This window comes from Sinohyriopsis cumingii, chromosome 7, assembly GCF_028554795.1.
Source record: "Sinohyriopsis cumingii isolate HCF-2022 chromosome 7, ASM2855479v2, whole genome shotgun sequence".
NCBI classification, from domain to species: domain Eukaryota; kingdom Metazoa; phylum Mollusca; class Bivalvia; order Unionida; family Unionidae; genus Sinohyriopsis; species Sinohyriopsis cumingii.
The window spans coordinates 51,887,260-51,959,348 of record NC_142967.1 but is presented as its reverse complement, the minus strand read 5'-3'; the positions used below and the strand labels follow the sequence as shown (position 1 = coordinate 51,959,348).

Below are 72,089 nucleotides of genomic sequence, written 5' to 3'. Positions count from 1 at the left end.
GATCAAATTCTGAGCTTGCCAGTTCCATTGACAAATACGCTGGTTGAATTTCCAGTTTGTGAAATTGTTTGCATTAACTGCGAACAGGGCCAGTCCTAAGGTTTCTGGCGCCCTAGGCAAATTATGACTTTGGTCCCCCTCTCCTCTCCCCGTAGAGAAATCAGATCTTTTTCGTCTAATTTGGCTCCCCTTAATGCCTGGCGTCCTAGGCGACCGCTTAGTTCGCTATGTGGTGGAGCCGGTGTAGTGTTAAATTTTGACCCTCGTTGAATTCTGACCCTCCGGACTGCTTTTAATGTTGAAAGTTGACCCACGGTCAGTTCTTAACGTTGAATTTTGATTTTCACAGTCGTTGAAAGCTGATCGCAGCGTTGAATTTTGATCAGATTTCCGGGTCATTTTTTAACGGATATTGTTTTAAGTTATGCATACATGGGTTTATGAATCGTTGGGTTTATGAATCGTCAATAAGGAAATGCTTAGTACGTATAAAATCAACAAAAGCAATGTAATGCAGTACATGTAGTAATGAAATTATGAATATAGTTATCTTCCATATTTGAAATGGATATAATGTAATTTTGTTCGTACTTCGCCTGCTGCGTTCCATCAAACAATCAATGACCCTCTTCGAGCCTTAACCAAACAAAATCAACCATGGGAATGGAGAGAAAAACGATAAAGCGTTTGAAAAACTCAAACAGAATTTAAAAAAATAACGCAATAATAGCGTAATTCGATCCTAATAAAGAAACGCAATTACTTGTACATGCAATTCCTGTCGGTCTAGGCACATTATTAACTAATAATGGAAAGATTATTGCCAACGCCTGTAGAGCACTTTCAGATGTAGACCAACATTTAAAGAAAGACATCAGTGTAGTATAGTGGGACGATAGGGCGATAATGGGAATTAGCATTACAAACCACCCTGGGACGATATGGCGACAAGATTTATAGCGACAATGGGTATTAGCATTACAAACCACCCTAGGACGATATGGCGACAAGAGTTATAGCGACAATGGGAATTACCATTACAAGGTCCCGTGGGACGATATAGCGACAAGTACTTTGAAGTACAACCTGGGCCTGTACAGCGTCAAGGGAAAATTAACACAGGAATATATCATGGGCCTGCCTAGCATCAAGGGGAAATAAACATGGGAATATATCGTGGATTATAAACACTGATACCACATTTAAAAAATAATTTTTTTTTTGGAGGGTTAGGCATGAAAGTCATTTGGTTCTTCTGCTTTTTCTTCTTCTACTTTCTCCATTTCTTTATCCATCTCCTAAATTTTCCCAATATTCTTTTCTTTTTGTGTTCCGACTCAGGAATCCAGTCTGGATGATCTATCGCTCTACATTTCTCTTGGACATTCATCCAGTTTTTGTTCATTCTCTCAAATGCTTCTTTTTTCTTTCTGTTCTCTTGTTCTTTCCTATCTTTTGCCCATGTGTCTTTAACGTTCTTGACTTCTTCTTCCAAGACCCTTTTCATAATTTCTTCTGCTTTGTGGACTTGGTCCCGTCCCCTTTTGACAAAAGCCCACTCTGTCAAATTGAAGATATCATCCAAAAAACACCTGACTTTGATAACAATTTCAAGAGACTGCTTCAGTGTTCCGACTCTTACATATTCAGGCGAGATGAAACCTCTCAACTTCTTTACCTCTTCTTCTATCATCCATTCAATGTTCTCCCTAGCTATTTTCAGATTGTTTACAAAGTCCAAGCTGCCTGGGAACTTCCATTCTCTTTCAAGTCTTTCCACTACATAGTCCGGATCTATCATCCAATACCAACTCTCCTTCAACTGGTTAAACAAGTCAGATACTGCTACCATCTTCTTTTCGCTTATTCCGTAGAATGGCGCGAATGACGGGCTCTTTTCACATTTATATCTAAAGCACGGACGTGAAGGAAAAGATCCCCTATTTTGTCTTCTCATATTATCTACTATTCACACAAAGGTAATGAGACAAAAAACTAAACACATTATATGCTATCCACACACGCAGAGATGCCAAATCAAACCCCAAAATCTACCATCAACACACGACAAGAAGCAGAAACAAATCCACCATTTACTGTCCACACACGCAGAAATGCCAAATCAAACCCCAAAATTTACCATCCACACACGGGAGAAGCTAACAACATAACCACAATCTACTATCCACACACGCTGAGAAGCAGAAACATAACCATAATATACTGTCCACACACGCTGAGAAGCCAAATCAAACCCCAAATTTACCATTCACACACCTCAAGAAGCAGAAACAAACACACCATTTACTATCCACACACACAGAGATGCCAAATTAAACACAAAATCTTCTATCCACACACGCTGAGAAGTCAAATCAAACCCAGACTATACTATCCACACACGGGGAGAAGCCAAATTAAACCCTAACTATACTATTCACACACACCGGGAAGCATAAACAAAACCCAATTATACTATTAACACAAAAGGAAAGTTAAACAACCACACACTCTACTATCCACACAAACCTACGTGAGCGCTTACAAACCCAAATAATCTACTATCCACACACGGAGAAGCAGAAACATAACCATAATATACTATCCACACACGCTGAGAAGCCAAAACATAACCACAATCTACTATCCACACACGCCGAAAAGCCAAAACATAACCACAATCTACTATCCACACACGAGAAGAAGGCAAATCAAACCCAAAATTTACTATTCACACACGTCAAGAAGCAGAAACAAACCCACCATTTACTACCCACACACGCAGAGATTCCAAATCAAACCCCAAAATCTACCATCCACACACGGGAGAAGCTAGAAACATAACCACAGTCTACTATCCACACACGGAGAAGTTGAAACATAACCATAATATACCATCCACACACGCTGAGAAGCCAAAACATAACCACAATCTACTATCCACACACGAGAAGAAGCCAAATCAAACCCAAAATTTACCATTCACACACGTCAAGAAGCAGAAACAAACCCACCATTTACTACCCACACACGCAGAGATGCCAAATCAAACCCCAAAATCTACCATCCACACACGGGAGAAGCTAAACACATAACCACAATCTACTATCCACACACGGAAAAGCAGAAACATAACCATAATATACTATCCATACACGTGAAGGTTTAAAAAACCATACTCTCTGCTATCTACACAAACGTACTTCAGCTCTTACAAAACCCAATAATCTATCATCCACACAAACGTACGTGAGCGCTTACAAACACACACACACACACACACACACACACACACAGACACACAATTACACCAGGAAAGGAGGGAGTGTTTATATAAACACTACTCTACATTCTCACATTGGCAAATTGAATAGTGTTTCTTTTCTAGAGTTTTTGGTTAGCCCTGAAAAGGGCTCTTTTTTGGAACTCCACATACACCTGTTAGTGATGGCACCTTCCAGGTCTTGCTCCACAAACACATCTTCTGCTTCAGTAATTATCCTAGTTGACTGTAGTAGATGGGACAAATTTGCACAATATTGAGATTATGCTCAGAGAGCCGATTCCAGTCTTGTCCGTTCACACTAAATGTGATATTTTGTAATCAAAGGTCCAATAGACTATATATTTGGTTTCCGCTCCATATCACCCTTACATTGTGAGGGATTTTGAACAAGTAACACATAATACTAGTTTAAATGTATCAAAAACTTAAGTGATTTTGCTTGCTTTTTGGAAACTTGATTGCTCCCAACTATTCAATTGTATTCGTCAGAATTTAAAAGATTAATGGAATGTTCGCTACCCAAGCACAATATAATTTAATTCCAAGTGAAGGAAGCCATTTTTGGAAATCTTTTAATACAGGTAAATCGTGCTAAGTTAGCGATATTTTACGGCCGCGGGTTTTACGTTTTTCTTGTAATAAAATTAAGAAATGTATTTTTAAAATTTAAATATATATATATTGTTTACATTTGGTCTAAATGTAAACATTGTCAATTGATCTCTGCTTCTCTGCATTGTCGGCCGATAGTTACATGATAACCGTTATAAACATTGGTGTATTTATAGGGAGATAAGTTATACCCATGTATATTGATAACAGTTGAAATGATTCGCATTAAAATGCATGCCATTGTAAGCTTTTTAAAATCTTGTCTATCAAGAAAGGGTCAATGGTTCTATTCCTAATCGATATGATTTTTAAAAAAGAATATATAATGCATAATACATGCCGATGCATATCTGAGATTTTTATTTGATGTAATATCATGACAAAACAGTTAGCATTATCGATTTTAAGAGTACCGGTGTGCAATTTTAAGATCGTTTCAAAATGTCTTAAATGCACGTATATATAAACCGCAAGCGAAGGCGCGGTCACTTCAGAAACATACACGGCATATTAGGTCTAGCAAGAGTTACATCGCCACGCCTTTTTTGTCGTATCGCTTGAATATTATTTTGTAATTTAAAATGCAGAATATTTATCAAAAATAAAATAATATGCATTTCCCAAAAATAATTTCAAAAATGCATTATAAACTAGAAAACGTTAGAACAAATTGCATATCAATGCTTCAAAATTCGATTTGAAATAAATTAATAAAAGAGTGCCCTCACTGGGATTCGAACGCTTATACACATACTAAACATATATATATATATATATATATATATATATATATATATATATATATATATATATATATATATATATATATATATATGTATATATATATATATATGGTTTTCTTAAATAATACGCTGAAACGCCTAGGCAATTGATCCATCACAAACTTTAAACTGAACGTTAATTCTTATATATATATATATATATATATATATATATATATATATATATATATATATAAAACCTGCATTTTCATTTAAAAAATCCTAATTTTACTGTAGATGGTTTATTCATTATTCACGGGTTCTTATTTACTGTTATAATTATCTTCAGGGACGTAGCTTGTATATGATTGATGATTATGCATGTTGAACATCGAACTGCTAGAGGAGTGGGGGGAGGGTGTGGGTACGGGGCAACATTGTTACAATCTAAAGGCTCTGAGATAGCATTTCATGCATCTTGTTGAGACTTTCTGAACCTTGGTTCTGTTTTAATATTGTAAAAATGAAAAGAAAACATCAAATTCTTATGAACAGACTCAATAAAATCGAGTTTGCTACTATCTTGTTCGTGTTTTTGCTTCTAATGAATCCTCTTTTCCGTATGTATTGTATTATATAAATATAGATTTCATATCGGTTTCGTGAGTGAAACTTAAACCATTGAAAAAAATCGTCAAAATTCTGTGTAGGCAGCTGCCTTGTAGGCAGCTACGCTCCTGATCATCGCTAACATACTGTTTAGTTGTTTACCTGCCCTGTTGAACCTTGCGACTTTACCGAAGTGAAACATAGTCATTCATTTATCAGTTTGTCCAGTTTGTCCAAAGCAAAGTTCAGCTATTTTGAAAATGTTCCGCATTTTGGGACATTTAAAAAAAAAGTATAACGGAGAGAATTCCGATAGTGACAGATTAACAACATTCTATTGCACACAATTGTTTCCTTAAAAGAAAAAAAAATTAAGAAAGACACGGCTCAATGAGTAAAAGTTGATTTCATTTTAGAAGTGGTTAAAAAATCAACGTTGAGTTTTGATAACAGAACATTTTACCCTAAGGTTATAATTTCACCTGAACGGGTCGTTATTTAACAGGACATTAAAAAAGGGTCAGTTTTTAGCGTGAAATTTTGATCACGTTGAAAAATTACCGACCGGGTCAGAATTCAACGAGGGTCAAAATGTGATACTACATCTGGGTCGTTATTTAACAGGACATTTAAAAAAGGGTCAGATTTTAACGTGAAATTTTGATCACGGTCGTTGAAAAATGACCCGGCGGGTCAGACGAATTCAAACCATGCATAATTATCAACTCAATGTGCCTGAAAATTTCTTTGTCTCTTATTTGTATTATAATTAACATTTTTCGCAGCCATATCTTTATGGAGAAACATTTACCTCGGATTCAATGGCAGCATTTCCGTTTTATCTCTCCACTTTCCTGTGATTTTTTCCTTCTTTGAACTGAATCGCCCTTATGTCGTTCCTTGCAAAACTAAATTTCTAAACTCGTTGTCTTATCGTAATAGAAATGATAATTTCATTTGACAACTATATCTACTAAATTTATCATAGCATATATTTTGCTATTTTAAATACAAACACATGCAAGTCTTTTCGCGTGAAGCGGTAATTGTCTTTCTTCAAACACAATTTTGAACCTCTGTATATTCAATATAAAAAATAAAGACTCGTTACTTTTATTGAATTGGTTAATAAAGAACTGAGACAATTGTGTATGTAAAGTGCCTATTGATAATTGGTATGGCTTGACTATGTGTATTTAAATCAAATGGGCGATCCGCTAGTGAATATAATGGGTTTAGTACCGGTAAACAATGAAGCAAGTTAGTTTAAAACACAGCTAATTAATCGTACCATGTTCTTTTTTTTGCATGAAGTATTTTCATTAATTGACAATTTGGTCGCATAGCCCAATATGCAGTCAAACAGTAATAGAAATCGCGTCCCATGCAACTATTATGAATGATCAGTTACTATCAGGGGCGCCGCAGATTTATTTTCAGGAAAATGGGGGGGGGGGGGTAAACATGTAGTGGTCAGCTATTTAGTTGTATGGATGTAGGCCAAAACATGTTTAGAGGTGAATTCCAGGGGGAAGGGGCAAGTGCCTTCCCCCTATGTTTGGGCGCACATTGTTATTGTAGTATCACATGAATAAATGGAAGTGAATTTCAAGCATTCAGTACGCCGGAAGGGAATGAATGGCCAGATAAAGTGAGTAGCGTATGAAAATTAACGCATGTCCGACTTGATTTAAAACGTGAAAAAGGTTCTAGTCCCAGACTAGCGACTTGGAAAATTTTGCTTGTTCGACTTTGAAAATGAATTGTCTGAAAGGTCGAGATAAGAGATTTGGTCAAACTTGATAGTGTAAAAAATGAGTCACAAAGATCAAATGAACAAACACTGAAAATCTTGTCTTTCAAATTTACAATTAATAAGGCTTTGCTGCAAATCTGTTAGAAAATATTTCACAAAGTTTAAAAATAATGAAAGACGAATTTCTGTTAAAGAGAGTTTTCATTCAGCTTTAGAAAGCAGTTTGGCTGAAACAAAGAATAGGCTCTTGAATTGTACTTAAATATTAGACATAGGGGCCATATATTGTATGTGTATATAAACAAAATGGTCAAGATCTATACACAAATTAATGCGAATTAAGAAATAAGTTACCAAAGGATTTTAACAGAGCTCAGTCTCAATAATTATCAAACGAACTGGGGAAAAAATCCAACAAATTGTTACAATCGAGATATCCCTGGAAATCATTCAATAAATTTAGTTATTCCTGTCCCGCACACTGGCGATTTAAATGATGACGTACAACCGGATTGTAGTGATTTTGGTTCAACCAGTCATCAGAATTCGGCAATATTAAAGAATATGCATGCGAAAGTTTCACATCTACAGCCAGGTAAATAATTAAAACAGTTAATATGTGAATATGAGTATTTGCTCTCAGATGTCCCAATTCCAACAAACTAGCATGATGCTGAAATTGTAGATTCTAAACCTATAAAACAGCACCCTTACATGATGGATCCTCTCAAGCAGGAATCTTTGAAAAATATTTGTTGGAGAATGACTGTACTGAACCATTTTCCATCAAACAACTTTCTTTATTGGGAGCGACCCCGAATTAAGAGGATGGGTGGGATTTCTTGTTAAACAATTGAGTTCAATATTTTAACCGGCAGTATTAAAAAGGAAATAATTATATATATATATATATATATATATATATATATATATATATATATATATATATATATAAATGTCTTATTTCCTCGATTTAATTGTTACAGATTTGCCTGTCATGTGAGTCCAGTGCTTCCGTAGTCAATGGGCAAGCTGTTGATTTTCATATTTTCAATGCCATGCGCATGACTCGGTTTTCGTTGTACCTGTCTTTACACTTCAGAAGAGGCGTAGCTGGGGGGGGGGGGGGGGCAGGGGGGTACATATGTCCCCGGGCGCCAAGGTACAGGGGCGCCAAAATGAGGCTTACAACGTTACATTATAATAAGTAAACAAGGGTAATATTCAAAAATGTGATTAAACGGGGAGGGGCTGGGGCGCCAATTTTATTGTTCGTCCCCGGGCGCAAAATATCATAGCTACGCCTCTGCACTTCAGTAATTGTCAATTAAACAAAACAGCAAATCCCCAATAGCCCCGCTACCATCAACTGCTATGAATAGATTTTGATACAGAGCAGAAAAGAATCGCATTTCTTCCTTCACTAGAACAGCTTTTACACGCATGTATTTCGAGACTTGCTGAGTCGAAAACTCGGTTTTTAACTTTCTGGATATTAACATAGTTTTTGACTGTTTCGATATCCTGACCTTAATAAGTCCTAATCAATGCTCTTAAAGATATTAATTAAGTGTTCTTCTTACCAATGAAATAATACTGGGGGGGGGGGGGGGGCTAAAATTCAAGCTCTGAATCGAATTTTAGTGGCGATTTGTGGAGTATTTATTAATTCATGGAACACAAAAATTGCTTCCATCTATCTGAAACCTAGTCTTATAAGAAACAGAACGATAAAGCATTTTTGACCACTGTCATCTAAGCCCGATTTGAAAGTCCACACGAGCGACACATATTGCACCTATAAGCGACACAATTTAAATCGTCGGCCTGATTTTTGTTACGCTTTAGCGTTATGATAACCTGTGCCGTCGGCCTGATTATTGTTACGCTTTAGCGTTATGATAACCTGTGCCGTCGGCCTGACTTTTGCTGCATTTGAGCGTCATAAACAGTGGCGGCGCAAGTGTTCGAGGCACCCTGGGACAATGTTCTTTAGTGTCAGTAACATTACTTGGCTGGCTGATTTTGTACATGTTCCATTCGTCTTGTCAAAAATAGAAATGGTTGACGCGCATATTATGAAACACATTCTTTTTCTTCTGGGAAAGATCTACACGCAGAAAATCGAAAAGTTTTATATCATTTGACCTAGATCTACTGCAAGTGTTGCTGGCATTTGTTACTAAACTCAGTCGTCGTGATTGTATTTAAAAGTATGAAAATCTTAGTTACAAGATATATATCTGAAATTTACATTTTGGGATATTTCAATATACATTTTCTTCAACGAAAGTCAACTTTGCTAACTAACTGATCAAATATTTGGGGTCTTTTAATATTGAATATTTGATTGTTGAGCACACCAGTGTTACCAGTTGATCATCTAAATTCCAAGATCATATTTTGTGTAACAATCATGAAATATTGGTCAGTTAGGAAGTATTGCCGTAAAAGTAAGAGACGGTTTGCTTATTATATTCAGGGCTAGTCAAAATGTGCGTTTCTAACTACATGCCCAGGACAAGTGGTTTCTGAAAATGTACGTGTTCGATCTACATTTTCACTTGTCCCAAAAATTTTAATTTCTTCACTAGAGTTAATGAGGTGCATGCATTTTAATCTACATTTAAAGCAAAAGAAATAATGTACAACATATTTCTTCAAAGGGTTTATTTTGTTTAGTTCTTTTACTGACGAGGTATCTTATATACAGTATTTCTTGCTCCGATCGGTAGTATCAGTAATTCCATCAGCAATAACGGAAAGGAATTTATTGGATGTTAGACCTGCTTTAATTTCTCTCTCAAGCTTTGATCAAATGACAGATGAATTTCTCCTGTTGAGTCTGTTCTTATAATTAGCATCATTATTAGTGTGGTTATTCTTCTACAGTTCCAATATTATTTGTTTAGTTGTTTTTCATTTCATTCCTATTTAATTTTAAAATAGCATTTTGTTGTATAGTAGTAGCAACTGTGATATCCGGGATTCTCTGTGCATGCTGACTAGTGCCTTGCATATAGGGTGTTGAAAATGCTTTAGGACTAAAACGATCATGAAACTTGCTTGATTAAATCTTGAATTTGCCAGTTCCATTGAAAAATACACCAGATTTTTTCCAACCTGTGCTAGTTTTTTAAATTGTTTCCTCTGAATGAAAACTGGGCTGGTCCAAGGGCTTTGGCATCATAGGCAAAGTATGGCTTTGGCGCCCCACGCAATGAAAAAGAAATTCACTTCCTTCTGATTTGGCATCCCTTAAAGCCTGGCGCCCTAGGATAATACCTAGTTCGCCTTTATGGTAGGGCCGGCACTGACAGGAACATATCTTGAAGTCAGGGGCAAGAAAATCAAGCCATGCATAATTATAAAACAAATGTGGTTGAAAATTTATTTGTCTCTTAGCTGTGTCATATTTGATAATTTTAGTTGTCATAAAGTCTGGCTTCTGTCTCTTTGGAGAAATAATTACCTCAAACTCAGCCTTACGTCTTATCTCTCCATTTTCATGTGAACTTTCTGAATCATTTTTATGATGTTCCTTGTAAAAATAATAATTTAGTAAACTCGATTTATCCAGATAGAAATAATCACCTCATTTGACAACTATATGTACTAAAGGGATCGTAAGGTTGTAAAATATATAACAGAAAGAAATTGAAACCAACAGTTTAAGTTAAAACAACAAATAATTTATTTCCCAACAATACAAAACGACAATCCAAATGACACGTACAATATTTTGAATCAAATTTCAAATAATCCTAATTGTCATATCAAAAGTCCCAAAATACAGAATGTACCGAATGAATTCCAGGTCGTGAATGTCGTGATATAACACAATGATGCAATCCAGAATGTCTCTGTTGTAGTTATGGGTTTAACGTCATTTATCAGCATATGATGGGCTGCTATACTCGACGGCCAGTATATTTGGTGGAGGAAGAACCTGTGAAAACACCGAGGAGAATCAGCGACCAATGGAAAAGCTACTTGCAAGCTATCTCACCCGCATTGGCCGAGGCGGAGACTCTATCCCACCCGAAGAGAGGTGAGATGTCAGTGAATAAGAATTTACGAGCTGTTGAATAACCTGGTATAACTCCCGATTCCAGCTTGAAGGGAACAATATCTGTGTTGGGGTCTTACCTATTTGTTTAGGGTCGGGAAGATGATTCTGCTTATTTAGCAGAGCCTGGTGTTAGATTAAAACTCACCGTTTTAGGTGGAAAAAAGTATCTACACTTTATAACCGTCAGATTGGGAATTATTCTCTAGATTATGAAGTGTTTTCTTCTATTCACTTTACTATCTTTAGTGATATACCAAGGCAGGAAATAAAAAAAAAAAAACATCAAAAGAAGCTGAAAACTCAATCAGAGTCTACACTTTTAGCATATATGCAGGCGCCATTTCTTGAAGTAGTCCATCATTTCCTCCAGATTCTTGTTCGGTACCTCCTCAAGTTCATTAAACGAGCGACTGTGTGTGCCAATAGCAATGTCATCTGCCTACACGAATTTGTGCGACTGTTGTTTCAGGCAAGTCATTGAAATAAACATTGAACAGACTTGGCGAAAGAATAGACCCCTGTCTGACGTCTCCAATACCGGGAGCTCTCTCAGATGTGAACTCTGCCTATCGCGAAGGAACAGTTCGATAGTCTCAATTATATAGCGCGGCAGTACTCTGGGAATTTTCAAAAACAGCCCTGCGTGCCAGACCGTGTCATATGCCATTGTTATATCAAAGAAAACAAGAGGTATGTGAAAAGCTAGCACATTTGAGTTATTGGAACCCGTATATGAATCACAGCCAGCTGAGACAGCCAGTTTTAATGGCAACAATCAAAATACAACAACTGAAACAATCCACGCAGGGTTCAAATGTGTCTCAAGATGTTAATGAACCGGTGGATCGGTTGGAAACATTTGTTTGGTCAGTCGCATGGGCAACGACGTACCAGAAGTCATTAAAGAGGTCGCATCCATGTGGGAGCGATCGCTCACCAACGACATGATGGACCCGGGTACGTTTCACTTAATAATGCACCAATTTGAAGACATCATTAAGACCGATGAGGAATTCTCATGTACTTTCTTTTTACGCGAAATGGATGCTGCACTGCAAGGTTTTGTTGTTTCTCATAATATCTCATCAATGAAACCGGAACTTAACGTGACTTTTAAGCACCGCCAGGAAATTTCGCGCACTAGAGATTGCACTAGCGTTGTTGCGCTTGCATTATCCTCGGCCTCATATCCGATCACACATGTTCGGTGGTCTTCCTGCGAATAACTCGTTTCAATCATTGATGGCGCAACCTGAAAAGTGGTTGAATTTCCTCGGGAGCGTACGACACGGAATCAACGAAGAGATTGGACGGAGGATATATTTTTTTACTGACTGGCAACTCTACAATTTTATACGCGAGCACACTCTGCTCTCATCTCAAATGAATATGCACCATACGAGACTGATATTTCACGGTCGCCAAATGAACAATTCTCGGTTAGCCTTGAGACATTAATAAAATTCCGAAAGACAAACTAATCTTATGTGCAGGAAGTGGCGGGTTTGGATACCATATCGCGCCAGACTGACAGGATTACCTCAATGATTCTGATCAATTTAACCACCAACACCATCAGTGGTATTTATGAAAGAGGAGATTTCGCAAGCGCAGCTGCTCAATGTTATATATCTCGCAGCTTTGTCTTTGCACGATACACCAATAATTTAACAAATTGCAATCTGAGCTGATGATAGCATCGAAAGCTATGTTTGCGGATCAGTTGAATAATCATGGATTGCCAAGAGTACAATCAATTCAAGATCGACTATGACAAATATTGACTTAAGCTCCACTTTCAACAAGAACAATGCCTAAGCCGGCCAGTAAATCATTAGTGAAACCGCTCAACAACGTCTAGCTGATTCGATGTTGCTAATGCATTAATGAGAAGCGGATTACGGCTGTGGACTAAGCTTGGATGCAAGTCGTGATACTAGCAAAAAGGTATCGGACAAAACCGGAAATGTATAAATAATGACAACATTTGAATAAGTATCCAACCACACGATTGGCATGAAGTGCCTTTGAAGATAGATTGAAGCAGAACCGATTTTCAGTATTATTCATAACTTATTAAAGAAACATTCATGCTAATCCCAATTTCGATCCCTATTCCAAGAATGGATTTGCTAACAACAGCATCATGGTGTTTTCAGCGGCATATGTTATTTCATTGAAGTAATGAAAACTGAAGAATGTTTGAGCAACGTTGACATTGCCACAGCATTTCTGGGACTCATCAGATACAGCGATGATTGCATGAGATCGGCTGGCCTGTCTATGATGACAAACAAAACTGCAAACCATGATACATCTGCATCAACTTGACCAGGACGTTGAACCTGCAACCCGCTGGTTTACCTTCTGTATCTGGCACTGCTGGCACATAAAAACAAAGTATATAAACCTGACTTGCAACCTTGGATTTGTGGTGTTCCAAGGACAGCTTAAAGGACATTAATTATCATTGATATGACCTTAGACAATTGACATGGTTCTTCATTAGCCAAGTCTGAGGCACCACAAAGTTTGGTGACTGTAGATGGTGGACAACTTGTATAGTGCACAAACAAAATTGGTGATATACCAAAGAATGAACAGATGACAACACAGCAAATGTGCTGTCTTATGGCAGGCAAATAATAAGGGCAATAACTGTAACAAAAACTATAGGAGCAAAGTGATTGTTAATATGTTCATTATGATGGTCATAACATTTTCCACGCTTAATGCCAATCTAGTGAAGTTTGAGACTAGATGCATTCACAGGATTCTGTCATACCCTAAATCCAGCAAGAAGTGTAGCAGCTCAGACAAAAATCACACGAGTACAGTGATTTGTCTACATGCATGAAATCTCATAGTGACCAATCAAAAAACTTTGAGAATAGTTGTGTTCACAAGATTCCATCACATACTACACGAAGCCTGAAGAAAAAAGCTGCATCCACATGACTTTACCATACACTGCATTCAGCTGCAACTCAAGAAGGGCAATAACTCTTAAAACAAGAACCCCAAGAGAATCTGATATCACTCACCCAAGTAGTTGACATGTTAGTTCATGAAAGCAAATGTACATGCATATTAAAATAGTAGAGGGAAAAGAAAAACATGGAGCACATTGATGCTACCTTACTAATGTTATGATTTATCTTCTGTCCTAATCCATATATATCATTTTATCAGCATAAAATTTACAAGCATTTATACAACCAGCACTATCCCTGATGTACAAATGCTTTTCGTATGATTTGGTCAATTTCTGTTGATAACTGTTTGAAAAAAGTTATTTAAAAGATAATAATTGGTAGCCATATTTAATGGTAAATTGGCATTGTATAGGTCCTAAAGTCCTTATCAACAAAATGATTTCTGTCAAAATTGCTCAATTTCAGGTGAGCATTTTCTAAAAAGTTCATCAAAGTTTTGTCAATGTTTTGAAAAATAAGCCATATTTGATTTACAGTGTGGCATCATTTGTATAGATCTGAAAGACGCCTTTGCCACAATGCTTTCCACTTTGGTCAATTTCTATCAATCACTGTTTTCTATTTTTGCACCAAAGCTATATTTTATAATGGCATCAAATGAATAAAATTTAAAGTCATCTATTCTACATCGTTGTAAATTCAGTCAAATCCTACTGAACAGTTTTTGTGGAGGCAGCCTACATGTTTCTCTATTATAACAACATCAGCTTTATTCAGTGGTAGATTGGTAACATTTATACAAATCAGAATGATCTTCATACCAGTGTGCTCACATTCTGTTGTGTTGTTTTAAAGAAATCATTTAAGGTTTTCTATATTTAGTGATGGTAGTCTTATTATATAGTGGATTGGCAATATGACAAACTTACTAGACCATCCCACCAGGATGGGTCCCATCAAGTCTGGTCAATATATATTGAGTGGATTTTTAGAACTTGTTTGATCATTGGTCTGTATTCAGCATTAACTGCCATATATCATGGCAGATTACCATCATTTACACAAATATGAAATAGCTGCGTACCATGATGCAATCTTTCAAATTTGGTAAAATACTGTTGAATGGTTTTTGAGACAATGTAAATATCAGCTGTGAACTGATGATGTATGATGGATGAGAGTGCACTTCACACAACACATGACAGATGAAAGACTGTGCTATAAATTCACATGGCCTTATGGCCAGTTAACATAAATATTGCATGCATGAAGTGACTTGCTGATATGAACCTCATCAGATGAGGACCAAAATGTTTACCAAATTTTAAGGCATCTAATCAACAAGAAGCCCAAGTGGGCCAGACTCTGCTTACCTAACTGGCATCTGCCTTAGTGATGGTAGTCAACTGCAAGTGTGGCCGGACCAAAAATCTGTGCCAACTTTTGTGTAAATTTTTCTAATGGTGTTGATTCCTTATCTTACAAAAATAAATGCTTCAAAGTTTTGTGTTTTTTTTTTCATCTTCATCCAAATGCCATGATACTTTATTTCAAAGTTAGTTTTAAAAAGATCCAATTTTTTTTTTGGGACATAACTTTGTGTAAATTTTGTTTGTTTTTACTTTTAGTAATAGTAGACACATTTGATGACAGAACAGCATTTTCTGTACATATCTGGAAAAGGCATTCCAGCTATGGTATATTTTGTCAAATCTACCTAAATTATGTTAATTGCTATTTTAAAATGTTATTCAAAGTTATTTTTGCTTTGAGTAACAGCAGTCATACCTGATGGCAGACTGGAATAATTTATATAAACATGAAAAGTCTTCATGCCAAGATACTTTCATTCACATTTAAGCAAACTCTACTAAGTAGTTTGATTCTGGAGACATTTCATAATTTTTCTATTTTTAGGAACAGTTTAGTCATTATTGATGTAGATAAGAATCATTGTTAAAAACACAAAAAATGCAATGATGCTTTCTCTTAAGTTTGGTAAAATTATGTTCAGCAACTTTGGAGTTATTATCTAGTTATTTATAAAACAAATTTATTCATGTCCTGGTGCTTTCCACCAAATCTGGTCATGTTCAAAGGTTTTGATAAGAAGTGGTTTCACTGATTCTTTATGTTTGTATATGGTGGCCATAGCTGATCACAAATTGGCATTGTTGGAGAATGGGAATGGGGAGACAAAGATGAAATCTTCATTTTAATAAGCTGTCAAGTTTAGTGTAAATTTATTTTGATTTCTTTTGGTTTGGGTTTTGTTTTGTTTGATACTTTATGCCACAGCAACAAAAGTAGGTCATTTAGTGCCAAAGCAATCAGAGTAAAGTGCCTTGCCCAAGGACACACCACAATCGCTGACCAAGGCTGGTCCAATGGTAGAATTCAAACCTGCACCATTTCTGCTTTGAGTCAGGCTTGTTAACCACTAAGCTCTCATGGCTCCCCATTATTTCTGACAGCCATATTTTATGATTTTATGGCACATCATTCTTTCATATCAATCTGATTAGTCTTCATGCCAAGATGCTGTCAGATTGGATAAAATCCTGGTTTTCAAAAAGTCATTTAAAAACTGTTCTAGTTTTACTATTGGTAACCATATTGGATGGCAGATCTTCATCAAGTGTACAAACCTAAGAGATTTTGTGCCAAATTTAGTTGAAACTGGTCAGGAAAGTTTGAAAAGGTGAAAAAAGCAATTATTAATGGATTACAGAAGGTCTATTTTTGATAATGGCGGTTGGCATTAACTGTACAAACCTCAAAGTTCTTCGTGTTAGAACGCATTCGGTCAAACTTGATCAAAACATGTTCAGCATCTGTTTTTGCTATGGAGATCATTAAAGGTTATTTTTTTACAATTTTTCAGAAATGGTGGTAATATTCAGTGGCAGATTGGTATAATGTGACAAAATGTGAAAGGCATTAAAGCCAAGATGTTTTATGCAAAGATTTGTTAGTTCCGATAAGTTCAAAATAGCAAATATTTTCATACCCTGGACAGATACTCTATGACATGACATCCATCCATCCAGTTAAGTTCTGCATTTAAATTCACTATGGAGAACATCTGTATTCCAAGAACACTTTTCAAACTAGAATAAAGTTACACTCAATGAAATTTAAGCAACTTCTTTGGTTCTGCTCATAAAATTACAAAAGTATAATAATGATATATTCAGAGCATAATATCTGATTATGCCGGTTGATCTTGAGCTAATGTTTCTGTCTTAAAAAGTTGGAAGAAGTCATGTTCATGTTTTGTTCAGTGGTTCTCTAAGAATTTGCTTTCAGCAGGCATGCTAAAATTTTGTAGAATACTTTCTCAGTGAAAAAAAAAAATCAATAAAATTCTGCATGCAAAAATTTAATTCCTCTGGACAAAAGCAATAGGAATAATTTCAACATTGGCATCAAAATTAAAAGACTTCAGTCTAGTTTAATCATTTGACTGAATATCCAAAATACAAGCTGTGTGAACTTTAATACTAAAACAGTCACTGAAAATAGACTGTGTTGTCCCAAACTTAGGATTACATGATTGTCACATAAACAAAACATCGTTATGTTCATACTGATAATTCAAGCTGATAAAACCAACATAAAATATTGTTTAATCAGGAAAAAAAACTTCTTTTCAAAGTATCCAATTACAAATTAAACAATAAAGGTGACAATTATTATTTGTAATTTAAAGTAAAAAAAAATGTACTGAAATTAATCTGGCAGCTTATCATAGCTACCAGATTCTGTATGTTTTTTTTTTTTCTTTCCGGGCTACTCTTTCAGCCAAAGACAATTGACACAGTATTTGAATCACAAGTAATATTACACTTTTGTTTGACAAAAAATACCCTGTTGTCCACTAATCCTTCAATGAAAACAATCTTTACAAAATATAAACACAATTGATAGTATTTCCAGAAGAACAGACAACTATATTTGCACACTCTTAAAAATCTGCAAAATATGCATTGACTAATTTTTTCCCTGTGGGCTTGTTTATTACACACAATTAAAAGATATAGAATAATCACCAATCATTATATCGTGGTTTCATTAAACATGGTAATTTATGGTGTAGCCCCAATAAGGCATGGAAAACCCATCAGTTATGGTGGTATTTCACCTTAAGTTTACTCACTATACTGCCACCCCTCCTGTGATATATACCTGATCACATTAAATTTGCTAAACTTGGTTCTATCATTCCTATTTCAATTTATATCTCTTGACCTTATTTCTTGGGTGATAGCAGATTTAAAAACCGTTTTTATTTTGTTGTTGTTGTTGTAGTGGGGGTTTAACGCCATTTTTCAGCACATAATAGGCTATACATGGCAGCCAGTATAATTGGTGGCGGAAGAACTCAGGAAAACCTTGGGAAGAACCACCAACCCATGAGAAGCTACTGGCAAGCTTTCTCACATGCTCATGTTAGCCGAATCTGAGACGCAAACGCAAACTGAGATGGCACTGATCCGGAATGTTTGGTTGCAAAATACCTCCATATTACTGTTTGATTGTAATTTATCTCAATATAATTATTTGGTTGTAACCAACCTCAATATAACTTGTTATAACATACCACAATATAGAAGTGTTTGGTTTAATCATATCTCTATATAACAGTATTTGGTCATAACATACCTAAAAAAAAAAAAAAAACAGTATTTGATTGTAACACACCTCAATATAAGGTTTTATCACTAATAACACTGTGTACGTTTATGGCTCCATTCAAGCGCATAAGTGAGACATCACTGCATTTCACACATGACAAATAAATAAACTGTCTAAATTCATAAGGAAACACTGAGGGATGTTCCAGTAAAACAAACCTGGAACCCAGGGAAGGCACTTTTAATGTTGGATACTCACCTGTAAATGCAGTTTAGAATTTCCTTAAAATTTTAATATGAAATCTATACAATAAAAGTACCCTGACATATATTTTTTTAAATTGTCTTTCCTGGGTACCATGCATTTTTAAATGGAACAGCCCTGAATGCTTTTTGATAAATAAAAGATTGGAAAGAAAAAAAAACAATCTGCCTGTCTGCGGACATTAAGCTGTTCAAGAAAGTAAAAGATCTTCCATAAATGTGACCCATCTGATTCTTATTTTCCTGTATTTTGGACATAATGTTAGAAACAAGATTATGTTAGAAAAATGTTTATAACATTATCATTTCTTACTTTAAGAAAATCTAAAAATGTGGAAATGATTAAACCAGTTGGTAAATGAAGACAAAAATAAATGGGTATAACATTCCTGTGGCTGCTCTGAATATTATAGTAGTCATTTATAACAAACCACCATGAACTCACAAAACCTCCTATTACAACAACTTGTTTCTTACAAATGGGAATGATTGCATAGATTACACGAATATAAAGTCTGAAAATTAAGCAAATCAAAGTCTTGTTATAAATGTGTTGCATCCTGTTTTTTTTAAATTATAAATATTTGAATTAATGCTGCCTTTTCTTGTGAGAAGTTTTGAAATTAAACACTGTGGCTAACATTCAGACATGATTTTGGTCTTCCATAAAAAAAGCTGAAAATCTGAAAGGGGGGTTTGGAGGTCCTCCCTTAACAGGGTTTCGAGGGGCAGTGCCCCTGATCAGGGGGGTCGGCCAAAAATGCATATTACACTCATGAAAAGCTGCTCCTGGTGCAACTTATGATCATAATATATAACAAAAAAATCATTTGAAAAACTAACAAACTTACCAAAAATTTTCAACTTGAATAATTCCACAATATTTATTGTCACAAGAATTTGTTCTCTGATACTATTGGTGCTTAAGTTATTTCATGTGCATGTCAGTGTTCACATCATATAAAAAGGTCAATAAGTAGGCATTTATTGCTGCCAACATATTACACTTCTCTCTTTTCAAAAGAAATCTGTAAAATAAACACCAAAGTACATCAACTATATACAAATAATTTCATATATTCACTTGTCTTTTTATCCATTGGACAAAACCTGTTGATATGCCAGTCGAGCTCTTTTTGCAGCTTTATCAAAGATTTCTTTAGCCTTCCTTTTTTGTCAACAATGATTTTGTTGGCTCAATGTGCAATCGTTTCTTTTCCTTCTCAATGAAAGCCTTTTTCCTTTCAAGTTCCAGCTTGTGGTGGCGACATGCAGTGCACATATTCTGACAGAGGGCAACATCTGTTCCAGACTCTTCCAACCACGACTTCCGTAATTTATATCTTTATTGCAAATATCACAAATAGCCCATATTCTAACACAGGGCTACATCTATTCCAGACTCTTCCAACCATGACTTCCGTAATTTATATCTTTATTGCAGAGGTCATAAAATGCCAGTCCTCTAGTGTTCAGTTTTCTTATAAACTGACCAACTAATTTTCTGTCGACTTTTGGCTCGAGCCATTCCCATTTCCATACATTTTTTAAACCTTTATATAAACTTCTAGTGTCATGGTCTCTCTCAACAACTCGGGACGCCAATTTTTGTAAGCACGCTTCTTCTTTCCATTGCCATCAGTTTCATTTACACGAAGATTCACTGGATGAATTTAAACTTTTGACCAATCAGAATACTCTTTACGAGAGTTGCTGGCTAACTAATATATGCAGCGAATAAGTTACAAGGGTCGTTGCGGAATGGGACCAAACAGACCGTTTAAAAAACCAGAAAAAAACCCGGATTGGACATAATAAAAAAAAAAAACGGACTAATTCAAGAAAAATCAGATTCAAGTCAGGAGAAAAGTGGAATTCCGCTTTAAAACAGCAAAATCATGTCTGAACATTGAAAATCAGGCTCATTTTGGATCTGATACATGGACTGTATTTTACTCACTGCTTATGCAAACAATATAGAAAATAAACTTATTACTTGAAATATTGGACAAAGATAGGTCTTTTTTAATGAACTACTGGATATGCAATATGACAGATGCCTCATCTCCTTGCATCTGTCCACCATGCCTTCTATTTATTGTAAATGTGGCATACAGCTATAACATTCAAATTTGTTTGCACTAACAGTTCTTAATTTTCTCACAATGAGCTCTGCTTAGGTGATGAAAGCATTGTCAGAACTGATCAAAAAGTTGGCACAGCATCCCCATATCTAAATTATCTAAATTATACAAATTACAGGACAATTTTCTATTAACTACTGGATTTAAGATTCAATAATATTTATAGCTATTATAGGACAGATATGATCCACGATACAATCTAACAAACTGTCCCTTGTTAAATGAATAATCAATATATCTTAATCCTAATCCTGTAATAATATTCTGAATTATTATCCAATAATCCAAGCATCTAATAAGCTTAGCCAGTTTAATGCAATCAAATTTTATGAAAATCGTGGTTCTACATATACAATAAGATTTCTGATCAAAGAGGCTCTTTCTGTACCTCATGCCAACTGACGCCTCAGATGCATGCAGGCATTTTCAAGCTAAACATCATGTAAGAGAAATTCCAAAGGATAACTGACCAATCCTATCACATGTTTGATGCGAGTCATTTTACATAATGCCATCCTGAAAGTGTCCAAGCAGATGGACTTAGGCGCCAGTAGAGTGTCATTTGGTATCCAATTTTAAAGGAATTTTAATTGTTAAACAGTCATGTGTAACTCATTAAAATACTTTCTAACAAGAAAACGTTGATTTTAGATATTGTGCATGAATAAAATCTACAAAAGTCATCAACCAGCTAATTAGCAATCACATATATATTACACCAAAATAATACATTCAAATTCCATATTTCTTAAAGTTTATAGTCATCACAATTTCTGCTCTTTCAAATTTACAAAAGAGATTAAAATTATTTTAAAAAATCTGATTTACTATTGTCCAAATGAAATGCTTAAATTTATGGTGTGCTTGATCATTACAACTGTGCCTGTTGGGTCATGGACGATGTAACAGCATCATGGATTGCATTAGCAACATAATCCATGTTTGATGTTGTTAATCCACACATGTTAATTCGGCCACTCTTCAACAGATAAATATGGTACTTCTTCACAAGATGTTCCACTTGGGTAGCTGTGAATTGGATAAAAATTATTTTAAAAACATATAGATGATAAAATGTAACATGCAAAAATGATATATCGAAGATGTAAATATTTATATAGTAATGCAAGAACCTACACTAATATTCAATACAAAAATTACACGAATTCTGCGAAATGTCATGTCTTACCTGCCCCATGATCAAATAAATAAAAAAAAAACCTTTGTCAACAGAGCAAGAAAGAGGACACACACTTCAACAGTAGGCAACTTAAGGAATATCAAGAAATGTAGGTCACCGCTGCCCACTTTTATCCATTTCAAATAGTACACTCCATGCTGAATACACTATCCAGTTTCACGAATTCAACGCATGTCAAATGCCCTGGTCTTTCCTAGGAAAATGTACTTAGTTCCCATTTCAGCAGCATCTGATAGCCAATAACATGCTAAAGTGCCATTAAAAAACAACCTTAACCTACTTCTGCCTGCAGTAAGTAGTACCCTCATACAAGAAGACACCCACCATATTTCAAGACTATATATACAGTAGTTTCAAAGAAACTTAACTAAATCCAGAAACTTAACATTGATGCCTATGATGATGATAATGCTGTCAGAAAAGCAATCCCTTTGTATCATGTATGCTTTGTAGGCATGCTAAACAAAACCCCAGTAAACATTATTATTTGACACTTAGGACTTGCTACAGTCAACACTTACTTTCTATACCTGTGACATGTCATATCATAATCTAATTACTTTGCAAGTGATCTGTGCTGTTTTCAACAGTGCTATAGGCAGAAAGGGAGTTTGAGATCAAATAACATTCCAATTTCATAGTGAATTGGATAAAAGTTTACATTAAGCCCATGCCACCACGCAAGGACTTATTCTAGAGGTAGCTAAATTAGTAAGATCAGTGTTTATATGTGTAATATGCTTCTCTGCCACCAGCTTTTGATTGATTTATTCATTATAATAATAGCTTGTAATTTTCAAAGGGACAAAACCCGACATGTAAGGAACACACAGCAGTAAGAATAATCAGATTAAATCTTTGTATGGATTAAAGTAAGGCACTTTATCAGTATAAATGTCAAAGGCTGATTTTAGAAAATAAGTAGTTGTTAGATGTCTACTGTAACAGCCATTATGTGTCCACTCACGAGTGGTGATTTTGATATTGTTTGCACTAATATGCTGAATGTTGGCTCCATTAGTATTTACTGGCAGCCAAAATTTCAACTTAGAAATTCAGTGTGGATTTTATAACCAATAGATAGATCTTTAAAAAACTTAGAACAAAAAGAAAAAAATGACACGTCTACCCCTTCTAGTTCAAAAGTTATGTGTAAAAATATTCTCTATAAAATGCAGCGATTTTCCACAAATTTCTTAAATTGCATAAATGGCCAAATGAAGTAGTTGATATTATTGAAACTAATTGCAGTTTAAGTCTGGAACTTTTCAGATCTCTTACATTCTATACAGAGACTTTGCTCAATTTTTTCTGGAACTGAATTCTCTGAAATAACAATGTAACAGTCCCCCAAAAGTAAAGATCTTCACTAAACTGGCCAACAGCAAATACAGCTGCAAATATTAAAAAATCAATATCTTGGCCATTTATTTAATGATTTTTAAAATTTACAGTGTATTGTGTTCAGATTTCTCTAATCTATCTGATGATTCTATATTCTGAGGATCTAAAACAACATTTTTTTTAACATATCCCCAACCCCTGGGCAGAACTCACATGATGACAACATACAACCATACAACAAAGTAAAATCTGTACTGTGCAGAACAGCACAACCAATAACAATATTTTATTGAAATGTAAAAAGCATTTTGAAGCAAATTCGATACCAAAATTGTCATGTCTGTTTGGAAAATCCCCAGTCAGCATTGCTTAATATCAAAACTTCAGTTCTAACAATAAAACAAACACAGCAGGAAAACTTTATAGAAAAATGTTAAATAATTACTAAATTACAACTTACACCATATCAATAAAGCAAGTCTTAAGATATGTGAATTTTAGAAGTTATCCATGTTTTGCTGGAATGCCAGTAGTCTCTCTTTCAAAATGTTTGGATGTTTTACCATCCAAACGTGGCCATTTGCTGAGCCAAGCTCAAAATCTGATATAAAAACAACTCGGCATTCACGTCTGCCTTATCAGGTACATCAGGCCAACGATAAGCATCATCTCTGATCATGCAGCGCTCTAAGAAATTTACAGTCCCTACAGTTTCTGCTTTGACAGCAGTCACCTCACTGATGAAATAATAGCTATCACACAGCACACATACTGTGATGCCTGTTCGAGCAAACTTAAAACGGTCTCGTTCCCAAAGACAAGAATATGTTGTCTTCAGCAACAGGTATGATGAAGAGAAGCTCTTGTGAAGGCATCAGAACAGACCATATTTTGAGGAAACTGCATAGAAGAACGACGTACTGGTGGAAATCAAGATATGCAATTGGTCATCCCACAAGCTGCCAGTATGGTTGTGTGATACGGAAGAGGATAATCCCAAGTGCTACCAGAGCAGTATCAATGTCATTACATGTAATGTTATGCAGAATACCATCCTGTTTCCAGTTCTTCTCAGTCTTGTAGTTACCAAGGAAGTCTGCAAGGTCTGACTGATGAAAGTGGATAGCAGCAGCAGCTCTGAACATGTTAAATTGGTTTCCTTTGAATCCTGGAATTAATGAATTCAATCCTTGGAGTGAGCAATATGCCAGCAGGAGTACCTTTCATCACCTCTTGGTCTGACGACTGTACAGGTTTCTCTGATAAGATGCCACATAGAATTTTCATTATTCCTACTAGAAGAAAATTTTGTGGACTTCTCACATCCATATGCTGAACTAAACACATTCTTCAGAGTTTTATTAGCTGACTTTGCAAGTCCAAGAAGTACATGGGCATTGCAATGGAGGACGTCCAAGTCTTCTTCAGTAGTTGCCTTCCTCATTGTATTCAGCTCCTTGTTGAAGGCTTTGTTGACTGTTGCCCTGTCATTCACAGTTGCCTTCCTCATTGTATTCAGCTCCTTGTTGAAGGCTTTGTAGACTGATGCCCTGTCATTCATAGTTGCCTTCCTCATTGTATTCAGCTCCTTGTTGAAGGCTTTGTTGACTGATGCCCTGTCACTCATAGTTGCCTTCCTCATTGTATTCAGCTCCTTGTTGAAAGCTTTGTTGACTGATGCCTGTCACTCATAGTTGCCCCCCTCACTGAATTCAGCTCCTTGTTGAAGGCTTTGTTGACTGATGCCCTGTCACTCATAGTTGCTGTAACCTCATTGAATTCAGTTCCTAGTGAAAAACATTTTAAACAGTTTGTCAGCTTCTTCACCTTTTTTTTTGGCATACATCTGTCAGCTCTTGCAGCAGATTGGTAGCGATGTTAATGAGACATGATATGTCTATCCGAGTGGGGTACTTTTGAACACAAAACTCACTGGTGCATAGAGATTCTGGCCATAATAAAAAGGTAGATGCAGGTTAGGGGTGGTAGATGCAGGTTAGGGGTGACATTCACAAGGGGGATCATTGTACAATTTGAGGAAAGAGATTTGACTATAAAACTTGAAAACTACCAGTACATATATACCACTGAGAATAAAACTACATACATTATGGATAAAATGACTTCATGCTGAACAAAATCAAATTACAAGTGGAATACATGTTCCAAACATCTAGTTTAATGTCCATCAAAGGTAAATTTTGCCAATTGTTTCCTTAAAGATTTAAACTTTGTAGAAAAGTTGTAACCGATGAATGTTAAAGTCTCCCTAGTCTCCAAAAAATACCAGTTACTTTGATACACAGTGTTTTTCCACAATCACTTTAACACAAGGTGCCTCGGATGTGGGAGAATTTTATTTTAATTCCATATTTCCAAACTTTCCTTTATTATGCATTAATAACTAAAACAACTAATGTGAGGTAGATCAGATCAGTGAAAAGTATTTTCACAGAATTTAAATTTTTTTGGTGTTTATGAATGGTATTGTAAAATTATACAAATGATACTTGGAATATGTTAAAAACAGTAATTTCCAACACTCTTCTTTAAATCTTCCAAAAAGTCAAACTTTTTTTAAGCATCTGTTGTTAGTCATAAGGTATTCATTTGTTAGAGCTGGTGTGTATGCTATCATAAATAAACTTATTATGGCTGCATGGCTAAAAAAAGAGAAAGAATCCTCTCAAGTTCTTTTGAAAGGTAGCATACATGCCAACCCTTGGCATGGAAAAAGTGTAATCCAAGTGGACAAACAAAGTAATATGAGCAGAAAAAGAGTAATCCACATATAACATGCTGAATATTCAATGAGCATATGTACAAAATGATTTATCTACCCCTCTCGTCTTTTAATATCAATTACTGCTTCAAGTTTTCATATACAGCACATTAGCTTTAACAAACAATAGACTCTCATGTTGCAAACACTTTGTATCAGCTGAGACAATGAATGTTTTGCACACGAGTAGAGCACTAAAAGCTGAGTTACTGAGCCTGGATCTGAATTCTGTTTTATTTTTGCTAACAATACTGAACAATCTCTCACAGTCAGCATTAGAATGGTAAAAAAACAATATTCCTTTCATAACCTGACAAAAAAAGGGGAAATATATGTCTTCCAGTTATTGGGTCTTTTACCTAGGAAATAAGGTGCCATTGCACATTAAATCTGTCTGCATAAAGTACACTATCAGGTAGAATGCCAACTTGATACTTCAGGAAATCTCCTTCTAATTTATTGGCAGCCTGTCCTACAGCATGGTGTATCAAATGACTGGGACAACTGGTTAAGTACTCTGATGCAGACAATTTTCAAAATACAGAATGCATCTCCTTTATGAATTCCAGTCATCACTGATGCATCATCAGCTGAAAACTGATACAGTTCTGCCAACTGATATCATGTTCATTCAAAGCATTATCATGCAAATCAAAAATGTTTTCTCCAGTGGAATCTAATGTTAATTCTGGTAATAAAAGAAGAACATTTTGACTTTGCACTTTTTGTTGTCAAAGTCTCTTACACAGACTAAGTACAACTTTTTGTCATCATAATCACTACTCCCGTCTGGGGCAATACTAACTGGCCCAATTTTCATGGCTTCTGCAATTTTAAGTGAAGTATCTTCTGCTAAACACCTAACAATATTAGATGATTTTGCTCTTGCACATGCATATTTTCTGCAATTTTGGAAACACGAAATATTTGTTTGAACAAAGGACCAACATAGTCTTCTACCGCTAAGGGTAGTCCGTGTTCTATTAAGAACTCAGTAATTAAAATTCAAGGTTACTTTGTTTTCAAGTGTTGTTCCACATAAAATTTACCACCACAAATAGTATTAAAATCCTCTCAACACAGCCTGCAATGGGCATGAAGCTGCCCAAGAATGGAGCGTTGTATTATGTAATTCATGTATCCATCTTTGAATCGAGTTTTCATCTTTTTCTAATCCATCTGTGAAATTATTTGAAAAACATTTTTGTAACATATGCATCAACTAGAATAAATCTGACCTGACTTTTGGCGCCAAATACCTACAGACTGGTACTGTATCAAATATAATCTAAAACATAGAATCTGCGAATAAAGATTAAAAATTAGAAAACCAGTCTGTTCTCTCCTAACATTGCCATATGGATGTTTTAAACAGAATCTGAGGTCAAAAGTTTGAAAGTAGAAGTCAGTATGTTCCTTGGAAATCGGACAGCTGCTATAAACAAAACATAATACTGTTAGGAAAGTGCATGCAAGTCTACGGACAAGCGTACTCTTATCTCATAGTTATGTATAAGCCATCTTTGCTAGTCTATGATCTGTGGGATTAATGGGATTTTAATAAAAATGAGAAAGCAAATTATTTCTTGGGGGGAAATATAATGAAACCATGTAATCCATATATGTTTATGTGTAAGGCGTAATTTAGTGAAAAAAGCGTAATAATTATGCCAAAAACATAACAGCATGTATAAGGTAGGTAAAACGAGCAAAAAGAACTGTAAATCAACAAAGGAAGACAAATGGTATTTGTAAAAAATCCATAGCACCCAGTATTATTTTTTAAATGAAGTTGTTGATTGCTGTTCCATGATTCCAGGTTCTTCAACTCAAACTGAAAGAAGGAGTAACATTTATGAAGCACTGATCAAAGCATGAGGGATATGTGGCTACAACTGTATGAATAGAATAAGTCAACTTCTTAAAGAATTTTGATGTTGAGACAGTTAACTTTACAGATTTTAAACACATTTTAGTTTGTCGGTACATGAATACCAAGAGGCTCAGCTTTTACCAGTACAGAGGCAAATTTTATCAGTAAAAAACAAGCGAATACCAGTGTAAGGAACCTCTGATGATCAACAAGAGAGACTGATTTTCATGCAAAATTTTGGTCAGTTACATTTTGCTACTAGTTGGAAGTCAACACTAACATCAGTCCAACATGTACTTAAATTGGCCTAGAGTTTGGTCATTATGAGAAAACTATTGACTTGTTGAGCTACCAAGGGGATGACGGAAAAAACAACTTTAAACCTTTGTCATTGTTACAATAACTTAAGCATTGTAAAAATGTGTGACTTGTTACTTAATCTCATTTAAAAGACCTCCAATCTTCTTTTCTCTGAAACTAGGGATGACTGAAATATTATTTTTAAGGTGCATTAGAAATCCCATTTGTTTTTAGAAACAAAATGACTCATTTTTGGTACTTTAGATATGTAACCATTGTTCTGCAATGAATTTGTCAACTAAACCCTGATATCTCAGGATCCGGTTATGTTGACAATATTTTTACCAATACACACACACACACACACACACACAATGTAATGGAGATAACTACGTTTCAGTGGATACAATTTTTATTTAACCATTCTTGTTGCAAAATCATATTTCAGGTAAGCCAATTGTTCACACATCTGGGTTCTTCAAGCATGACATGAGTGGCTTTTAAACTAAATCTGATGGCACATTGTGCCCTTGAATAAGCATTATGGTATAGTTTGAACCTTCCATCAAGAAGTTTTACAAATGTTTATTTAAAATATGGGCTACCTAGAAAACCCCAAAACTGTCTGATTTCTGGCATGGTTCATTACATTTTTGTTCAGCAAATACCGATTGATGATTGTGATGATGACAACAACTTTGAAAGCTCTAAAGTGTATCGGATTATTGGAGCTGGGAATGTGCTAATGGAGACAACAGGTAATCCATCTGAAAGTATTTTTATCATTGATGAGAAATGCATATAAATATATGATAAATATATGCTGATCTGCATACTGGAACTACAACCAGTACGCCAACATAAATAAAAGGGAACCACCTATCTTCCAAAGATGGAGAGACGATCAAGTTCATGTGTATTAATATGTATCATATTGCAGGCTGTGTATCATGAAGCATATGGATACACAGCACAGGTATATTGTTTCACCCCTAATATAAGTATTCAACTGTATTTGATCTAAGACCAATAGGGTCTGAAACCATAATGTAAGTATTAAACTGTATCTGATCTAAGACCAACAGAGCCTAAAACCATAATGTAAGTATTAAACTGTGTCTGATCTAAGACCAATAGGGCCTAAAACCTTAATGTAAGTATTAAACTGTGTCTGATCCAAGACCAATAGGGCATAACACCATAATATAAGTATTAAACTGTGTCTGATCTAAGACCAATAGGGCCTAAAACCTTAATGTAAGTATTAAACTGTGTCTGATCTAAGACCAACAGGGCCTAAAACCATAATGTAAGTATTAAACTGTATTTGATCAAATAGGGCCTAAATCCATAATGTAAGTATTAAACTGTATTTGATCTAAGACCAACAGGGCCTAAAACCATGATGTAAGTATTAAACTGTGTCTGATCTAAGACCAACAGGGCCTAAAATTATAATGTATGTATTGAACTGTATCTAATCTAAGACCAATAGGGCCTAAAACTTTAATGTATTTATCAATATTAATCAACTTTTCTGAGACCAGAGTTGACTGTAATTTACAATGACTACAAACTAAAAAGATCGTATAGGGAATATTTCTCTGATCACTGAACACTGTATTTAAAACATAATCTGCCCATAATTTGAGCATATTCCCAGGCAGTCATTGTATATGCAATGCTGAAAGGTATACCAGCTGTATATAGTGCAAACCAGTAAAAAAAAAAATCTACAAAATTATGACTACTTAGAACTCTGAAATCAGTTCTTAATATCAATGTTAGATTACCCTATGTTCCTGGAGAATATAAAGGAACTGATGAATCCTAAATTTTAAATTTCTGGTGTTGATTAAATCATATATATTTGATTATGAAATTGATTAGACTTTTGGTAACAAAATTTAATTCATGTTTGAGTAAGCGTTTCACTGGAAATAACTAAGAAAAATTTCTGGTTGGATAACCAGATCATTTTGTTGGGCAACAAGGTTTTATCCAATAGGCAAATGTGCCTTCTAAATAATGTTCCACTCTGTATGTGAACCAATGATATGCATAAACATCACACTAATATGTGTAAATCCCATTCATAATAATGATAATCTGACATCTTCATAATGTAACGACAGCTTGATCAAAATCAGATCAGAAATAATACAACCTAAGCTCAGTCAATCAATTAAATGCAGTATCACCTCATTAATTTGTGTTAATCTCATTCATAACTATATTCCACCATGATCTTGATAATAAATGCTTGTTTGCCAAGACTGATCAAACTGAATAGGAAATAATGTGGTAACAAACTCTGCCAATGCATGGATATTGTTGTTATCAACCTTATGTAAAATCTTGCTAACAAAACCTGTTCCAAGTTTGATCAAAACTGCATCAGAAATTTTGTTTGCAGAGTAGCCTCAAGCTCATCCAATGTAATTTAACATCTCATTAATGTGCATGGATCTTTTTCATTAAGTCATAGGAAATCTTGGTGGTAAAGGTCCATATTCTACTGAATGAAAAATACCAATTCCTGATTCATAACAAACTCAGCCATGCCAGATCACCTCATTATTATGCACCAATCTCAGTCATTACCAAAACAAGGCCAAGATCTTGATTTTAAAGGCATTAAAGAAATATGGCTTTGGGTAGCATTAATCTTGCCAATCACCTAGCAACAAGATCACCTCAATAATGACCCTGTTAAATGCCAAATTAGCAAAGTTTTGTCACAACTGTACCTTAAATATGTCCTCCAGACCAATAAGAATCAATCACTGACAGAAATGCTGAAGATTATGGATGACAAAATGCATAAATGATACAGGGCCATACTATAAAGCTCGTTTGTCTTAAAGCATGGAAAAATTAAATCTTTAACTTAAATATATTCCTGATGTAATTCTTGCCCCTGTGGCCATACTCGGGGGCAGGAGTGATCCTGACAGAATGGGGAGAATATAATGATATTAAATTCCAAATATGAAGTGAAACTTGGTAAGAATAACAGAACTATAAGTGCTAAAAAACAACAAAAAAACATTTAATATAACTGTCTAGAGGTAAGGAGAGACACACACAAACACACTTGGACAATCAAATGCTTGATGACCCCATCTTGAAATCATCAAAAAGAACACAAGTGGAATACACTTACGGTTTAGTCCTGTATAACTGAACATTCCTTGTTGATGAACAATATGGTCCCACTTTCCTGGTGTACCCAGCATCTTCAGCTTCTGGAACAATTGATCTCTCATCAACCTGATACGATCAGACATTGTCTTAATATGTTCTTTCCTGAAGAAAAAAAGAAGAAAATGCTGAAACACTTATGAATCACCTTACTTATAAAATGAAGGTAAAGCTTTACTTGCCCATTCTTTATGTGATGGGGCAAGTACATCTGCAGATGCTTGTGGTATGGATTAAGTGTTAACAGTGAAATGTCACTGGCTGTGGCCTGCACAGGAGTGGTAAAGACACTCACATATGGCAGATATTTGCATAACGATGACTTGAAACATCTGTGTTTACAGTACAAGTTGTAGTGCTCCTATCTCTTGAGGTGAACCATCTGTGTTTACAATACATATATTTAAATTTTACTAGAATAAGTCCTCTAAATGGGTAAAAGGTGAGAAAAAATCTTCATATATGTGTCTTACTACTTGAATTAAGGAACAGGTTTATTGAGAAATAAGAAATGTGGCCTTGGAACACCTATGCCCAACCACAGTGTCTGACAAAAAAAATGCAACGGACCAATAGATGGGCTGAGAAGGGTAAGACAATGTGTCCCTACCACTGTCTTGGTGAGACATAAACAACATTTTCTTGAAACGACTGAATAATGGATATATTTCATCCATGAGATGAAATATATGTTATTCACTCATAGCAAGCAAATTATTTTATGTTCAAACATATCAGCTTGCAAGATGTATTACAGACTGAAGTAGCAGATTTCTTACTTGATACCTTGCAATGTCAGCTGTTTACTGTTCATGTTCTGCTGTGTTTTGTGATTATCCGCACAGAAAATATAAACAGTAAGATAATTTTCCTTTCCAATTCAAAGTTAAATAGCACATTAAAAAACATCAATTCATGCCTTATAGGATCTGAACAAGAGTTGTCTTTAAGGGGATACAACCATATTTACCACTCAACTAAGAAAGTGTCTCAGAATAACTTTGAATTTTATGATTATAGCGTTATCCATGTCTATTTATGGCAAGTGAAAAATTATATTTTGTCACTCCTGTGAAATATCACAATTAGATCTCTAGAAACTCCAGTAATTCAAGGTCGAGCATAAAATAAATAAAACTATTTCTTTTTTTTACCACTCTGAGTAAAGGGCTGGATTGTTTAGCACTGAGGCAACAATTCTTGCACCATAGTTTGGTGGGTTGGACCAGGATGTTCTCACAATGATCTCTATCTGTGACTTTACTCTCATTTTTGACTCTGTATCCTTGGTCACAATGCAAAGATTCCCAACTCGTTCATCTGAAAGTAGATATGATTTGATGGTGCTCTTTTAAACTATAGTAACAATACATACTGTTTATATTCACTTATAAGTCACACTGCAGTCATAATGCACCTGCAGATCAGGATCTATGTTAGCTGTTCTACAGATTATCCAAACAAACTGCACAGACCAGGTCTGCCAGAGCATTATGTGACTGCAGATCTGGGTCTGTGTATTTTGCAGTTGGACTTGTGCTATCAGTGAGTATATAGATTGTACAGCTCTCCATCCCCTTCCCCCTTCCCAGGGATATATTAAGATACAGTTACAATTGTACCAATACAGCTTCCTGATAGCACAACCATTTCTACATTATTTTACTTTTGCTATTATACTCTGTTGCCCCTACACCTTCATTGCTCCATCAAAGCTTTCAGAGATCCCACAATACACCAGTAATATAGCTATCATATTATGTATTCTACACCATACTAATATGTCTGGATTTACTAAATAATTTACACATGCAAATACATGACATGGCACAATATGCACAGGACAGAGAAATGGACATGCTGGCTCCATACACAGCAGTTAGAAGGACATGTAGGAACTTATCATGAAGGCTGGAGTTACTTTGCAAAACAGCCATAAATATGAAATTATGACTGTACGACCTTGTGATAAAGCCCATGATTGGCTTAAATTTTAGGATATAGCTATTTTGTCAAATATGATACAAGTTTTTCGTGCCTGCAATTTTTTAAATACCTTTTATTTAAAAAAATGCCTTATGTATTGCAAAAACCTGGTAGTATATAATACTGTCATATTTGACAATACCTCATAAGGCTGACACATTTACATAACATGACAAAATTCCATTTGAGCAACATTAAGCCATGTGCATGCAGGAACTATCACTTCATAACAAATGTGAGATGTTTTTATTAAGGACACTGATAAAAAAAAGGTAAAGTCATTTTAATTAAGTCTGAAAACAATTATTTTAATTTAGACTGCTTGATTAGTAATGTTTACCTGAGTATTTACTTAAAGGTTCTTCTTGAATTCTGACAGAACAATGATTGCTACATGCAACAAGAAACTTCAGCATGAGGAGGTGTATTCCAGAATACTGACCGACTTATTGCTCTAAGGAATGTTATAAAGATTTTGGCAAGAATCAAACTTAAACTTCCATATTCAGCAACACTGAATCTGTTCTGGTATGTGAAGTTCTTTAAACATCAATTGCACATGTAGACAAAAATTTATAAAATGTGTATTTGATGACCAAAATGATTACAAAATGTGTATTTGATGACAATGATTACAAATAAAATCAGTATTTGATGACCACAGTGATTACAAAATGTGTATTCGATGACCACAGTGATTACAAAATGTGTAGCACAGTATAATATTACCACATTGAATGCAGAAACATGCTAAATTCAGTTACCTTGAAGATACAACAAAACAATTATAGACTTTTCTTTTTTTGCTTGAAATTTTCTAAACTATATGAACAGTATATACAAAAGTCAGTCAGCATTAATGCCGATGACAAAATATGCATGGCATAATATTCTTCCTCATTAGCATGGCCTTGAATTTTGTGCCTAGCAATGGGGTCATCTCAAAAGTTTCCGATATAATATAACTGCAAAAATGAGAGAGGATTATATTTGTAAACTGTTGCTTTTCCAATGAAAATGGGGTTTAACTTTTCAATCTCTCCATCTGAACCCTACTGAGTAGTTCGAGATCATGCACATTCCAAGAAGGTTAGTTTTTCAATACATCTCTACCCTTACACTTTAGACATAATAGTGGGGACTTAAATATGGCTCTTGAATGAATACTCTTTTCCCAGAGAAAATGTCCGAGATGTGCGGATACTTCAAGTGGTTGGTCATCACACCTGTGCCATCCTCAGTGTAGGAAAACTTTGTAGGATACAAGTTATAGTTAGCTTTCTGTTTGCTGCTGGAAACAACCATTGTGGAGATCATTTGCCATTCTTACTTTCAGCTACTGTATTATCATTTTTTTGTTGTTGTGGTTCTCAATTTTCATGGTTTTGTGGAAAAAGACAGTTTCCTGCATACTTAAATTCATGGTTTTGTCTGTCAAAGTTTGCATATTTTTAGTTATTTAATTTCACAGATTAACCTTTACAAACCCTCCAATTAATGAATACAAAAGAACATAACTATTCTGACAACAAATGACAGTTGTTTCAATCATTAAAACAATACTACCATCTGTTTGAGCACAAATCAAATGCCTGTCAAGATCAATCACATACATTCAACTTCAAAGGGAACCGATACAGCCAAAAACATTTATCTAATCAGTTATTAAAGTACACGTGTATTATTTCTTTCTTAAAACACTGTCCACATCATGAATCACTTTCTGACCATGGTTTTAACAAAGTGGTTCAAGAGTGGCAAAGTTCAAATGTCATTATTCCACTGATAAATCAAACACAACCAGCTGCCTCCTGCTCAATACAGTTAGCAAGCACTGTCAAAAATTGATGTGTTCATCAAAAGAAGGCAATGCAGCCAACAACACTAATCTAATTGGTTATTAAAGTACATTACCAACTCCTCCTTGTTCAATGCTGTTAGCAAGTAGTGTCAACATTTGATACATTTGGAGTCCATCAAAGAGCGATAACAAAATTAAAGAAAAAACCCAAATCACTCCTTTGTTTGAACCTGCCTCATGTACAAACCAACTTCAAACAAGAGAATTTACTTATAAACATGTAAGGCTAACATTTTAGTACAAGATTACAGTAATGATCTTGATTTATTAAGGTGATCTGTAGGATTGAAACGCAGGAAGAAATCAAGGATGAAGGCTTCTTGATGGCATGTGGCAAATTTTTCATAGGGTCTTTAAATTCATGGTTACTGGCAACAATGAAATCCATGGAAATTAGTACCTCATTAAAATTAGCTACACTACAATATTTTAAATAAGACTGGGACAAAAAGTTTCCTCGTGCTTTTCATTTTATCACTTAAACAGAAGGCAGGCTTTGTAAACATTTGCAGAGCGAACATAAAATGATTTTATTTACTTGTGTTTTATTGGGCAGAACAATATGCAATGAGAACTGCCTCTTCTAGAATGCACATAAACTTGACAGGGTAAATGGTTTTCATGTCCTCTTGTTGCACTTTCATGATAGGCTTAAACATCATTAAATGCACTCATATTACAATTATTATGCACACATTATGGGTATTATGTCAATGGTGATACAACAAAATAAGCCTAAATATTGTTTGTACTTAAACTGTTCGTTCAAATATTTTTATTTATTTAAAATGTGAAATTTGCCATAAAAAATTACAGTTATTACTTTAACCTAGCATTATTTGTAAATGTGAAGGAATTATTAATATACAGATGTTGCATATCATCTGTGTCTGTATACTGATGTATTTTCCCACCACCAATAAAAAGATGGACATACTGCAAAGAGTATTAACAGACTCATCGACAACAACTCCAGAAACAGTAGAGAACAAACCACTACCTCGACAAGGAAAACTTGGAGAATAATTAAACAAAGGGAGAAAAGACTTAAGGAACATTATCAAATGACATTAAGATTAGTGCAGAGGAATATCCCCAATGGATCCTACCTTAGGGTTGATTCCTTCTGCACAGGGGGCACCCATTGAATGAGACAGGACAGACAGCAACATACATTTTGAAAACATATACATACATGCCAACTGCATGAAAGGTATAAGCATAGTTATTGCTATTATAAGTGGCAAAAAAGCACAATTTGGGCATAAAAAGTGTATGCTTGTATGCTTGAATTACAGCAAGCATTAAATAATACTAACCTGATTCTGCAGCATGTTGACATTCTTGTTACAAAGGGCAAATTTTACATTTGAAGAAATCCATCTGTTTTCTTGGAAATGGGTCATATATACAGTTACTATAAATAGTAAATAAGGAAATTACTTTTGCACTTTTCTCACGCAGAATTTTCTAAAATTTATATCAGTGGAATTAAAAAGATGATAATAAAATAAAAAATGCAAAAAAAAACATTTGATTGCTTGATTTTCATTTTATTCTTAAGTTACCAAAAGGGTGTAATCCATATACAGTCAAGTGTAATGCAGAATTTGAAGAAAACAAGAATAATGATTATGCCCAAAGCTTAATGATTATATATTTTACTGTCAGCTAAGAATAACTATTGAGAATTTAATACCTTATACCATACATTTAAAATCAGATACAAAATCCACATACGACTTCAAAACTGACCTCTGGCAAAGTCACAACCTTTTGAAAACCCAATAGTGGAGGAAGAGGAAGCAAAGCAGATCAACAGGTGTAATACCTGAAGGAAGGCGAGTATGGAACCAGAATCCCCTTAGTTATGACAACTTGATACATTTAGAAGAACCTAAAAAATTATGACACTTTGAAATACAAAAACCTTTGGGTACCTTGAAAGTTATAATTCACAAATAACACCAACATCTGATTTGCAAAACACAACTCAAAACTTATATTTTGCTTATACCCCAGCTGCTGAAAAATTAATATATATAATACCTCAAGAAGCAAACAGAAGAAAAAAATATATGACAGCCGATGTATTATAAGGCTTACACTAAATGCCCCAAAAAAAGAGACCAAAATTTTGTGGGGGGGTATAGAACTTTTTTAATGTATATGGGCAATTTCAACTTCATCAACTTATTTGATGACTACTCCCATTAAGACAGAGGTCTCAAACTCAAATCACCATGATGGGCACATGAGGTCAAGTACATTGGCCTGAGGGATGCATCGATGAAACCTTTCCATACAGCGAAAGCAGCTCATAAAAAAATAGCCATTTGAAATGTTGGAAACAAGAAGTAAACAACAAAACAATTAAATTTTAACAAAACTGGGCTGACTGTGAAAAAAAACATTTGTATTATTAATTATTTTACAAATTTTGGGTGTCACTGAATGACACATGAAATAACTCCAGGCCACAAACAACCCACAGGCTGTGTGCTTGAGACCCCTGCATTAAAACATGAACCATATCAAGATCATTATGCATATGTGAATGAGCCCTATGTTCCTAGTATAGCCAACTGTGACTCCCTTATTAAACATATGTAACTGGTCCCACATGATGCTGTGATAATGTATGCAATTACCATATCAGCCCATCGCAGGGGTTATTTATGAGTTGAGGTGACTTGATGAAACATGATTCATTTCTAATAATACCAAAAGACAAGACATTAAAATGTGGGAACAACAAGATATGTGCCAAGTTGTCTGTACAGCAATACTTAACGTATTCCAAAAAGGACAGATTTATTTCTCAATTAAATTCAGTGTTAACAGTTCTGAAAATATGCACATAAGAAACAACTATATGAAAACCTTACAAGGGTATAAATAAATAAAATTAATTAATTTTAAACATTTGTGCAAAGCTGATATGAAATTGTTGCCTTTTAACTTTTTCACAAAATATGTACTGCTACAGTTTTGATAACCTCTGATTTTTTTGGTCTTGTCATGAATAGATTTGTTCAAAATAATGCCATTATTTTCAAAATACTTTATAAAATATTGTAATATTTAATGTCAAAACAGAAGTACAGCATTGTTACAAATTTAGTAATAATATGCCTTTCTCTTGACCACAGTAAAGAGAGTCTTTATTAATATTTTAAATAAATATACTTTTGCGAATGAAATTAACATTTACACTTTACTTCGTACTTATCCCAATTTTAAAATTTCTGCTTCTGCTATCTGCAAAGCACTAGATGAACAGAAACTTTTCGTGTCCTTAGTAAAATCAAAGAGCAGATCTTCACATTGTCAGTGGCTGTATGCATATTGTAAGAATGGAGGACTAATGTTTTGGTCCCTACCATTATTTTATCCTTTCCAGCAAGTTACAGAAAATATAACTAAATGAAATAAAACATTATTACCTTACATAAAAAGCTCTATAAACATGTTTGATTTATTACCAATCTGACAGACGAAAGTCCAGTAAAAGAGATATCATCATTTTTATTTCTGCTTTGTTACTGCATACTGGTTGGTTCTTGTTCATTTATTAGACTGGTCCCTCAAAAAGGTGTCAGGAACAGATTACAGCCTGTAACCAGTTAACTTACTGATACAATAAAGCTGAGGTTTCTCAAGAATACTGATTAAGACCTTTCAAACTGTGGTCTGAAGCAACCATTAAATCCATGAAAATCAGTTAACCACACTTCACAATAAATTCACGGTACTGAATCCAACTGCAAACATAGATCCTGATCTGCCATCTCATAATATTCCATATTATAGGGTCTATGTTTTTTTTCTTCTACTGATTACTCCTAACAAACTGAACAGATCCCGATCTTATGGTACATTACTTGATGGCAGATCAGGGTGTATGCAATTTACAGTTGGACTCGACATATAAGCAAGTATATATGATACATTTTACATCCCAAGATATTAATTGTTGTTGTTATGGGTTTAATGCAATTTTTCAGCACACAATAGGCTATACATGGCAGTAAGTATATCTGGTGGAGGAAAAACCAGGGGAAACCCATGAAAAACCACCAAGCCATGGGAAGCAACTGGCAAGCTTTCTCACATACACACGTATTCTGAGTGAAGGACTCAAAATCATGCAGACAGTGGTGAGATGTCTGTGATCTGTAAAGGCAAGTGTCTCAGACCACTCAGACACCTGGAAGATATTCAATACAATATCGGTATCATTACAGCTCTAGATAAACATTCAGCAACACACTAAGCCTTCCCTGTGTGTATTGGATGTGTCCAAAATGCATACAGCTTTTAAAAAAGTGAACAAAATGCTTAAGTAGATGACCTGATTGCTACCATAAATGTATCACCTACATCGCAATATCAACTAAAAGTGTGACAAAATCTTGTGCAAATACTTACTGTAAAGACCAAAATTTTTGGAGAAAGACTGAGCAATAAAAAGCTCAAATCCTCGGTTGACAAAGTATCTCACAGCCCAAGAGTCCCTCTCAATGTCGCCTGAAGTAAAACCTTGGTAAGCGATGTCCATCAGTACATATGCTTTCTTTTGCTGTGAAGAAAATATGGAATTTAAAGATTTATTTTGGAAAATTACATACATCGACATACATACATACAAATGTGTGTGTATATATATATATATATAAACAGTTTTAGTAACATTTATATTATGTATAATGCACACTTATTAGAGGTACAGAAAATAAATCAATAGAAAAGAGAAAGTAAAGAAGAAAATAAAGAAATAACATTAATAAATAAAAATAAAATTAGATAAATACATAAAATATATATACTAATATAATTTGTTCTGCTATTAAGTAGGGTTTTAGAACTCAATTTATATAATAAAAATATGTATAACAAATATGGTGTTCATAACGTTTGCTATGAAGTATTTTATAAATAATTAATTATACTGTATAGAAAATTAATTTACAACTGCAATTTCATTTTTAAATAGTTAGTAAACTTATTTTTATATTATTAGATTCTAGTTTTACCAATTACATTTTTTTGCAAAGTAGAATAATCATATCTAATTGTAAACAAGGGACATAATTCAGAAAAAAAAAAAAAAAATTTCACTTAATGTCGTATAGAGTTTTTGAATTTAGACCTTTTGGATATACTCTATTAAGACGGTGAATCCAATAGGTTTCCTTTAGTAGACGTTCCATTTCAGGATCAGTTTTAACAATAGGTTGGAAGGAGAAATCTTGCAATGAATGGGAATTTTTGTTAAAATGTGCGGCAACATGAGATGAAAATGATTGATCGATGTAATTTTTTATATCTGATCTGTGTTGGTTCATACGTTTATATATTTGTTGACTGGTTTGTCCAACATATTGGATGCCACATTTTTTGCATGTTATCAAATAAATAACATTTGATGTTGCACAATTAATATCACAACGCATATTAAAAGTTTCTTTCGTATTATTACTATTGAAAGAAGTATTTTCATTAATAAATGAACAGTGTGAACATCTAGGTCTATTACATTTAGTTGATGATCCTATTTTATATGATGGTTTTTCTAATTTAGAATTAGTTAGGAAATCTTTAAGATTTTTAGTTCTTTTATATGCAAGTGTAGGTTTGCTTTCGTGTAGCGATTTAACACTTGCTTTACATGATAAGTTTAATAAATCCCAATATTTATTGATAATCTTACCTATATTAGGCAAACTTGGATTATATTCAATAACAAAAGGAACGATATCTTCATTTTTACTTTTGATTTTATATTGTAAAGAATCAATCTGTGTAAGAGAAGATACTTTTTGGAAAGCAGTATTAATGATGTCAATAGGGTAGTTTCTATTCCTAACTAATTCTAAATTAGAAAAACCATCATATAAAATAGGGTCATCAACTAAATGTAATAGACCTAGATGTTCACACTGTTCATTTTATTAATGAAAATACTTCTTTCAATAGTAATAATACGAAAGAAACTTTTAATATGCGTTGTGATATTAATTGTGCAACATCAAATGTTATTTATTTGATAACATGCAAAAAATGTGGCATCCAATATGTTGGACAAACCAGTCAACAAATATCTAAACGTATGAACCAACACAGATCAGATATAAAAAATTATATCGATCAATCATTTTCATCTCATGTTGCCGCACATTTTAACAAAAATTCCCATTCATTGCAAGATTTCTCCTTCCAACCTATTGTTAAAACTGATCCTGAAATGGAACGTCTACTAAAGGAAACCTATTGGATTCACCGTCTTAATAGAGTATATCCAAAAGGTCTAAATTCAAAAACTCTATACGACATTAAGTGAAATTTTTTTATATTTTTTTTCTGAATTATGTCCCTTGTGTACAATTAGATATGATTATTCTACTTTGCAAAAAAATGTAATTGGTAAAACTAGAATCTAATAATATAAAAATAAGTTTACTAACTATTTAAAAATGAAATTGCAGTTGTAAATTAATTTTCTGTACAATATAATTAATTATTTATAAAATACTTCATAGCAAACGTTATAAACACCATATTTGTTATACATATTTTTATTATATAAATTGAGTTCTAATACCCTACTTAATAGCAGAACAAATTATATTAGTATATACATTTTATGTATTTATCTAATTTTATTTTTATTTATTAATGTTATTTCTTTATTTTCTTCTTTACTTTCTCTTTTCTATTGATTTATTTTCTATACCTCTAATAAGTGTGCATTATACATAATATAAATGTTACTAAAACTGTATATCTCTATTAATAAATTTTTATATAGTTATCAGTAGAGATATATGTATCTTTAAGATCCTGTTTTATATATTTTTATGTATTAAGATATCATTAATCTTTGCTGTATATGCACATATCCATGTAAATTATTCGTTAAATTACGTTAAAACTGTAAACTATAACGTAATCTTGTTTATGTCATATTAATGACGTAAACAAGATATTGAATTCAGTTTGAATTCAGTCTGATGAAGCATTAAAGCGAAACCGGTCACACATTCTACGTGTTGGTGTTGTTTATTTTATAATTTATATATATATATATATCTCCACATACACACACATATACACACACACAGATACACATACACATTGTATATATACACATTGTCTTACAGTCATAATCATTTATATAATTGAGTTAGTGTTGTATAGGAATATGTTGGGAAGAGAGTAGTTAAAATAGATGACTCAATATGCTATCTAATATGCATCTGAGCAACATGTCAACCCTGTATGGTGAATTTCCACCATATCTGAGCAATCTGTCAACCCACTATGGAGAACTCCCATGATATCAGAGCAGCCTATCAACCCTATCTGGGCAACCTATCAACCCCAAATGAAGAATTTCCACCATAGTCAATGACTTGCATGTAAAGCCTTAAGTTATGTAACTGCACAGAATGTTGGAATTGTGCTATCATATGAAAGCATAATTGAAATGAAGAATCTCCAATAACACCACCAGTACTTTCCTTGAAAGTATAACACAGAATTGTGAGTCAACCTACAGCATTAATATCATCAGTGTCCATGTTGATCAAATTCATCAACAGCACAATACAGTATAGACTAAATCTACTGGTGCATTAAATTATAATATAGGGCATCATCCCATATATGTATAATAGGAGAGAGCAGTAAAAGGGGTTGATGTCTTACTGCCATAACAATCAGTGCTATGGAACTCTGTTCTTTCAACTCTGACAGCAAATCAGGAGGTCAAATCTTCCAGAGTATCTCACATAGCTGGCAGCCCATATTGACATAGTTGCAAAACTTGAGTATAATTGCTTTGTTCATATTATATTTACTCTGATGTCTGCTTCATTACTGAGAAAATCCAGACACAACCTAGTGTTTGCTTTTTTCAAACCACCATTTCTGTTCTTTGAAGAGCAATGGCACTCAAGGAATGCCAAAGTCAGTTCAACCAAGTGTGCAATTTCTTTAATGAAATGAATATGTCTAATCAAATTCAGTATAAATTGATTAAACATATTTTTTTGTTAAAGAAATTTAAGTGGTAGTTCAACCAGATTCAAGCATTCCTCAGTAATCTTCGCTCTTCAACGAACTGAGATGGCAGTCCACAGTAGGAAGACAGCAGTAGATGGGCCGAGTGAGTACATGTAAGCAATAATGTAGAAGGATCTGGCAGTAAATGAAGTTCTGACAATAAGTATTGGGATGCAGTGAATTGGTACAGTGGTGCTATGAAGCTGCAATGGCAACCTACCAGATGACAAGAAGGTACAATAGGCCAGACATAGCAATATATTCTGGAGATAATACTGGATTACCCACAATCAATCAGTGCTGATGAAATTCAAGTTACATGCATTCAAACTGCTTGTATGAATTAAGACTTTTAATCACCCATATCTCCCCGTCAAGAGATGCAAAGGTGTCCAAGATTTGTGTTTCCTTAATATCAATGCATTATTTCGGAATGAAAATGTACCCGCCTATAGTGTTAGCCAAGGGTAATTGTTGCTTTTGGCCATGGTTATTTCAGAATAATGACTTCAGTTCACCACTGCTGCATGAGCAAAGTGACCGCAGTAAGAAACCCAATTACCTCAAGTTCCCTGGCCACAGATTTGACCACAACCAGAGTATTTATAGATTAAGTTCTCGCTATATTATCACAATATGAGTTTTGTCCAGATGCTGTCCACTATACAGAAGCAATCTTCAGCTGCAGAGGTATGTGAAATATAAAATTCTGTTCTTTTTTGGTCAATCAATTCATGTGATAGAATTAAATTGATTTTATATTTTGAAGTGTGTTAATTTATTATAAATTTTCTAGAAAGTCAGACCTATGTCATTTAACGCCATGCTATCAGATAAACTATTGTCTGTTTCAAGCAATCCATTTATATAACTACACAGCTACACAGACAAGTTGGATTCAAATACGTGTTACATGCATTAAATGATGAGCAATGTTTGAGCTCTAATAATCAAGTGAGATTAATCTTGTTGGACACAAACTCATACATGAAATGGCTATTATAATAATAACCTCATAGTTCTGATAAAACAATTTAATGTATAACAAAGTTAATTCATGTGCATACATGCATAATGTATATTACTGCATTTGTACTTGACAGTGTCTCAGGTATGAAATGGCTCAGTTACCATGTATCTTTAAAGCATTTTCACAGGAGGCATAGAACTCTGGGGTTTCATGTAACCCAGATGCTGTTATTGAGGGTGCCATTGGTTTGTAGGACAGTATTGGATTACTTGTTCTGAGGGACAAAACTTTGGGACCAATGAGTCTCCTGGGAATAAGGTGGCTCTCAAGGGATCCTTGACCTCTGCTGGGCAGTCCATATGTGGTTGCTACGTGATCATTTGATGAAAGGTATGGATCCAGTAGAACATGATGGTTGCCAGCTGGACATCTGCATCCTTCTTTTAAATCCATTGTTGGACTTTATAAGCATAAGTACAGTGTTAGATTCATTCATCATTCAATTACATTGTAAATAACCATCTCATTCACAAAACTGTATTCAGCATCTTTGCTAGATCCAATCCCCACTAGGCTTCATCCTGTTACAAAGGGCACAAAGATATAACCAGCCTGATATAACAAATCATCTTTTACCTCACACATGTCAGCTATCTTTTTCCACTGCTCCTGTGTCGGATCCACACCTGTTGGGTTGTGTGCACAGGCATGGAGAACAACAACAGTTTCATCTGGCATGGCCTGTAATTAAAATCAGATGAAATAATCACCACAACAAACCAAGAACATGTTTCTTATCAAATTTCCATTTAATCATGGTAAAATGGCTTTTTGCTAATAAAAATCCAAGTCCAAGATGTCCAAGAATTCTATTAAGAAAAAACTTACAACATGGATGTCCATCTACCAAAAGCTTAAATAATTTGTTCTAGTCATAAAAAGCATACAAATTAAACAAAAGGAGCATAACTCTAGGCGCTCAGCATTAAGTGGTTAGTGTTAGGACTGGTCAGCCTGGTGTCACGATAACACTGGTCAACAGTGAAATCATTACTGACTTGAAAAGGCCCTAATCTGTAGTATTTTGGTGTGCCGAACACGAATATAACCGTGAAAAATTTGTATTGGCTCTCGTTTTGAAGATATTCATATACCTCATTTTCTATGTTTCACTGTGTAAATTTCTCCAGTAGGACTGCAGCAACATCCGGAATAATGATGTAACATTGCATAATACCATCATGCTCACATCATCCACAGTTGATTGCATCATTTTCTGATGCAATGCAATACTAATGCCATGCGGCTGCTGAAGTAAGTTGACGTCAGCAGTGTACTATACATGTGTAGGCCTATTATACTAATGCCAGGCGGCTGCTGAAGCTGACGTAAGCAGTGTACTATATAAAGCCCAATCAGATAGGTTCAGCATTTAAAATATTTTAGACGTTGTGCGAGACAGTTCAAGCTACTGTTACATAAAACTTATTATTTTATCCATTTACGTACAATAAAGAACAGTAATGCCTCGAAAGTGTGTTAATACCGCGGACAATTTTTGCTATATTTGTGGGGAAGTGACATTTGCCAACCAGAAGAAAAGTATCAATTCTCAAGTGAAGAAGGCATATCATCTTTACTTCGGATGCAAGGTTGGTGACCAAGACAAGCCTTGGGCTCCGCATATATGCTGTGCTACATGTACAACACAGCTTTCACAGTGGTTGAATTGCAAAAGGTCATCAATGCCGTTTGCAGTCCCAATGGTGTGGAGAGAGCCAAGCATCCACCTAAATGACTGTTACTTCTGCTTGGTTCCTCCTCTTTCCGGCGGAATAACGAAGCGAAAGAAGTCGAGAATAGTCTACCCAAACATTCCGTCTGCATTGAGACCAGTTCCACATGGTGAGGGACTTCCTATTCCAGAACCTCCAGCAGAATATTCTCTTGATTCATCTGACGAAGACAAAGGTGAGTCGACCTGTTCTTCTCCTGGTCCATCAGCATGCAGTGATCCAGATTTTCACTGTGGTGCATCATCAACCCCACACAGAATAACACAGGAAGAACTAAATGACCTGATTCGTGATTTGGACTTATCAAAGAACAAGGCAGAATTGCTAGGATCAAGACTCCAACAATGGAATCTTCTAAAAGAAGATGTCACAATTACTGCATATCGAAAGTGCCACCAGCAATTGGAGCCTTTCTTCAGAAAGGAAAGTAATCTGATATTCTGTTCCGATATTGAGGGCCTCATGAATGCTTTAAAAATCACTCATGACCCACAAGAATGGAGACTATTTGTGGACTCTTCGAAACTGAGTCTCAAGGCTGTGCTTTTGCACAATGGAAACATTCTTCCATCTATTCCAGTAGCGTATGCTGTCCACATGAAAGAGACATACGATAACTTAAGGCAGCTACTGAATTCCATTGAGTATAACAAGTACAGCTGGCACCTCTGTGGTGATTTGAAGGTAGTTGCCCTTTTAATGGGACTGCAGCAAGGATATACAAAATACATGTGTTTCTTATGCGAGTGGGATAGCCGAGCAAGGGAAATGCACTACATGAGGAAGGAATGGACTCACAGGCAGAATGTAGCCATTGGAGAGAAGAATATCCAACACCCAGCTCTGGTTGAGGCTCAGAAAATCTTGCTACCACACCTTCACATCAAACTAGGTTTGATGAAGAACTTCGTGAAAGCCATTGACCGGACTTTGCCAGCATTCCGATACCTGCATGAAAAATTCCCTCGACTCAGCGAAGCAAAGATTAAAGAGGGAGTTTTTGTGGGTCCTCAGATTCGAGAGCTTTTCAAAGATGACCGGTTCAACAACTTGCTGGAAGGTGACGCGAAACAAGCATGGAATGCTTTTCGCCTAGTTTTTACAAACTTCCTCGGAAATGTTAGGGCAGAAAACTATAAGGAACTAGTAGAAGACATGTTGATGAAGTTTAAGAAACTTGGCTGCAATATGTCTCTAAAAATTCGCTTCCTTCATTCCCATTTGGATTTCTTTCCTAGCAACTGTGGTATTGTTAGTGATGAACACGGCGAACGTTTTCATCAAGATATCGCAACAATGGAACAAAGATACCAGGGAAAATGGTCCACTACAATGCTGGCTGACTACTGCTGGACACTCCTCAGAGATGCTCCCGAACAGCTGTACAAGAGACAGGCGAAGAAATCTAAGATGTAGTCAGTGACTTGATTTTTTATAGGTAGGCTATTACAGTTGACCTTTTACTATTGGAATGCATTTCGTTATGTAAACATTAATTTCTTGCAGATTACAAAAAAACTAGAGCCAATTTTGCAATTTGACTGTCATATTCGTGTTCAGCACATAAAAATTGATAAGAATTGACTAATTTTATTTCAGTAACATGACTTTTGTAAAAATTTGTTGTCCAGTGTAATGTGACTGGGTGGGACATCATGTTACATGTCTACGGCATGATGCCCCAGTGCTAGACATCACCATAAACTGCCAAACTGCAGACATCGTAACGATATGACTGTAATATTGGTAAAGCTACGTAAAAAATCCAAATCATACACACACTTTTCTTTTCTTAGATATTGTAATGCTATACTTCTCAGGATGTTGCACATATCCATTTTGATGACTGAGGAAGCAACAGTCACATAAACTCATAAAAATATGAAAAATACACCTAGTCACTTAAGTGTGAAAAGTCAGTGACCTACTTGTAATATCTTGGTGAAGAACTCCTGAGGATGCATGCACATATCAGATATAAGATATAATGACTGTACAAGAAACACCTATACCCAGAAAGTGTACATGACCACTGGAGCATTAAAAGTTGATCAGTGACCTACTTTGGTATTGTGGTGAAGGACTCCCTCCTTTGGATTCATGTACATATCTACTTTCATTGCTGTAGGGACAAGAAAGTCCCAGAAACTGACCAAAATGTAAAAAGTGTACATGATCACTGGAGCATTACAAATAAGCCACAGTGACATACTTTTGGCACAGTGGTGCTGTACTCCTCTGTATATCTGCAGATATATTTTCATGATTGCCCTAGTAACTGTGTCCCAGACACTAACCTGAACATAAACAGACTAAATGATTTCAAAAGCATCAAAAGCAGGTCACAGTGACCTATATTTATACTGTGGTTTGGGATCCATGTAGCTCAGCTGGTACAGTATCAGACTCGTAATCGAACAGTCATGGGTTTCATACCATTTTGTACAGTATTAGACTCGTAATCGAACAGTCATGAGCTATATACCCATCCATGCCAGCATGGGTCAGCTGCCTCGATAAAGGTACTTAGCTCCCATTTCCTCAGCAAGACATACCCAAAAATGTAATAAAAATTAAAAGCAACAAAAAGTTTTTTTCTGGTTAAGTACCCCTCAGGATGCTTGCAGAGCTGTTTTCATGTCTGTAAAAGTAACAGTGTCCAAGAAAGTGATCTATAATGTAAAAAATGTTCATGATTATTGGAATGCAAAAATTATGTAACAGTGACCTATATTTGTTATGGTTATGAAGTACCCATGACGTATGAACATTTTAAGTTTCATCCCTAAACATGCAACATTGTCCAAGAAACTAAGCTCAACATAAAAGGTATATATGGTGTCACTGAAGAATTAAATGCAGGCCACTGTGACCTACAGTTTTAATGGGGATGTGCTACTCAAACTGCAAGTACAAATCAACTTTCATGGCTGCTGAGTAAAATGGTGTCCAAGATATCAACTTAAACATTAAATATTTAAATTTACCAAAACAAATTCCAACAATGACTCAGACACAGGGTTGGGGGTAGCCCTCACATACTTAGTGAAGGCAAGCTGACAATAAGCTGGTACTTATAATACAGTCTAAAATAAAGACTGAAACAGGGCTTATGTACCTGATTAACATTTTAAGTTGCTTAAACACCTTTTCATTATATCTATTTTTTAAAACGTTATTGATAAACTAGGTAAATTACGTGTTATGTTTGATGAAATGAAGTACCTTGATATCCTCCAGCATGCCATTGAGATCAAGTCCTTTCGTCTCAGCATTCCAGTATCGATGCTGTTTTATATTACCATAGCCACAGTTTTTGAATATCATCCGGTGGTTTTCTGAAAGAATCAACAATTAAAAAATCACAGCAGTTTTATAAGTCATTTCAGTGTACTACATAATAATTAATACATCATAGAAATACACTCAATAAGTCTATCATACCATTCTTTCATACAGGGGCAATGGAATGGGTTGGTGGGGTACATAGTTTGGTTGGTTTTAATGCTTTAGCCACATTACTGGCTATATCATGCTGAGCAAATGGTAGTTAAATGCCATTCCAAAGAATACTCAATGGTCACACAGAGCAGAGAATTGGTATTAAATGTACAAATTTAAAAGGCTGTTATGACAAAATCTGACTGAATTCTACTGAATAGTTTTCTAAAAAGAAATTCAACTAATATTAATATTTTAGACAGCTGTTATAATGGCTGGTAGATTTTAGCATCATATACATGAACTTGACAGGCCTTAATGCCTGGATGTTCAATATCAATTTTGGATGAGATGGCTCCAGAAGTTTTCATAGTTCAAAATTGCATGTTGAAAACTGCAATTGGTGAAGTACATAGTTAAAAACTGAAATTTGTATGCAGAATCCATTTTTAAAGTCACTAGGCCTCTTCCTTATTCTATGTGCAAGCAATTAACAAAGTGTAGTTCAAAGATGTGACATAGAATCAAAGTTACCATGAAAAAACATTTTCTTCTTTCACTCACAATGACCTTGCCATCTGACATTAACCTACCCAAAATTAGGCTTTTTTCATACCCAAAGTGCAATCCATCCACAAAGTTTGGTCCAGTTCTACTGTTATATGGGAACTAGTATTCTTTCAGTTACAGCAAACATGACCTGTCACTATTTGATACCAAAATAAATAAACAAACTGCTTGCCCAAAGTGCAAGCCATCAGTAAAGGTAATTTATCATAAGGGGGGATTTACCCCATTGTCCCAAATATAAGGGGGGAGTAGAGCAAAATTGTGGGGGAGGAGAAAACAGACATACTTCATTATTTACATAACACATCAATATCCATTTCTCTTTCTTTCTTGTCCAACCTGCAAGACCCCAATTAAAATCAAAATCTTTAAAAGAAGTTGCCTCTAGTTGTATAAGCATTAATCTGTTCATTGCTTCTCAGCTTAATCAGTTTCATATCTCTGTGTGAATATTGTTCTGTACTGAGGATACCCTTTCACAGCTCACCATAATATTTTACTAACATAAGCTGTGCCAATGTCTTTCTTGAATTAGCACTCTGCTGACTACTATGCTAGATTTATTATTCTGTAATGCTGTATTAGTATTTTAACATCCATTAATGCCATAGTCTACTTGTTCAAACAGAGGTATTTTAATCAAATAAATATCATTACTTTTTAAATTTAGTTTTAGATTCTTATTTATTAGATTTATCATAACATTTACATTAGGGCTATATAGTTTTGTAGCACATGATCCAGCTGGGATAAATTATGACATGAAAAGAAAAGAGCATTCTACTTTTAAATTGTTTGGATTTTAATCTGGCTTGTTTGTCTGCCTTTTCTACATTTATTCTCTAAACACCACTGCAATGTGTAGTTATTTAAACAAAGGGAAGCAACTCTTACAGGTTATCTCCCATACTACCTGACAGGTAGCTACCTATATATTTGTTTTAAACCAGGTTTTTTATTTGAGTGACACAATAAAGGATGCTCTCATTGTGGGGAAGGGTAGGAAAGATTAATTGTAATTTGTCGTTCCACCTTGTCTCCTAAAGATTTGTCCTCAATGTGGCCCCATAGGAAACAATCTTGACTGAATGTGGAAGGATGGACAACTTTCTATGCAGTAGTTGTCATCTCTTTTCATAATGAGCTGGCTAAAATGTTGAGTAGTCTTGGTATGTGGCAGACCTGAATATTTATTTGGTATTGGGCACACCACCAAAGGTAATCCTATACTATGACATAAAGGTCTACAGATTTCATCCCTCCTTGTTTAAGAAGGTACGTGACCACAACAAACTTGTCCTAAAATATTATGAATTTATGAATGCACAAGTATTCTACCCAATCGTTGGATTCTTGTCTTTGGCACACAATTTTCAAGTCTTAACTTTACTTTCTTTGCCAGAATATGTACATTTGATTTTTATTTTTATTTTTAGCAATAGCTGGAGGATCAAGCAACTTCAGTTTTTCCAACATCTTTTTGTGAACATCAGCCAGCCTTCTTTTCCTCTGCACCTTTCTGTTTGCAGTAAGAGTTGCTGGACTTGGTGGTAACAAAGAAAGCAATCCTAATATAATGTGATCAGGTAGTTGCAGAAGAACTATATTCATGGAACAAAGACCCCACACAGTGCCTGAAATGACAAACACAAAACTTAAAGAAGATGTGATGGACAGACAAATGGACAAGGTTAACACTTTATGCCCCTACCACTGTCAAGTTGAAATATCACAAAAAATCTGCATGTTTACCCCATGTTGGACTAGACATGATCACATTATCACACTTCTTAACGATCTTCATAAAATCTGCAGCTAGTCGGAGGGCACCTGTTCCACCTAGTGCCTGAATTCCTTCAACCTAATGAAAGAACAAATAAATAAATAAATAAAAAAATAAATACATGTACATTAAGAAAATAGTTTAAATGCAAAGTTCTAAACTGAATGAACTTGTCACTTTGACTTTTTTAACCAAGAATACAAAAATTCTGTAGTAATTCTGTATCCAATGACTGCTCAGTGAGAACTCTCATGTACATGACCACCAGTTTCTAGTCGGTGGCTTTCAGTTGTGAAAATAAGGTCTATAATATCCATGTAGTAGCCTTCCAGTTTCTTCTGCTAATCTCGGAGAACAAAAAAGTGAAAGGACAGCATAATATACAACAGAAAAAATATCCACATCATATCTTCCTATAAGCACTTCTTGCCCAAGATAAATTGTAACTGCACACAAATTCCTCCAGGCAATTATATTTCTGCATGGGACAATTGATTCTTCAAAGGCAACTAAGCCTTTGGCCATTGTGTGAGAAATTTATTGTAGAACTCTGCCAAAAGGTGTTGTAATTGTATTTGCTGATGCTAATCTTAGAACTCATTTTTTTCCAGAAGGATTTGATAAAAATTAAACTGTTGGTTCAAACTGACAACTTCCAGATTCAGGGTTACTAGTCATAGATGAACACTACATGCCATTAGGCAAGGAATGTTTACACTTTGCTGGGAATAAATTTTATACTCTTAAACAGACTGCAGGTGCTGCAAAGAGTAAAGCATTTTTTTTCTACATACAACAGTTTTGTGTCAACTGTGAAGAATGAAATATTTGCTGACATTGTGACCATTATATCTAATCTATGGAATATATACATCAAGGCACCAAGAAATATTGTCTGAAGGCCATACTGGACAACCCAATATCACAACCTTGGTGCAATTTGGAACTTGAGAAGGGTAAAAATTACAGTGATAAAATAAGGTTTTTGTGTCCATTGTGTTTAGCATCTGTTTCTTCTTCACAATTTCAGTGACAGAAATAACTTTTACAGATAATCTAGATGATATGCACAGATTTTAAGTCAAAATGGCAAAATTATATAACAAAAGACTGAAGTTGCTCTTCAATGTTATGCATTTCAATCAAAACTTTCATAACTAGAAAAACTGTAAGCATCAAATCTGATGCTATGCTTTGAAAACATAATCTCTACTCAGCAAATGTGTCATACCACAGTTGAAAAACTGGTATAAGTGTTCTGATTTTTTGATCAAAATGTTTACCTGATCACATTGCTGCAACTGTAAATGCTAGGGAAATCAGTCTTCAGGTTTTCTGACAGCATCAGTCAAATTATGATTTAAGAAAAAGAAAAAAAAACAATAAACACACTAACACTGCATTGTGATGCTTAACCTTCCCTGGTTTGGGATTGCAAAGGCTTCCCAATCACAGGTTGTCTGGTTTAGAGCCATTAAATTCTGAAAAAATGTAGCGAGACACTGATTTGCCTGAGATATCCAAGGTGACTAAGAACCTTACCCTGTTTTCCACCAATGCAGGGTTGTCCTCACCCAGTAGTAGTTTAACTGCAGCTGCCCGGAAGTCAGGAAGCCCTGCTACCGGTAAATATTCATGATTCAGAGTTGGATCTGTGGCTATTTGTGCTTCTACTGTCCTGACTACTGGCAGAACCCAGGGTTTGCCCTCATCAGTCCTGTATGCTGGAAAAATAAGCAACAATGAGTTTTCAAATCTATTTTTCTCTTTCTGTACATTTTTATTAGCAGAGACTGAATTTCCATCCTAAATACCAAAAGGTTGTTAGATCCAATCATTTCAGTGACTTCAGTGGATTGCCATTGCAAATCTTCTTGCTTTTTTTTACCTACCATCAATGCACTCAAATCCAGACCTTTTTATTTTACCTAATGTCAATGTACTCAAATCCGGTCCTTTTGCCGGAATTAGTATGTATTGGAATTTGACAAGTTATCTTCTGTGCAGCTTTTGTTTAGCACCATCAAAGTTTTTTTTAAAGATAATATCATTTGTAAATCTGAATAGGATTTGTATTACAAACAAAAAGTTACAAACTATGTCCATTAACTTCATTGCCATTGCCATTCATGAACCCAACCTTGTGCAAAAAGATCCCCTTGTCTAATTATCTCAAAAAAACAGTAAATATCACCATGCTATGAAATAAATGTAAATCTTAACCGAAAATTTTTTTTCGTACATCACACTAAATGAAAATCAATCACAATGTGACACTGTCTGCTGATGGTTAGTATATATATACTTCTAGCACTTCAAGTACTGGACTAACCAGTTAAATTAGATGCACAAATCAACTATTTTTTTACTGGGGTGGGGTGGGGTAGAAAGTGCTTGTGTTGGCAACGAAAAACAGGGACCAAAAAGCACATATTGGGGGGGGGGGGCTTAGGAGTATTTAGATATTTAATTACAGCGATTCACTGATTTGCTCAGATATTTCTTAAAATTTCAATTTGATGGACATTCCTAAGTTTGTACTGGCTAAAAGATATTCTGGATTTATGTCTCCAAACTGACAAAGATTTGTAGATTGGTATACATAGGCATGGGGTAATTGGTAAAACATTTTATCAAATGGTGTAAGCAATAGTAGGATATCAAAATTGTAATAGAGATTGGAGATTGGAGGACGGAATTAGCCACTTATACCGCTGTCATAACATGTGCATCAGCAGGAAGCCACTGTCAATTTTTAACAAGTCATTTGTTGTTTACAAGTCATTGTATTCATAAATGAAGTAAAATACTTATGCCAAAATGATACTTTATCTCATTATAAACATTTCAGAGTTCTTCAAACACCTGAGAGAGTGAAGTTTAAACTATATGTGTCAACTACCTGAATGTCACAATTACATGAGTTTGTCAATGAAAAAATGGTCACAAGTTTGTAGTGAGACATTTGATTTCCATAAAGTTCGTCAAGTGTTCAAGGAACATGCAGATCACTTCATATAAACAAATTTAATTAATCATGCAGTTCTTATTTTTTTAATTATTATTACTACTTGTATCTTGATACTGCTGTTATTATTTGTATTGTTACTGTTGTTGTTCAAATAAAGTTCTATTTGAATATTGCACAATATGCAAGGTAGCATTACAAACACCTCTGCAAACATCTATTAAAATATGCAGTAAAAAAGGATTTGGAAAATATGAATTACTCATCCTGTTGGTACAAAACGGCATTATTACCTTTTCAAAATCAGGAAAAAGCCAGATGTCTAAAACTATATACATTTTTATTTATATTCATTTATTTATATTCATTACTGATTTGGTACAAGTGTTTTTTAAAAAATATTGTCATCTGAATATTTTAATTGTTACTTTAAATGTAGTCAAAACACTAGCATTTTTAAATACTACTAATTATGAATTTTTAAAAAAATATTACAATATATTTATTCAGATTGAATTATTTTGGAATGTGTGGTATGTAATTACCAAAACTATGAAAAAGTCTATATTTTGCTTACTTTTACTATAATTCAGGGAATTCTGTCACTGTAGTTCTGTATTTTAATTTTACCACATATTATGATTGTTGTCTTGCACACTGCATTCAGTATAAACACAAACTTTAATTTATACCTGTGAGAATATCCACATCACATCCACGCACCTTACAATATATATATATATATATATATATATATATATATATATATATATATATATATATATATATATATATATATATGTATGTATGTATAAGGCTGTCAGTCAAATGAAAAAAAGGCATTTCTTTAACACTGTGTTCACTGTTAATGACTTTATTTTCCAAATTAAAAAAGTCTGCACAGACAGAACAATTTTCGTTTCATGTGTTTTTAAAGGGACTATTGTTGTTGTTGTTGTAGGGTTTAACGCCATTTTGCAGCACAAGATAGGCTATACATGGCAGCCAGTATAATTGGTGGAGGAAGAACCCTGGAAAACCCCGGGAAGAACCACCGACCCACGAGAAGCTACTGGCAGGCTTTCTCACGTACCCACGTTAGCCGAGCCTGAGACTCGAACTCACGAAGACTGAGGTGAGATGGCAGTGATCCATAACGGTGAGCGCTTTAGACCACTTGGCCACTCGGGGCCCCTTTAAAGGGATTAAATAATCCTCAGCTAGACAGTATGTGTGTGTGTGTGTGATTTGGATTTTTAACGTAGCTTTAACAATTTTTCAGTCATATTGCTACAACATCTGCGGTGTGACAGTTTATAGTGATGTCTAGCACTGGGGCATAATGCCGCAGACATGTAGCATGATGTTCCACCCAGTCACATTATCCTGACACCAGGCCGACCAGTCCTAACACTAACCTCTTAATGCTGAGCGCCAAGTTCGATCCCACGACCTCCCGCATCCGAGGCGGACGCTCAAACCACTAGGCCACCGGAGTGGTCAGCTAGACAGTAACTGAGCCAGGTAAATAATTTTGAAGACCGGAAACAGGGTATGATTCATAATGCACCAGAGCAAGACTATACAAAATGCAGTCCGCCAATATACGACGTCTACCCGGATATAAATTCACGTTCTTTGGGTTGACGTCTTACTGCTTAAATAACGATGATTCATTACTATCATAAGCAATGCAATTTTTTGGGGGGGAGGTGGTGTACGCAAAAGACTTAAAGTCAAAACGATTGTAATTTTCGCTCCTAAAGCCTTCGCCCAATATGTGGGCTGCTCTGTATGGTTCCTGGCTCAGGGCCAAATCTCAACTACATTTTAGGTAACTACACTGTCATCCTCGAAATTATGCAACACTATGGAACCTATAATTTCCATGTACATTTTAGGGGTCTATAAAATGGTTAAGGCAACCACTGTATGAAACTTACATGAAAATAAATATATTTTGTTACTGAGTCTATGTGCTTTTATTAACACACAAGACGTTACATAAGACCATATGGAGTACAGAGGTCACCCTGACGATAAACATTGATTTGTTCTCATCTGTCTCGATAGACTTACCCCCAACGCTCAAATTAACTTTGTTAGGATGTGGATCCTCATTATATTGTGCAATCAAGGCGAAAACCTCAATTGGCGGGGCTATATCGACATCGGCAAACCTTGAAGCCATAGTGAACAAGGTGTTTTGTCTTCTTTTCTAGGTGGTCACGTGGTTGTCAAGGCGCTTTTGTACTATGGTTGCACTTTACACCAACGTTCTTTCTCGCTTCAGTGGGTTACCTCCCATACGAAGGATGACTCCACGATATAAATCTACTATTAGTTGTGAGGATCGGGCATCGACAATAATAGGTTTTGAGCAGGCTTTTGGTTAGACCAACAGGTAGATCTCCGCTTTTTTTTTTCTTCTGACATTACTGGCAGACGTAATGTCAGAAGAAGAAAGAAAAAAAAAAAAAAAAAAAAAACACAACAGGAAATCAAAAAACAAATCACCATCCCCTAAAAAAAATAAACCAAAAAATAATAAACATAAAACAAAATTATTATTATTATTATTATTATTATTATTATTATTATTAAAAAAGCTTTAAACAAAAGCTTAGAAGTTTTATGTCTGTAGAAATAGCAGAAGAGGCGCTAGTTACAAATACAAGTTTTTAAAAAGTATTGTGCAAATTACTAATCTTAAAGTCTGCATACAGTAAAATGTGCGCAGTGTAAATAACCTGTTTTAAGCCGTATTCCCGTCACTGAGTAAACAAACAAACAAAAAGGAGGGAAAAGACATTTATCGAAATAACTACCAGATTTTTTTTATTTGCAAAAAGAAATGGTTTCTTTATTCGTTTTGTTTTGGTTTGTTGTGTTTTGAAAATAAGAATAGGCATAATTTGTTTATATGGCTGCATTTCCTTATTCACAAAAATTATATCTCTAAATCGAAAATGTATTTTCATAATTGCAAGACTTGTTTGCGATTTTAAGTTTTAATGATAATATTCAAAGACCTATATAGTGGTTTTGCTCACTGTATGCTATTTTATGTCTAAATATTTCTATCGTAAACAGAGTAATACTGTTATAGCAATGAATGTTGAATACAATACTTTTATAGTAACGAATGTTGAATACGAAAATGTTATAGCAATGAATGTTGAATACGAAACTATTATAGCAATTAATGCTGAACACGAAACTGTTATAGTAACGAATGTTGAATATGAAAATGTTCTAGCAATGAATGGTGAGTACGAAATGTTATAGCAATGAATACTGAATACAAAAATGTTATAGCAATGAATGCTGAATACGAAACTATTATAGCAATTAATGCTGAATACGAAACCGTTAAAACAATGAATGTTGAATACGATACTGTTATAGCAATAAATGGTGAATATGATACTTCGGAACCAAATATAAAGCTTTTACATAAAATAAATGCAGTTGCCTATCAATAAGTCATTCAAACATTGTTTTATAAAATGTTATATTAAAGTTAAAAATGTATTCCCTGTTAAATCGCGTAAAACATCAGCAAATTAATTGCTATATTTAAAATCAGGAACATTTCTAAACTTAACCCTAAAACTATTATAATTTATTTTAATGTATTGTGATATTCAAACATGCTATCTAAGGATACTTTTTGGAGATCGTTTGCAAATGTAACGGTATTATCAGCATATAACAGTCAAAATAGTACACTTTAATATAATTATTCTACAAAGTTTTTGACATATCATTAAAATAGCTTCAAGTACAGTCTCTCAGACCAGTGAGAAATATTGCAAACGAATACGTGACACGTTTTTACCTTGACTTACACCTACATTAGAAGGGAAACACTCATAATACTGTGAATGTATCTTTATACAAGATTTCGATTTTCCTATTAATATGGCAAGACAATAAAATGCTTTTGTTAGAATACACACCTATTCACCTAATCAAATGTATTTTTTTATAGTCAAAGAAAGACAGCATTGTACCGTCAATGATAAACAAATCAACGAGACATTAAAATGTGAAAATATTATCTGTTGTAGAAATATATGTTCTAAAGCCAATATGATCTTTACTCAAGACTACGCAAATATTTCGTGCATTAAAACTATAGTCTCAAAAAATATTAAAACAGTAATCCCTAATATATATAAGGGTCATTGACATTACTTTTGTATCGCTTTCTAATATGTCATTATTCAGTAATTGGTTTTTGCTTCCTTGCTCTGCTGATACGTAAATAATTCCAATGATATTGTCCACTTGAATATTTAGTTTTTATTAAATGGTCTTGAAAAACGTCCTTGGAAACATGTTGTGAAAAGTCTCTGGTCATTAAAAACCAGTAGGAGATCAGGTCATTGCTTTTTTAGCTGTGCAATTTTTGTTAGAAACAACCATTCTTTATAATAGAAAATATTTATTTATTTCCCTCTTGTGGTTTATAAGATAATGGTTTTGTTGTTGTTGTTTACTTTTATTGGTTTTGTTTTTGAGTTTTCCAAAGTCTGCAAATTTATTCAGAAAAAAAAATATCATTTGCGTTTCTGGCTACAAAAACGATTAAATCCTGGTTAGTTCTTCAATTGGGATCCTTGTTTCTTCATAGCAATAACATTAATGAAACCATACCTTTCTGCTACACTAGTCCACGAATCCACACTTCATTAATATTATCTACTAAGTGAGCAACAAAATTAAATCACCATTAAGCAAACTTATATAGCTGGTTTAGTTTTCTGGCTCTGTAGTAGTGTTAATCATATTAGAAATATCAACATTCTTTTAAATAAAAACTTGGAAATTTTCCATTTAGGTCAGCCACTAGCAGTTTGATTTATAATCGTTAACTTAAGATTCTGCACTGTTTTTGCTATTAAATGACACAATTACATGATTGTGCACTGTTTTTGCTATTAAATGACACAGTAACATGATTCTGCACTGCTTTTGCTATTAAATGACACAATTATATGATTGTGCACAGCGGACAGAAGAGGATCAAGTTAAAAAAAGAAAAACCAGTAACTAGGCAACGCACTGGGACAACGAACCTTTCAAGTTATTTCGATATTTATTTTAGTAGTTAAAATAAGCATAATTTAGGAATTATGAAAATATCGTCATTAGTTTTAGATGATGTTTCCGTTGAAAAAAGAACGAAATTATTCTTTCGGGGGACGGAATCAGATCCGTCACAGAGACGAAGACCTCGCGATATAATAACCTCCAGAGCCTCGGACAGTGAAGTACGCCATTGCAAAACTTTATGACAGAAGTTTAATCTATTTAACTAACTAAAATCACACACACACACACACACACACACACACACACATAATAACTGATTTTTCAAAATCTTCAGGCTGTATTATAATATTAAAAAATACCTTCAAAACGTTTACTTCTCGGCCAATATGTTTGTTCTCACTATCTACTATATTGCTTCCACAATTTTGATTAATATTGTTTCGCAGTTTCTCCTATGATCCATGAAATACAAACTGGAATCTCAAAACGTACCACTTGATTTTAATAGGCAGGGATTAATCTTATAACCATGGCCGACAAGGGGGGCAGCCAGGGATGTATCATCGAGGCCCGGCCCCTAAGGGACCCCGGGCCGAATAACACTTTTTAATTGTATAAAATAAAGAGTTTGTTTGAACAATAGCTAGGAGATGCCGGGTATTTCTTACGCCAGGGCCCGTGATAGCTCTCTAATTCCCTGCTTATAATAAAAGTAGTGCTTAAATGCAGTCATTCAGTTTTAACTTGCCTATTATCAACGTATTCAACGTCATTTAAGTAAAAGGGTATATTTTCAATGCATAGGGTATCCCGTAATGTTGACTATATGATTTCCTATGATAATGGACCGACTAATAAGTCGAAAAGTTTCACAGCTGCTTTGTGGCGTTTGAAAAACAGAAAAATCTGGTATCAGTGACATCATTCTCAACATTATGTATATATGATGTGTTTGTCATATGAATACAATTTTAAAATCATTTTTTGTAACTTAGTGCAATTATATTTTGGAATATAGAAGCTTTATGTGTCTATAAACATTAACCCATATTTTGACGTAATAGCGTGGAGCTCAGATACTTAAATGCATATTACCTATCTGTCTGTTATATTTTGCTACCTATGGCTATGTAGGTAAGCATCTTATGAATGATAGACCTTTGAATCATTTTAATCTATCAATTTACTGTAGAATCATTGGGTTGATGGAGAAAAATATATTTTGCAAAGTTTTATAGTATTGTAGATAAAATGTATACAGTGAAGTATGCACAAATCAAAAAAAAAAAAAAAAAAAAAAAGAACTGACGAAAAATCAGTGGTCAAGAAACGAAAACAAAAAAGAAAGAACTAATGTGTGGCCCTGGATCATAAATGAAGATATAGAAAACAACAGTGTTTAATCAATACGGTTCGTGAAAACGTCTGGCTGCAGATGTTTCTATGCAAAAGGAGATTGTAAAGGTCTCGAAGACTACCTTAGGTTGGGGTGGGGTGCTCTCAGTATTATCTTTAATTATTACAGAAGACCCACCCTGGCTCGTTTTTGTTAGAAATTGAAGTAGTGATAGAGATGCAAAGCTCAGAGCCCCCAGTCAGCTATGCCGACAGTTAAATTACTGAATAAGCAAAAAGTGGAATTCAAATAAACAACAAATTTAATGTCATTCAATAACAGATAGTCCTTCCTCAAATGAAATTCAATATTCAAAACCCTATCACTCGTCTTTCACTCGACACAGTGACGGCCTGTTTTATCATCTGACTTAGTGTGATAGATTTTCCTCCTGTCCTGTGTTTCTACTCATCTGTAGTATTTCTTGACTGGTACCCAGTACCCCTTCAGTCCAACAACCAGGTCCTTCACCCTTCCACTTCCTCCACTTCCGTTCTCTCCTTTTCTTGTCTCCCAGAGACTCGGGACCAACTGTACCAGGGTATTTCCCTTCTCTGTCTCCTACGTGCTCCTCCGGTCCCTAAAAGCTTCCTGTCCGAACACACACAAGGACATTCGTATATTCTAGCTATCTAGTCTCACACTAAACGACAATCTATCATCAGATAAGCCATTACCTTCTTTGGTCACGCATTCGTGCACATCGAAATACCCATACTTTCTGCTATGGTATACACGGTATCAACTGCTTATTATGCATATATCAATATATTTCATCACATCGGTATATATAGATTCTCAATCTTATTATACAGAACAATATGACATAATCAGACGCATTTCTGTACATTACACTTCTACAAAGTGTACACAGATATCCACATATCCATGCGCTGATATATCCTTACACATTATACTCCTACAAAGTATACACAAATAGTCAAATGCCCCTATTAACTAATATTGCACACTGCAACCATTATACAAAGCTATAATTCAATTCAACATTTGCAAATCTAGAATATCACAGGAATAAATGCACGAGGTTACTACGAATTAACCAAATAGCGAATTACAATATTAATTCTTTACATAAACATTGCTCATATCTCAAAATATGCATGTAGATCAAACACTACAAATGAATTAAACCCTACAAATGGTAATTCTACGTACTAACAATTCTAGTAATGAAGTATACATACTGCACATAATTAAAGTACAATTACCTTGCCGTAGGCCTAATGGATTGCGACAATCGAGCAAATGAGTCACTGACCTGTCCGAAGCTCCTTTGTTATTCCCAGAATAACAATGTTTCCTGTCAATTTCGAATGATGTCGGAGTAGCTTATAACTTCCTTATGTAATTCCCGCAGGATGGTTTAGCAACTACTGACGTTTAGTTTCAAGACACTAGATTTAAATTTGCGATTCCAATGGTGGCCACACCTTGCTCAATTCCGAGCGGATGTCGATTCAACCATGGTCTACATAATTAGGAGACGTTGCCCCCTCCCCGGCAGTCTGTCAAGGGTCGATTTACGACATCCACTTGATGTTCCTTTGAGCCCAACACCGGCAATTCATGCCACTTACCTGTGAATCGCACGCAGCCAAATAAGGCGCCAGTAACAAGTTCGTATGGTCATGTTATATACAATTGGCTTCCCACCCGTTCTTTTGATGTCGGCTTACACTATCGTAACATTAGCCGGCCGGCCAGCTATGTACACATCGCTTTGACACTCATTGTTCGCAAGGATGATACTCGCAATATTTATGAAGCCAGGGTTCCTGCAGATTTAACAAAAACAAATTCCATGACTTTTCCAAAACTTTTCCAGGGCCATTTCACAAAACGCAAGGACCACACTATCTTGCATTGTGTAGTAAATTAATATAAATAATGACATCTATCAATGAAAAATAACAAATAAGTTAACGACAAATATTTTTAATATGTCCATTTTAAATTTACCTGGGCTTGCACACCTTGACTTTATGTAGTAATTCATGTCATAATCCAATGTTCAATGTATTTTGTATTCAAAAGAAAAAAATAAACAAATCCTATGTAGTCTTTGCATGTGTTCCTATTTACAATACTAACAAAACACATCGCTTTCCAGTTGCTTTCTTGTATTTAGTGAGAAGCAAACATTTTCTGCTCTATCTCCTTTTCAAGGTCCTTCAGAGTCTCTTGTTTCACTTTTGCAGTCTTTCTGAGAGAATTGGACGCAGTTAGCAGGCTTAGGCTATTGTCCTTTTCGGCTTTTTCAGCATTTTCATCTGCCAATTTGAGCAACTGCTGGATGTCATCCATTAATCGTATTCTTTTATTTAACATGTCACCCAGCTCAAGATCTGCTTTTCTTTTTCTGCTCCTCTCACACTCCTCCCTCTTTTTCTTCTCCTCATCCAAGTATAGTCTGTATGTGTGTCTAGCATTTGAAGCATAACTTAACATTTCTTTACTAATATTTACATTTTCAATGCCTCCTACGCTCCGAATACTATCAATAATGATTCTTCTTGAAATGAGAGACAGCTGCGTTTGATTATCTCGTATGGCTTCTTTGTTAATGGAGAACCCTCGTTCAACATCTGCCTGGCCATGAGACAGAGTTAAAAGGTGTTTTGCAACTGGCCACAAGACAGCATATTCCTTTTTGTCTGCCATCAAGGAATGAAAAAACGAATCTAAGCGGTCTTTCTATCTGGAGAACTGAGCAAATTTCACAGAGTCTTCCGATTTCAAACAATTTTCCAAAAAGACTTTGTAGTTTTTAACCAGGGCATCACATTGGTTTGGATCTATTCTTCCACTGTTGACTAGAATTTTGACCAGTGATTGGAATGACTGAATGCTGGTCTTTATATCCTTCATCATTTTCTCTGGGTTCAAGCATGTCATATTTCTTACAAGGGCAAAAGTCACTGGTGACTTTGTCAGCAATTTTGTGACAACAGCTTGGAGGAATTTTCTGCAGTCAAGATGGAAAGATAAAATGTCCCCATCTGTCAATTTCCCTGATTTTTTAAAGTCAGCAATCACAGTCTTTGTCACAAAGCCAATTTCAATACTTGCAGAGTCTTTAAGGTGTTTGCAATTTGTTAAATCAAATTTAATGAGCTTTGATGCCTCTGTGATACAGTCCAGATGATCTTGAACTACAAATCGCTCCATAAGACCCCTGATCATTTTGAAAATGTCTTCTGCAAGGAAAGGCAGCAATGGAGCGTCTCCTTGAAATTCCTATAAAAATGGCTCCATCTCTCTAGCCACTGAAAGGAAAAACTGTGCTTGAGGAACGAAGAGACGAGACTTAACCACTTCCTTGAGACTCTCAAATGATTTTAATTTTGGATGCTTTTGAAGTGAATCAATATATCTTGCTAGATATGGAAGGAGGGACAGGACTTTCTCTACAACTGTGATGTTCTCAAGCCACCTGTGCTTACAGAATTTTGGTGGCAGCTCCTTGATACCAGATGCCTTTTGATAGTCCTCTATTCTGGCTGGAGAATCTTTAAAGAAGTAATAGAGATTGCTAAGTGTCTCCTCCAGGTTCCACTCTGTGGCAGCGCAACCATCCCTGAACGCATTATGAATTATATGTAGGCTGCAAGATCCTGTTGGCAACAACGGCTTTCCAGGGTGTGAACGATTAATCTCTGCATTCAACATGTCAAACGTTTTCCAGTTAACATTAGGTCCATCCACTGAAATTTGTAGGAGATTCCTGGTTCCAAGATCTTGGATGATTGGACACAACTTGCCAAACAGATTTTCTGCCGTGGCGTGTCCCAAAAACTCTGATGTCAAAAATCTTGTTTGCACTCTTTCTGCACCCTGTTCCCAAAACCTGACATGAATGTCACATTGCTTTTGACGCAATTGTTTGTTCAAACTTTCATCGAACTGCAAAGCATATCCATTGCACTTGCGTATGCTCTCTTTTAAGGTTGATGCAAAGTATGGAGCTAGGCCATAAATAGCAATATAACACGTTTTGTCCTCACCGCAAGTGAATTTGTGTGCAATTGCACTGTCCGGAAACATCAGTGAAAAGACTCGTGAAATTTCCTCATTGGAATGAAAGGAGCTGTGGGTATTCACTGTCCTTAGGGTCCAAAATATTTCTGCCTCTAATACATCATTTGACGATGTATATGAAGTTAATGTTGGGGCAGGCTTTGGCATAACTTTAGGTGATGGTGAGGCTGAATTTGAAATAAAACCAGAGATTGTGTTGTTCTGAGCAGATTTCATTCTTTTACAATTCTGCACATGCCTCTTGCTGGTGGAATGACTTTTGACGGCAGCTTCTCCCATATTTGCAATATCTATAATTTTGCTACAAGCTCTGCATTTAGCAGTCCTTTTGTCTGAAGCATTCTTCTCCACCCATTTTTCATAGTTTGGGTTGGTCAGCCAACTGTTATTGAATGTGCACATACCAGGCACGTTGGACTAAACCTAAAGCAATATAAAATGAAAGATTTTAAGACTTCACTATCATCATGAGATATTGTGTATTGTATTATGTGTTCAGAATTTTCTAACAGCCCAGTGTTCATTAAGTAATTCATTTTCATCACCTATTGCCTGACCAGACTTACAATCTAAGATTTATTCATTATCATATTACATAGAGTCTTGGAGATTTGAAATTAAAATCCAATTTCAGATAATGACAATTCTTTTCTTTAACTTTAAAAAAAAATTTTCATTAAATATACTAGTAACAGCAACACTAAAAAGGTCGTCAAAGTTTACCAGATACAGAAAAATGATTGATTAAAGTTAAACTATATTGGCAGTAAACATGTTTCATCCTAACCTAACAACCCTCTTGAAAAATGGAAGTCAAAATTCCCACACTGTAATATTACAGGAATTTACTGAAGCCTTCTTGCAGATTTTTGAATTCTGAATTCGAACAGTTTTCTTGCTCTAATACACGATCTATTATAGTATTTATTATTTATTTTTATTGAGGATTTTGCAAAATCGGGAGATTCAATTGGGAGATTTAGACGGGTCTAATATTAAAATGATTCTCTGAATTTTTTTCAGATGGGTTTTCAGGTTATCTAAAAACGGCTTCTGAAAAAAAACTACAATTTTCAATATTCTGAAACTAGAACTAAAGTAACAGCCCAAAACAAGAATATCAAATCGACAATAATGATTATAATCATGACCACAGGTGCTCGACGCGAGCTTGATGTTAAAAAATAATAATAATCTAAAGTAAAAAAAATCATACGGAGTGACAAAAATACCTTAGATTACCCCGATGACCCGTTCTGACATAGGACCCTCTCTATCATAATATATAAGAGAGAAGGTACGGAACTTCCAATATTTCGCTCCACCCATGACCCTCGATTTCCTTCTGCTATTTCCGTCTTTAAAGGCACGCGACCATACTATACGGCTTGTTTTACCTCTGAGATATTTTTCTATCCATCAAGCCATCATTGACTTTTCTGCGTTGTACCAAACTGAAGTTACGGGCTCCGAAACGTGCGATTTTCGCGAAGTTTTCCTTTGTGGACACTTCCGTGCTCCTATGATAATAAGAATAACCTTTTGAGCCAATCATATTTCGGCGTTGACGTTAGTGCCGCCTATTTTGAAAATAGAGATGCATGTATACGATGTGTTGTGCAGTGACGAAGACAGTGTATAATACTTGCAAGGAACAGGATTCCTAAAGTTGAATCGAGTTAATGGTAAGTAAAAAACTTACTTTTGCATCTACCGCTGTTCTGTAATTCAAGAAGGGATGCACCATAGAGTTGAAAACATTGTCCATATCGCTCTTGTCACCGGTTTTCAGATGAGCACGGAAGTGTCCACAAAGGAAAACTTCGCGAAAATCGCACGTTTCGGAGCCCGTAACTTCAGTTTGGTACAACGCAGAAAAGTCAATGATGGCTTGATGGATAGAAAAATATCTCAGAAGTCAAACAAGTCATATAATATAGTCGTGTGCCGTTAAAGACAGAAATAGCAGAAGGAAATCGAGGGTCATGGGTGGAGCGAAGTATTTGGAAGTTCCCAGCCTTCTCTCTTATACATTATGATAGAGAGGGTCCTATGTCAAAACGGGTCATCGGGGTAATCTAAGGTATTTTTGTCACTCTGTATGATTTTTTTTCCCTTTAGATGATTGGTTTTTTTCTTAACATCAAGCTCGCGTCGAGAACCTGTGGGCTGACCATTTGAATTTTCCAATCGAACTACACCGGAAACCACGTGATATCTACTGTTAGGGGAACTTACTCTTGTTATATGAAATGAAACCATTTATCTATCGTATCTTTTTTATCGTGTTTTATTTAACTGGTGCTCTGTGCTCTAAGAAATTTGAAGTAATCAATTTCTTTAACTCCCTTGTCAGAAATTCCATGACTTTTCCAAAACTTTGCAAGGTTTTGACAAATTCCATTACTTTTCAAGGCCCTTGAAATTTATTTTTTAAATTCCAAAACTTTTCCAGGATTCCATGACCCGCGGGAACCCCGTGAAGCGAATAACTAGCCTCAGGGTCTAGCATATACATGTTGCAATCTGGCTATTGTTCCTTACTTATAACGTGACAGAGCTGTTATTACTAATTACGAATTTTCATTTTTTGCAATTCGTAAAGGGTTTTCGACTATCCGTTTCAGTTTCTTTCAAACGACTACAATCTGGCAGTGCGAGTATTTTAAAGGATGTATTAAATAATATATAATGAAGTTTAGATGGTATAGATATAGTCATTTGTTCAGCAACTGGGTTGACATCCGGTATGAAAAGGACGTAGGAAGTTAACTGAATCGAGATAGTAGTATTATCCGATGTAGCTTATATGTAATTCACTTTCAAGACAAATCGGATATCATAGGATCATGATTTTCGATACCTAAAACAATATTGCATACCATGCTGAGAGGCAAAGCTAATACAGAATGTCCGCATTCCGCAAGTATAATATTGTCAGGTTATCTATTTCTTATTAAAGTCATTTATTTTTATATTAAAATTTTAATTTCGTTTGATGCAAGTATACCATCAAAAACGGTTTGATAAAAAATATAGCAAGCCGGATGAATTACTTTTCAGACTTTGTTATTGTCTGAATTGTAGAAGGAACAACATTTTCGTCGGTTTTTCAAATGTAGCAGTCCGTATATTTGTTACCTACACTTATATAGAATATAATTTTAGTTATTCATTAAGTTTTTGTTTTTAAGATTGAGATATCCTATTGCAGCAACGATTTTTTTTCTTCTTCTCATTTTATATCCATTATTTTTAACCCGTGGTTGTTTCTCTAGTAGTTGCAGCTTTAAAAGGAATATTATTAGACTTAAGTCTGCGTTGATCATTCGAACATCTGGAATAAGAATGAGCTATTTTTCAACCTATGCCGCATTTATTTGATTCTTAGACATACCACACACATATATATTTAATGATTAAATGTTTATATTGTGAATTTAACGAAGTATGAAGCAAAACAATCACTGTGCAAACTGTGTACGTTTTATGATGTTCTTTTATTTAATCATACTTCGATTTTCATTGATAATGATAAGGCGCAATAATACAGAACAGTGAAGATTCATTACACACACACACACACACACACACACACACACATATATATATATATATATATATATATATATATATATATATATATATATATATATATATATATATATATATATATATATATATATAGTCTATCAGAGAAAAGCATTGTTTTCAAAGCCAAGCCCACTTCTCAGCTGAAGACGAGGCCACCACTTAAATAAAAATCGCAAAATCCATACATGCATGATAGATATCATCGGCCAAAGAGACCTTTTTGACAATATTTATGTCTGTTATAAATTAATATATAGGAATTCGACCCGGAAAAGGAATCACAATTTTCTCAAATAAGAGAGAGGGAGACAAACAAAGACAAAGAAAGACATAAGAATATCTGTAACAACTACTTGCTGTATTCGGCTGATGTTAGGTGTCATTGTAAAATGAAACAATTGGTCCAGAATGTACAATAATGAAATTTATTTAGTTCTAATGAGACATGTGAAGTAGAGTATGACTTTTTGTGTGCCCATTTGGTCGTCGTTGACATCGATAATGTAGCTAAAGTGCATTCAAGTATGCGAATTTAAATGAATGTATATTTCATCCTTTGAATAACTTTACTACTATTAAGTTTACTTTCTTGAATGAAAAATAAATTCTAAAACTAATTAAGAAAGGTTGGATCTTCTCTGAACTTCCGCTGCTATGGTTCTCTTGGTATAGTTGGTCGAACGAAATTCCTGCTCTAGTGATGGACATATACCATCACTATCATTATATAAAGAGAGGCAGACAGACCAACACGGACAATCATAAACGAAATTCAAGTGATCGTATGCACTAATACCATGTCTTGTCAGTAGCTACCACCTGTATATCAATGAGGTAAATCCGTTCACTATCTGCATGCAGGCCTGTATTGGTTTTGATTATCCCTTTTGAGCACGACTCCATGTCGCACAATTCATCTTTTGCATTTCCTTTCTTCCTAATTGTTGTGGTTTCAGACTAATTGTCTGATAATCTTGCGCATCCATGGTAGTGCAGTTTGACCAAATAGATCTTACTTTGATCATATTTGCTGTTCAACTGTTAGATTACTGCTTGGACGAGATACATCATCTGTAATGGTCTTTAAAATTACACGCCATCTTTTATGTTCATTATTCTTCGTCAGTTTCTGTTTTGTAATTGGGCCCTTCGTAGAGACTCGGTGAGAATCGAAAACTTTTAGCTTAGTTTAAAATAACACTGCATTGCTTTGTTCGTTGACAGCTTGTTGCATTCATCTAACTCATGCCTGATGAACACGAGCTCCGGACTCTTGCACTAGTAAGGACTGTTATTCTCCTTATTATATGGATTCCGAACACATACATTGTTTTGTGCACTACAAGAAGTTATTGGAAAGTTTAAATTTTGTGGTTGAAAGACTACCCCTACAATCTTAATATATTATTCTAAAGTTGTCTTAAAGAAGATTCTTGAAGCTAACAAAACTGATATTCCTTACAGAGAATCCTGTGAATAAAGCGAAGTTTCGAGGAAAAGGTGTAACGCTCTTTATCGTCTATTATGATTACATTTGCGATAGCTTATCATTAACAGAGAGAGTGAACAAAGACAAAGAAGACGTCTATGAACTTTTTAAAGTCATGTGTTGTGTTGTGAATTGGATTGTAATATTTGTACCAGAATAGACCAGGCATAAAACGTAAAAAAGGGTTTTTGAGTTTTAATTGATTTTGGCAATTGAAATACTATCTCTTTTCGAGAGAAGTGGGTGACCCTGAAAAGGACCATTGAATATTTGTTTGTTTAAAAAACAAACTCAGGAACGGGACGTAATCATCTTTAACTGCCTTAAGCCTTTGCCACGGCCAAGGCCTGCTTCTGGATTGGCTCCTGTCGATGATGATTTGGTAGAAATCACTAAGGGTGGTATCGCAGGCGTAGTAACAGGGTTGGGTTGTTTAGCTCGGGAAGGTCTTTTCTCTTGGGTCGTAATAAAGAAGTCTGATACATTTGTTTCAGACTCAGTAACCCTGCTAAAATGTCTGAAAGTACCGTTACCGTTTGGCTTTCACTATTCTTCTTCTCTCATAGGCCTTGTTTCTTCTCTGCTGCTTCTTCCTGTCGTTTCCTTCTTGCCTCTTCTTCTAGCTGTTGCTGTTGAAGGAGAAAAGCTTGTTCTGCTTCTTTCTGTTGTTGTAAAAATTTCTACAATTCTTCTTTCTGTCTCTGTTTAAAATCCTCAACGTGTGGTAAAGAAGGAAAAGGTGGCGAAGGTACTGGTACCGGAACAAATTCTTGCGAAGAAAGAAAATCGACTAAATCCCAATTAAAATCGACCTCTTCTTGAAGTAAGCCTGCGTTAACTTTGGAAGCCACTGCTATACCATCGCTTCTTGTCTCCACGGCCGGTGCACCCCAAATCATCGTCTTCTTAGTTTCTTTATTGGTGTGGTCCGCCTCAGAATTACATCATTGGGCGAACCCGCTAGTTCCTAAACAGTAAAGGATTTTATGTATGTTTGTTTTTTATTTTAAATAGGTGTGCTGTATGTATATTTTATTTTAGAAATTTCGTTTGGATAACATTATGATAGGGTTTGCAACACCGCCCTATTCTAGTGTTTTAGAAACTTCATTGCCCTGGCTGGTTTTGGAGTTGTTTACATGAGTGAATGCTCTCTTCGGATTGGAAGACTGACTCCGTGCTGTGACTGAATTTTGTAACGCGTGTTTGGATTGGTGAATAAACTCAATCCGTTTCGATCCGCACTTCCTCTATAATTAACCGCAGTTCACTATTCCCTTCACCTGTTCTCGTCACAAGATGTGGA

General features: G+C 35.0%; 1 protein-coding gene across 1 annotated transcript; it reads right to left on the bottom strand.

Annotated features, from left to right (window-relative positions):
• Positions 1-17,359: 17,359 nt before the first annotated feature.
• On the bottom strand, positions 17,360-57,450 carry LOC149795247 (aspartate aminotransferase, cytoplasmic-like). The gene is made up of 9 exons (XM_089964969.1): positions 57,264-57,450; positions 53,759-53,940; positions 52,186-52,294; positions 49,648-49,760; positions 45,263-45,367; positions 40,021-40,171; positions 32,897-33,062; positions 31,705-31,847; positions 17,360-22,067 (listed from the first exon to the last, which is right to left on the bottom strand). The coding sequence occupies exons 1-9, from the start codon at positions 57,373-57,375 to the stop codon at positions 21,910-21,912; spliced, it is 1,239 nt and encodes a 412-aa protein (XP_089821095.1). The 5' UTR covers positions 57,376-57,450; the 3' UTR covers positions 17,360-21,909.
• Between the last annotated feature and the right edge of the window lie 14,639 nt (positions 57,451-72,089).

Coding starts and splice junctions, on each gene's coding strand:
- LOC149795247 (XM_089964969.1), bottom strand. CDS start 57,375: ATGGCTTCAAGGTTTGCCGATGTCGATATAGCCCCGCCAATTGAGGTT. Junction 49,761..52,185: donor CATGTCTAGTCCAACATGGG/GTAAACATGCAG, acceptor TGATTCTTTCAG/AAAACCACCGGATGATATTC. Junction 33,063..40,020: donor CAAAAATTTTGGTCTTTACA/GTAAGTATTTGC, acceptor ATCTACTTTCAG/ATGAACGAGTTGGGAATCTT.